Consider the following 60,948-nt stretch of genomic DNA (forward strand, 5'->3'; position numbering starts at 1 on the left):
TCATGAAACAAGAGCATCATCCGGCCCCAGTGATTTGTTACTTTTCGGAGAAAATGGGTGAGGGAGAAGAAAAGGAGACTGAAACTGGCTCCCCCGTTGCACTGGTGACCCATGTGGCAACTCACCCTTGTAAAACACGCATGCAACCTGTGCTTGTGTAACCCACACGGCAACAAGGACCTGCAAAATGAGGAGCCTGAGCATGTACCTAGAAACAGAATGGGAAGGTGACCAAGCATAATATCATAACCATGTCCCTTTTAATATTAATGCTTTGGCTCAGAAGATTTGCCATCAGACCGTTTGTCTATCAAATCTACTGTCTTGCTTCCAACAGTGGCCGATGCTAGATACTTAAGATGCAAAGTAAGATGGAAAAGAAAACCCTCCTCAAGCCAAATGAACCTAGTCTCTCATATGGCAGCATATGGCCTTTGGATTCCTTCCTGACCCCTGCTGTGATCAGTTCGTTCCCTGGAGCATGGTGGTTGCTAACCCTTGTATCATCGTCATCTTTGTTTGTACAGCTTCAGCTATCATCTTTGGTCATTAATTTATGCAGCCCTTTATAAAACCCAGCCCCTGTAGGTCACTCTTTGTTACCCCTCTGACAATGCCTTATTACTGTATGGGCAACCCCATTTAACTATACCACGTCACACCCCGGAAATCGTGAGATTTTTTAAAACGATACATTTCAGGTGTTTTTTCTATGCCTTCTGAGCCATTAGGGGTCATATTTCCCAGCTTCCACAAGGGCCAGAAACTTACTTTTTCTTTTAAATGACAGCTGAGACTCTCTTGCCATAGACTAATAGAACTGTAGGGCTGGAAGGGACCTCAAGAGGTCACCAATCCATCCCCACGTGCTGAGGCAGGATTAAGTGTATCTTCAGTCATCACGTCACTCCAGCAGCTGGGACTTTAAGAAAAAAAACTAGTGTCACAAGACTTGCAATCAAGTCACAAGAGGTGGCAACGCTGCATTTGTATTACAATAGCATGTAGGGCCCCCACATGAAATCTGGGCACCGCTGTGCCAGGGTGCTGTACAGGACAATTCTTGCCACCAAGAGCTCACAGTCAAAATATGATGAGGGAAGGATTATCATCCCCTGTTTACAAGTGGGGAAACTGAGGCACTGCATGATTAAGTGACTTGCCCCCAGTGGGATTCTGTGGCAGAGCAGGGAATTGAAACCAGCTCTCCTAAGTCCCTTAAACGCCGGGCCAGCTCTCTGCGTCAGGAAGGATTTCCCCACCCTCAGCGAGAAAGTGCAGCATTCCCTCCTAGGAGCTCAGCTTCCAGTTTCATCGGTAGAGCCCTTCTCCACATCTCGGGGGGCAGCATTACAGGAAAGGCCAGAGCCAGTCTCACTCTGACCTTCCTGCCTTGAAATCCCTCCACAGCCCTCCCCGCTTAGCGGGCTCCATAATCCTAGTCTCCACTCGCCATCTGCCAGCGTCTGTAGATAGCTGTGCGTGTGTCAGAGAAGTTACAGACACTCAGGGCTCATAGGACAGTGGGAGTGTGTTTTCCAGGCCAGGAGGGAGCAGGGTGAAGATTGCCCCAGCAATGGGGTTAAACAGGGGGTGACAGTCTCCAGGGCTGTTGTCCCGACCCCTTTCTCTAGGGTTAAAGTTCATTTCAGTTTATCTCAGGCAGCAGGTGGAGTTGGCATTGATCCTGGCTCAGAATGTAGGCTGCATCTTCCAGTGAGGCTGTGGGTGGGATCAGGCAGTGGAACAAGCCTCCAGAGGAGTTTAGACCAGTGGTTCTCAAACTGTGGGTCAGGACCCTAAAGTGGGTCACACTCGCAACCCCATTTTAATGGGGTCACCAGGACTGGCTTAGACTTGCTGGGGCCCAGGGCTGAAGCCAAAGCCCAAGCCCCACTGTCCAGGACCAAAACTGAAGCCCGGGGCCAAAGCCAAAGCCCGAGGGCTTCAGCCCTGGGTGGCGGGGCTCAGGTTACAGGCCCCCTGCCTGGGGCAGAAGCCCTGTGGCTTTGACCCCCCCACCCCATGTGGGGCAGCGGGCTTGGGCAGGCTCAGGCTTTGTCCCCCCCTCTGGGGGTTGTGTAGTCATTTTTGTTGTCAGAAGGGGGTTGTGGTGCACTGATGTTTGCGAACCCCTGGATTAAACCAACCCAGAGTCTGAGCAACAAATGCTGCCCAACTCTTTCACAGAGACTGTCTGCCAGAGCATAGCACCCATGCCCCACTGACCCCACACCAAGAATCGCCCAGCCCAACCCAAATCTTACCCTGAGCAGAGCTGTGCATGACCCAAAAAGGGAGCAGAGACAGAGATAACAGGAAGCCCACTAGGGACATTGCTATCACCCATCTGTTTCATGGACGAGGTACCAGATGCCATGGTGACGGGCAGCAGCACAGAACATTAATAATCCCTCGCTCCTGTCTAGCACATTTGATCAAGAGATCTCACAGCATTTTACAAAGGAAGTCAGTATCATTATCCCCATTTGACAGCTGGGGAAACTGAGATGCAGAGAGAAGTGACTTGCCCAAGGCCAGTAGTAGAGCTGGGAACAGAATCCAGGTCTCCTGAGTCATTCTCCAGGACTCTGTCCACTGGGACACACTAGACATAGAGCTCTGTGTGGGGATGGACAGATAGCTCTCTGTAGCTTTGTAGTGTGTATAGCTCTGGATCGGGATAGGTAGATCTGTGTGGAGACGGATAGCTAAATATAGCTCTGTATCGGGATAGATAGATCTGTATGGTGATGGATAGCTAGATATAGCTCTGTATTGGGATGGATCTGTGTGCAGATGGATAGATAAATATAGCTCTGTATCGGGATAGCTAGATATGTGCGGGGATGGATAGCTAGATATAGCTCTGTATTGGGACAGATAGATGTGTGTGGAGATGGGTTGCTAGCTACAGCTCTGTATTGGGAATGAGAGACACAGAGCGCCTCACTTTTAATTCCTAGATCTCAAAGTACAATCTAGTAGTCCCTGCTAGAACCTTCCCTTCACAGACCTGTTCTGCTCCTTGAGCAGGTGTTTCCCCAGGGGCATCCCCCTATCTTTCATTCTTTCCCACTGGGCATGTTTGCAAGAAATTGACACATTTGTTTCTTTCTTCTTTTTTGTTTTTCTTCAGTGACCTTGTTACCAACCCTGGAGGCTGGCATGCTCTAAATGCACCAAGTGGGCACCGTGCCACAATAAGCTTCCCTGCCGCCTCCATCCCTATGCTTCTGTTTGTGTTGGCACCACGCAGTGGGTCCCCAGTTGGCATTGGAAATGGCTGGAGATGGGTGGCATGGAATGGAATGAGGCTGGAGCTGCTAAGAATCCAGGATGGGATTTTCCAAGGGAGCCAGGCACCCAACTCCTGTTGAATTTCAATAGCATTTAAACCTCTAACTTCCTTAGGCTTTTTTCACCTTCCCATCCCAGGTTATTGACATTATCGTAGCTCCTAAAAGGCTGTAACCAGGATCAAGGCCTCATTGTGCTGGATGCTGCACAGACAGCAAGGGAACAGCAGCCCCTGCCCCATGGATCTCACAGTCTAAAAAGTGAGAGGGGAAACCAAGGCACAGAGCGGTGAAGTGGGCATAGAATCCAGGATTCTTGAGACCCAGTCCAGTGCCCAAACCACTGGGCTCTGCTGCCTCCCATAAATCAGTTTAAACCTCACAACCCTCTGTAATATAGATAAGGATTATTATCCCCATGTTCCAGATGGGGAAACTGAGGTGCTGAACTGCAATGTGACTCCCCCAGCATCACTCAGCAGGTCAGTGGCAGAGAGGAGAATAAAGCCAAGACCATGGTTTTGTCTCAAGCACCCAGTGTCCCTTCCCCAGACTCACAGCACATCGTCTGCGGGCGCCAGCTGAATTTGGGGAAGATTTTCAACAAAATCAGGTATTAGTTTGAGTTAAACCTTTCATGGCAACCTCACACTTCCCCCATAAGGACATACCAAGCTGCAGATCAAGCTGTGCCAATGCATCAATCCAGAACACTTGCTGAGGTTGCTTTTATTGTATATAGCGGTAGCATCTTGAGGCCCCAATGGAGATCAGAACCATATTAGGCGAGGGACTGCACATCCACATGGTGAGAAAGTCTCTGCCCCAAACAGCTGGCAATCAAAAGAGACAAAGGGCACCAGGGGAAACTGAGGCACACAGGGGGGCACTTGCCCAAGGTCACCCAGCAGAGCCAGGAATAGAACCCAGGTGTCCTGAGTCCTAGTCCAGCATGCAGCCATGAGAGCACTGAACTTGTGATGCAGGTGTTGCATTCTGCATGTGTGTCTCACCTTGGAGGCAGAAGGGGGTTCCTTGCGAAGATGCATGCTCTGTCGGTCGCATCAAGCGTGTCTGGGATCTGCTAAGAGGTGTCCCATAACTTAGCATTCCCTTGCTGTTTAGGGCTTGACTGGGGGAACGTCGCTCTTACCTAACTGACATCCCTTTTACGGGTTGTGTTTGTTTGTGGCATAAGAAGAAAATGAGGAAGAAACAGCCCAGAAGAGGTACTGATAGGTTATGATGTGGCTTAGTGGTTAGAGCAGCAGTCTGGGGCTCAGGAGACCCAGCTTCTATTCCTGGCTCTGTCACCAGCCTTCTGGGTGACCTGGGGCAAGTCACTTTTCCTCTTTGGGCCTCTGTTTTACCTGCCACCCTTTGTCCCTTTTGATGGTCAGCACAGCAGGGCCCCCATCTCAGCTGGACGTGACTGGAATAGAAACAATAATTTATACCAAGGTAAAGTTGGGTAAACTGAGGCACAGAGGGCGACATGACTTGTCCAGGAAGATGCAGCAAGTTAGTGTCACAGCCAAGAACATAGCCCAGGAGTTCTGACTCCTAATGCCCTACTCTAAGCATGATATCCCCTGGAAGAGCTGCGAACAGAACCCAGGAGTCCTGCTGCCCAGTCCCCTGTTCTAACCATGAAAAACACTATCATAAAGAGGTGGACTGTCATTATAGAGAGATGGGCTACTACCCCACAGGTCCCTCGGGCTAGCCCTCACCCCACATCCACTCCCTCGGGGTGGCTCCCCGAGTCCATCCCCATTTTCCTGGGATAATTATCTCTTTATTAGAGACACAGATCTTCCAGACTTGCTTGCCAAGTTTTGTTCTATGCCTGAGGGACTTGTAATGCCACTAGCCAGGTGGGCTGTAAACATTATAACCACGAGGCCCTGGGTGAATCTAGATATGCACAAAACTCACGATGGGCTGGTTCTCCTGCTCCTCTGGCTCAAGAGGGCTCTGATGATCTCCTAAGGATTGGCATGTACATGGGGCACAGGAGGTGAAGTGAGCACTGTGAGGGAGAGGTACTGGTAGTGGTCTGGGTACTGGGTGAGGGGTACAGGGAGGAGATCTGGGCACTGGGAGAGGGGTAAAGGGAGGGTGTCTGGGTACTGGGTTTATGGGGCACCAGGGTGTTGAATGTCTTGGCCTAGGACCCCAGAGGGGCCTGGGCTTTTGCAGGGCTCCTTACATGTTTCACTTCCATGTGCCCGGCACCGCTCTTGTTGCCATCTGCTTGGAGCCCTAGCCCCTGGGCCATGTTGGCGCAGGATGGGCAAACTGGACCCTTCCTCCCCCCATGATCCTCCCCTCTCCCTGCATGCCTGTTTGGCCAGCCTCAGCCCAGCTCCCAGAGGGCAGGGGCTATGGAGAGGAGGGGGGCCCTGTGACTCCAGGGGGAGGCGCAGGGCAGAGAGCGTGTGCTGCCCGGTGCCCTGTGGATGCAGAGGGTGCCAGTCTCCAGGGGCACCAAGCGAGATGCCATGGCTGGAGCCTGGGGGGGCGGGGGGGCGCCGGTATGTCCCCATCTCCCGGCACCCAAAGGGTTAAACTCACCTAAGAGCAAGGAGTCCCCCCCGCCGCGCCGGGAGGGGCGGATCCCCCGGCCCAGGGATGAGCTCAGGGCCCCACTCACCTTGGCTCCTGCCTGCCCAGGGATGACATCAGCACCGGGGGCTACCTGCGGCAGAGGCGGGCGGCGGCGCAGCCCATTGGCTGGATCCCCTGCGGGGGCGGGGCTGGGGAGAGGTTGCTTCATTGGCAAAAAAGAAAAAAAAAGCTGTGGGGGGGGGGGGGGGGCTGTGGGGGCGGCGCCGGGCCCGGCGCAGAAGCAGAGCGGGGGATCTGCCAGCAGCACATGGAGGGGAGGGAGAGAAAGGGGCAGCGTGCCAGGGAGAGGGAGAGGTGCATGGGGACGGCCGGATAGACAGACACACAGCCAAGGTGGGTGAGGTAATAGCTTCTGTTGGCCCCACTTCTGCTGGGGAGCGAGACCGGCTGGGAGCTACCCAGAGCGTCGGGTACTCAGAGTCCACAGCTCCAGACAGGGGAGACAGGGAGATGTGCCTGGGGAAGGGGGGGGGGTATGGGGATAGATAGATCGATAGATTAGATAGAGGGGGGTGTATGGGGATAGATAGATAGATAGATAGAGGGGGGTGTATGGGGATAGATAGATAGATAGATAGATAGAGGGGGGTGTATGGGGATAGATAGATTAGATAGAGGGGGGTGTATGGGGATAGATAGATAGATAGATAGATAGATAGATAGATAGATAGATTAGATAGAGGGGGGTGTATGGGGATAGATAGATAGATAGATAGAGGGGGGTGTATGGGGATGGATAGATAGATAGATAGATAGATAGATAGATAGAGGGGGGTGTATGGGGATAGATAGATAGATTAGATAGAGGGGGGTGTATGGGGATGGATAGATAGATAGATAGATAGAGGGGGGTGTATGGGGATAGATAGATAGATAGAGGGGGGTGTATGGGGATAGATAGATTAGATAGAGGGGTGCATGGGATAGACAGATAGAGGGGGTGCATGGGACAGATAGATTAGATTAGATAGATGGGGTGCATGAGATAGATTGATAGATAGGGGGTGCATGGGATAGATAGATAGATCGAGGGGGTGCGTGGGGTAGATAGATTAGATAGATAGGCAGGCAAAGGGATGGGTAGATAGGCAGGCAGGCAGGCACGGGGCTGGTAGCTAGTGTAGGGAGGGAGAGAGGAGCAGCGCTTTAGAGTAGCCCCAAGGAGAAATCCCAGCGCTAGGGACACGTTGGGAAGGAAATAAACAAAGCCAAGGCAAGGTGCCACGTGAGGGCGCCGGGACGGCACCGCGGCACCCAGCTGGCGAGGGCGGGATCGGGCGGCGGGGCCCGGGGAGGAGGGAAGGGGCGCCCCGGGGCTGGCTCGCTGCTCCCTCCGCGGCTGATGACAGGTGAGTGGAGCGAGTCGTTTCCATCCACCCTGGGATCCTGGCGGGGGAGGGGAGGGGAGGGAGGCGGCAGGAGGGGCCGGGGGGCGATGCTTGGGGGTGGGGAGCCCCTCCAGTTTGCAGCAGCTCCCCAGGGAGAGGAGCGGGAACCCCGGGATGGCTGATCTGTTTGCTGGGGACCCCCATGGGCAGACCGTGCGTGGGCACGGGGGCTCAGTGGCTGGGAAGTGCCAGGCGAGGGCACAGGGCAGTCACACGTGTTGGTTTGATGTGTGAGGTGCTGAGAGGACACCGATCCCACCTGGCCTGGCAAAGGGCTCTGCTAACCCTAGGTCACCGCTCATAAAGGGGCTGCTTTGGGGGGTGGGCAGGCAGGAGTCTGGGCACTGGGGTGAGGGTATGAAGGAGTCTGGCATTGGGGTGAAGAGTGCAGGGGGGTTGGGATGAGGGGTGCAGGGAAGGGGACTGAGTATCAGGGTGAGGGGTACAGGAGTGTTCTGGCATTGGGGTGAGGGGTACTGAAGGGACCTGGCACTGTGGTGAGGGGTTTGAAGGGGTCTGGGTATTGGGGTGTGTGGTGCTGGAAGGATCTGGCACTGGCTGAGGGGTGCAGGAGTCTGGCAGTGGGTGAGGGCCTTGCAGGGTGTTGAGCACAGGGGTAAGGGGTATGAAGGGGTCTGAATATTATGTTGAGTATCAAAGAGATCTGGCATTGGGGTATTGGGTGCAGAGGTTCAGGGTGGGTTGGGTGAGGGGTAAGAAGGGGTCTGGGTATTGGGGTGAGAAGTACCAGAGGGTCTGGCATTGGGGTAAGTGCATGGGGTGTTGGAGTGGGGGTCCAGGAAGAGTCTAGCACTGGATGAGGGGTTCAGAGGTATTGGGGTGAGGGGTGCAAGGGGTATTGGGGTCAGGGGTAAGAAGGGGTCTGGGTATTGTGCTGAGAGATACCAGAAGGTCTGGCACTGGGGTAACGGTACAAGAAGTATTGGGGGTGAGGGGTACCAGAGGATCTGGCATTGGGGTAAGGAGTGCAGGGGATGTTGGAGTGGGGGTACAGGAGGTGGGTTTTGGGTGAGGGATGCAGGGGATATTGGGGTGAGGGGTGTGGAAGGTCTGCAGTCCCCTCACTGAATCACCTCTCTCACCCGGTATTGCAGTGACCCAAACAGGTGCAGACAGACAAACTGACCATGGGCTCAGATGGGTCCATATCCTTCTCCGCACATGCCCAGCAGAACTCCCATACCCTGCCCCGCTGACCCCGGCCCCCCGCATGTCAGCCAGGCACCCATGCTGTGAGTTTCATGCTGAGCTGGTTCCTGTGTGTGACTGAGCCCAGGACCTACTGACCCACTAAGGGGGGCTGCTCTGCTCCCCGCTGGCACGGCCTGTCCTGCTGGGCGGGGGGCCCTGCTCAGCTGTCACTCCAGACTGGCGAGGGCAGACAGATATGGGGCCAGAGTTACCCCGAGGTTGGGGGTGGGGGAGGTGTGCTTCAGCCAGCACTCATGCACCAGGGTGGAGTGGGAGTATGGATCAGTCCATTGCAATCCGCACTGGGCACCTGCTTACTAGATAGAGATGGACACATTGGACAGGTTTCAGAGTAGCAGCCGTGTTAGTCTGTATCTGCAAAAAGAAAAGGAGGACTTGTGGCACCTTAGAGACTAACAAATTTATTAGAGCATAAGCTTTCGTGAGCAGGGTTAGAGTCACAGAAAGGGGGGAAAGTAAGGGGGCTGTTTGAGGGAGTGCAGGAGACAGAGCAAAATGGTATCACATGGACAGTCCAGCGAAATGATGGTTAAGGGGGAGGAGAGAGAGATAATCTATCTATCCATCCCCATGTTGTCATCTGAGCGTCCCGGAGAGAGAGGAGACCTGCCACTCCGTATAAGGGGGTGATAAGGCGCGAGGGGCTGGGGGTGAGGAGCTGGTCAAGGTCTCTGGCCTCCAGGTTCTCTTCCAGACCCCATTTGTCAGCCCTGTTCACAGTGTGTCGCTGTGCCCTCCATCAAGCCCCGATGTACTGCTCACACTAGGTTGCACGTGCTGCCCCAAATGCCAGACAGCAGCCGCAGGGAGAATGGACCCACATGGAGTCTCACCCAGGTGGCCCAATGCCTGGCCTCATTTGCATACACATGGCTTGCCAGCCAATCACAACCCCAGCTGGCAGCCATTGGCTCACCCGATGTGTAAAGGGACTGGCTGGCACATTGCCCGGGAGCTGGGGCATGGAGGGGGAGACTGGGAGGATCCGGGCCAGAGATGGCTGAAGGCCCTGGTCTCCTTGGGCTGTTGCAGTCAGGAACGGTGCTCTGAGTCCCAGGTGCTGGTCCGAGCCAGCGTCCCCTCCTGTCAGCCCCAAGGGAGCCCAGGGCCAGGCGAGCCGGCTTCTAACCTGACTCTCGCATCTTCCGTAGAGTCACGGCTGGGCCCTCCCCGCGGGTGATGGGTGTCACAGACAGGATGATCCCGAGCTAGGCCTGGGAGCTGCTGGGAGGGGCACGAATGGGGCAGGATCCCGCTGCATCCGCTCTGCTGGCTTGTAGCCCTGGGGAGTCAGGAAGCTGCCGCTGCTCAGCTGTGCAGTCGATTGCCTTGATGTGTCTTTGCTGGAGGAGTTTGCAGCCAGGCTGTTGGGGCGGATTGGGGTATGGGCAGCATGTGCCCTGCGACTCCATCATCTGTGGTGCAAGCCGGTATAAGACCTCTCCCCTGCCCTGGTTTCACCCTGTCATTACTCATCGTCTGATCTGTCTATTTTTAGACACTAAGCACCTGATAGCAGGGAACCATGTCTTTAAGTGGCCTGTGCCCTCTGGGACCTCTTTAAATTATAGCAATCCCCCCCAAACCACAGCTGGTGGGGTGGGACAAGTCCAGGAAGCCCCATGCTCAGCCAGCACCTTCCATCTGAGGATCTCATAGCACTTTGCAAAGAGTAATTAATTTAGCCCCATTAGCTCAGAGCATTATCCCCACATAACAGATGGGGAAACTGAGGCACAGAGAGGTTCCCCCCCCACACTGTAATATAGCAGAGGGAATAGGACTCAGGAATCCTGACCCCTAGCCCTGAGCTGTAGGCACATGCTCCATCCTTCCAGGACTGAGACTAGAACCCAGGCATCCTGAGTCCCAGATTCTGGGTCTAACCTCTGTCTCCCCCTCCCGGAAGCAGGAACTGAACCCAGGATGGCTGATTCCTGGTCCTATGCTTTAAACCCAAGACTGTTCTCCAGCAGGCCTTGGGGGTTAGCAAGCCCCTAACCTACCCCCGGAGCCCAACGTGGAGAATTAAGCTGGTGTGGGCCAAGCAGCTTCAGTTTTGATGTTATTTGCAGAGAGAAGCATGTCGGCAAGCTCAGCAAGGGAGTCAATCCCCTTTGACCCGGGCTTTTGGTGACCCATTGGCTCATGCGCTGCCCGCCGTCCCTGAATGAGCTGGACTTGCCTGAGACAGGGTCAAGGCTCGCAATGTAATGATGGCAGGATGAGACAGGTGTCTAGCGGTATAAAGAAAGAAAGAAACCATCCATCCATCCCTCCCTTTCCCCGGCACTCGGTGGTCCTGAGCAGCTGCTTTCACCTGCACCAGCCCTTGTGGGATGGGGGGCAGTGGTGGACCTACTGTTCTGGTCAATGGCTGGGTTGGAGGGGATGTGTGGGGGGGTGTCAGCTCCAGCCTGGGCGATGCTGGTACCATCCGGTGACTGCTGAAGAGGTGACATGGTGCGGCCAGTGGGGAGGGCTTCCCCTGCTACCCTGGGGAGGGGAGCAGCCAGACGGGTGGCAAGAGACGGGGCCAGCTCCTGGTTCCCGCAGAGCCGCCTGATTTCCCAGGAAGCCTGCTGGGCTGCATGCAAAATGAGCAGCGCTCCGGCACCTGTGTGGGAGAGAGCCTGGCACAGCGCTGCCAACTCCCACTGCAGCCTCGTCTGTCCCCATGGCCTAGGGGGCGTGCACACCCCAACACAGCTACACACACAGAGCTACACCCCGACACACAGCCACACACACCCTGACACACACACATAGATACACCCAGAGCTACCCCCTGACACACAGCTACACACACACAGAGCTACACCCCGACACACAGCCACACAGCCACACACACCCTGACACACAGCCACATACACAGAGCTACACCCCGACACACAGCCACACACACCCTGACACACACACATAGATACACCCAGAGCTACCCCCTGACACACAGCTACACACACACAGAGCTACACCCCGACACACAGCCACGCACACCCTGACACACACACATAGATACACCCAGAGCTACCCCCTGATACACACACATAGATACACCCAGAGCTACACCCCGACACACAGCTACACACACACAGAGCTACACCCCGACACACAGCTACACACACACCCTGACACACAGCTACACACACACAGAGCTACACCCCGACACACAGCCACGCACACCCCGACACACAGCCACATACACAGAGCTACACCCCGACACACAGCCACACACACCCTGACACACACACATAGATACACCCAGAGCTACCCCCTGACACACAGCTACACACACACAGAGCTACACCCCGACACACAGCCACACAGCCACACACACCCTGACACACAGCCACATACACAGAGCTACACCCCGACACACAGCCACACACACCCTGACACACACACATAGATACACCCAGAGCTACCCCCTGACACACAGCTACACACACACAGAGCTACACCCCGACACACAGCCACGCACACCCTGACACACACACATAGATACACCCAGAGCTACCCCCTGATACACACACATAGATACACCCAGAGCTACACCCCGACACACAGCTACACACACACCCTGACACACAGCTACACACACACAGAGCTACACCCCGACACACAGCCACGCACACCCCGACACACAGCCACATACACAGAGCTACACCCCGACACACAGCCACACACACCCTGACACACACACATAGATACACCCAGAGCTACCCCCTGACACACAGCTACACACCCAGAGCTACCCCCTGACACACAGCTACACACCCAGAGCTACCCCCTGACACACAGCTACACACACACAGAGCTACACCCCGACACTCAGCCACACACACCCTGACACACACACATAGATACACCCAGAGCTACCCCCTGACACACAGCTACACACACAGAGCTACACCCTGACACACAGCCACACACACCCCGACACACAGCCACACACACAGCCACACAGAGAGCTACGTACACATAGATACACACAGAGCTACACCCTAACACACAGCTACACATACACAGAGCTACCCCCTGACACACAGCTACACATACACAGAGCTACACCCCGACACACAGCCACGCACACCCTGACACACAGCCACACAGAGAGCTACGTACACATAGATACACACATAACTGTACACTAATACACAGCTACACACACAGAGCTACACCCTGACACACAGCTACACACAGAGAGCTACATACACACGGCTGCACACATGGCTATACACTAATACACAGTTACACACACACACAGCTATACCCTGACATACAGCTACACACACATGGACACATGGAGAGCTACCCACACAGAGACGCACAGCTACACACAGAGACGCACTGACACACACACAAAGACACACAGCTACACACAGAGCCACACACACACGGAGAGCCACACCCTGCCACACAGCGATGCAACGCACGGAGCTGCACACAGAGCTAGGCACATACACAGTTACACACTGACACACAGCTACACACCCAGAGCTCCACAGCTGCACCCACCTCGGCGCACACACAGCTACACAAACACAGCTACACGCACCCAGGCCCTCCCACGAGCGCAGGCTCACCAATGGCCGTGCCAACCCCGGCTCGGGGACGCTGCGCCGGGGGGCGAGCTGCAGGGCACGATCCCGAGACGTGCAGGCTGCACTCAGTGGGGCGAGGGACACCCGCTTCCCGCCCCCCCGCGCCCCCGGTGCCGGCCCGAGAGTGCGCCAAGAGTGCGTCTCACACCTGCGCACTAGTGCCCAGCCTCACTGCCAGCCCTGAGCCAAGCCCCCTGCCGCCCCCGCCACTAGGCCACGCTGCCAGGACTCTTCAAACGTGACCTCCCCTCCCGCAGTGCAATGGGTCTGTCGGTGCCAGAGGGGGCCGGGACCCGCCCGGCTGGAGGCAGGGACCGGCCAAGGGGCAGGTCGGCGGTTTCAGCACCTTGGAGAGAGCTCGGGCTGCCGCTCCGGGGTGAGACCGGCAGGGACCCAGGCAGGAGCGGGGAAGCCAGCAGCTGCCTGCCTATTCTGGCCATGCGATCGCAGACCTGGGCTGTCTCCCCCCCCTCCACCGCCTCCGCCTCTCCCATGGGTGCAGTCAGCGGGAGGCGAGGTGCCTTGTACGTGGCACGTTCAATGCATGGTGGGTGCCTTCTCCCTGGGCACGCCTGGCACGTTCAATGCCTGGTGGGTGCCGTCCCTTGGCGATAGCCGGCAAATCCAGGCCCATGGCAGGTGCCCAGCAGTGGAGCAGGCAGGAGGGCATCGGATACACCTGGTTGACCCCAAGGGGGCTACGATTTCCAGTGGGATCCTATTCACGAGGATTTTCCTTTCCCCCACAGGCCCCATCTCCCCCAGGCCGTGCCGGGGACGCCCAGCGACCGCCAGCCCAAGGGGTGTGGGGGGCTGCTGATGCCCAGAGCCCGCCATGGCCTGCCTCCACGATACCCGGACCCCCTCCCCGTCCTTCGCCAGCTTCAACACCATCCTGACGGAGAGCTCCCTCCGTAAGCTGGACCCCGACACCTCAGACTGCACCCCCGAGAAGGACCTGACGCCCACGCAGTGCGTGCTGCGTGACGTGGTGCCCATCGATGGGGGCGGCCACAGCCCCACGCCCAGCGAGGAGACGCGCGACCAGTTCGCCAACAGCGTCCTGCAGCTGCACGAGAATGAGGCCGGCGGTGGAGGCGGGGGAGCTGGGGCGGGGGCTGGGAACCCCGAGGTGCGGCACGCTCGGTACCACGCCGACCAGGTCCGGCTCCACTGCCAGACGGGCAGCGGCTTCCTGGAAGGGCTCTTCGGCTGCCTCAGGCCCGTCTGGAGCATGATCGGCAAAGCCTACTCCACCGAGCACAAGCACCAGCAGGAAGGTGCGTGGCCCTGGGTGTGCGGGACCGGGCATTAGTGGGACCTGGGCAATGGGCTGTAGGAGCCGGCCTGGCCTGGCGACCGGCTGGGGGCGCTCATGGGCTGCTCCATCTCTAGGGTGGATTCTGATCTGACCTCAATCAGCAGAGCTCCATGGGAGTCCCTGGGCCCGATCCCCAGCGGGTGTAAATCAGCAGAGCTCCATGGGAGTCCTTGGGCTCGATCCCCAGCGGGTGTAAATCAGCATAGCTCCATGGGAGCCACTGGGCCTGATCCCCAGCGGGTGTAAATCAGCAGAGCTCCATGCGAGTCCCTGGGCCCAATCCCCAGCGGGTGTAAATCAGCAGAGCTCCATGCGAGTCCCTGGGCCCAATCCCCAGCGGGTGTAAATCAGCAGAGCTCCATGCGAGTCCCTGGGTCAGATCCCCAGCGGGTGTAAATCAGCAGAGCTCCATGGGAGCCACTGGGCCAGATCCCCAGCAGGTGTAAATCAGCAGAGCTCCATGGGAGTCCCTGGTTCCGATCCCCAGCGGGTGTAAATCAGCAGAGCTCCATGGGAGTCCCTGGGTCAGATCCCCAGCAGGTGTAAATCAGCAGAGCTCCATGGGAGTCCCTGGGCCCGATCCCCAGCGGGTGTAAATCAGCAGAGCTCCATGGGAGTCCCTGGGCCCGATCCCCAGCGGGTGTAAATCAGCAGAGCTCCATGGGAGTCCCTGGGCCCGATCCCCAGCGGGTGTAAATCAGCAGAGCTCCATGGGAGCCACTGGGCCAGATCCCCAGCAGGTGTAAATCAGCAGAGCTCCATGCGAGTCCCTGGGCCCACGGTGTAAATCGGCCATGGCAAGCTGTCTGCACTGTCGTGCCATTAGCGTCACAGCGTGGCTCTCTGTCTCCCTCTAGTGGCTCGATCATGTACGGCGGTTTCTGAGGCTGCTGTGGCCGCCAGCCTAGCCACACTGGCTCGTGTCTGTGAAATCCAGGGGGTCCGTGTTTGATCCCAGCTGCCCCCGGGACATCGCTGCGGGCCATGCTAGGACAGTGTTGATTCAGAGTGTCCCACGGAGCCCCCCAGGGAACGGAGGGAAGAATCGTGCCCTATTGGAATAGTTACAGGCTGGGCCCAGCCCCCTGCCATCCCCACATGCTGGGCTTTGTCTCTGGCTGAAATGCAGCCACCTCTGGGGGGAGACACAGCAGCTGTTTAACCTGCCAACGACCCGCAGCAGACAAGGGCAGGAAGAGAAAACACAGGACATCGTGTCCCCGTGAATCTGCCAGGGTGCAGGGAGAGAGGATGAGATTTAGGGGGCACAGAATGGACTCCTCTGAGTCAGGGCTCTGGGGTGAATTTCCCAGCTCTCAGTGCGAGCACTGGGGTCTGCAAGGGCAGGGCCTGTGGTTGGCATCTCCCCGGGAGGTGGAGGAGGAGGAAGGATTAGATGGGGAAATATCTGCTTCCTTAAAGTCTCTCTTCCAGAGTCTACCCTGCCCTGTCCACTTCCCCCCACAGCTCTGGCTCTCTCTGCCCTACCGGCCCTGCTCCCATCCCTCACTCCAGTTCTGCCCAGCTGGACTCCTCACCAGGCCTCTTGCGTCTGTGGCTGGGGTCGGACGAGGGGGTGGGAAGACAGGGCTGGGGGCTGGGCTGGCCCTGAGCCCAGGCTGGAGTGGAGGCTGCTGGCAGCATTCTCCCGGCATGGCTGAGCAGCAGCCGGGCCCTGCCAGTGGCTTCCCTGCAGCAGTGAGCACGTCGGCAAGCGTGAGTGGGCGTGAGCGAGCGTGACGAGTGTGTGAGCTTGGGAACGGGAGCATGTGCCTGGGAGTGTGTGAGAGCGTGAGCACGCCTGTGTGAGCGTGTGCGTGTGCCCGGGAGTGGCTGGGTGTCTTTCTGAAGGGGGCAGGGTGTGTTAGTGTGCACGGGGGGTTTGATCGTTCTAGTGTGAGTGCATCTGCGTGTCAGGGTGTGAGCGGGTGCCCATGCCTGCATGTGTGTTAGTGAGTTGCACGTGCACCTGGCACACTGTGGGCAGCTCGCCCTGGCCAGGCAGCCCCTGTTTGGCGGCAGAGCCGGCTCTGAGGCTGTCGGCTCTGAAAGGGCCGGGCCGGGCCGTCTGCTCCATGACAGTGAACCCCTGCGCAGGCAGGGAGATCCCGGGGTGGGCGATGCTCTGCCGGGGTTTATGTTTTGGCTGGGGGGGATGTCACAGCTCGTGTCTCCGGGGGGGCTGCGGCCATGGCTGCGTGCAGCTCCCTGGCCCGCTGGGCCTTGCGCTGAGCCCCACGGGCGGAGCTGCCTGGGCCCCACAGCACGAGGGATTCCGCTGGGACGCGTGTTTGCAGCAGGCAGCTCTAGCGGGGTCTGGGGCCTGCGAGTTACCAGAGCCCTGGCTAGTTGCTGCCCCACACCCTCCCAGGCTCTGGCCCCACAGGAGCCGCAGCTCAGCTCGGAGCGGGGAGGGGCTGGGACCTGCTGGCCCTGTCTGCTCTGCTGCGGGGCTTGCAGCCGCCACGGGGAGGGAAGCAGGAGAGGGCGAAAGTGCACTGCTGGGGTTGACAGATGTGCACACTCCCATGTGCACACCCATGTGCACACGTGTACACATGCACCCCCGCACGCACGCACTCACACAAACTCACACGGGTGCCTGCACGCACCCGCGCTAAGCGCAACCCAGGGGCTCGCCAGCGGGCTTTCATCGCCCATCGTTCCTCTTTCTCCCTCTGGCCGCTGGCGGTCTCACCCGCACCGTAACATGTGGACTCGGGGCTGGGGAGTGCTGGGGACACACCCACGGGGGGAGAATCCGGATTCTCCTGCTCCACGAGCCCCTGCCATTGGAGCGGGAGACTCTCCATGAGCTCTTAGCAGGGTAGGGCCTATGGCACACAGCAGGGCAGCGCAGATTCCATCCGGCAGAGGGCAGCAGTGCCCCCCCCCCCCAGACACAGGGTTGCAGGTTCACTGCAGTCACACTGTATGACCCAAGAAGGCTGGGAGCCGCTCTGCCTCAGCTTGGCACGTGCCCGGGTAGTGGGGCGGGGGGGCTCAGGGTCCTGCAATCCCCTCACCCCTGGCTGTTTGGTCCCGATTCCTGGGAACGGATTCTGCACAGAGTCACCAGGGAGCGGTGCCTCTGCAGGGCCTGCAGGGCCGGGGTCTGGGATCTTGGTCAAGGTCAGGGGGTGCTTGTGTGGGCAGGCGTGTTTGGGTACATGTGGCTCTCCCTGCAGTTCTGTCTGCCTCCCCCTTCCCCCCCCCCATCCCAGGAGCCCTCGTTCTGCCATTTCCCTGGGCCAAGCCCTGGCTGCCCTGCAGCGCCCCCAGCCGCCACCCTTCTCTGCGCCCAGGGCAGGTGGCATCAGCTCTGGGACTCACCCCCCCCCAGCCCATCTCTGTGCCCAGGGCAGGTGGCATCAGCTCTGGGACTCACCCCCCCCAGCCCATCTCTGCGCCCAGGGCAGGTGGCATCAGCTCTGGGACTCACCCCCTCCCCAGCCCATCTCTGCGCCCAGGGCAGGTGGCATCAGCTCTGGGACTCACCCCCCCCAGCCCTTCTCTGCGCCCAGGGCAGGTGGCATCAGCTCTGGGACTCACCCCTCCCCCAGCCCATCTCTGCGCCCAGGGTAGGTGGCATCAGCTCTGGGACTCACCCCCCCCAGCCCATCTCTGCGCCCAGGGCAGGTGGCATCAGCTCTGGGACTCACCCCCCCCAGCCCATCTCTGCGCCCAGGGCAGGTGGCATCAGCTCTGGGAGGTGGCATCAGCTCTGGGACTCACCCCCCCCAGCCCTTCTCTGTGCCCAGGGCAGGTGGCATCAGCTCTGGGACTCACCCCCCCCCAGCCCATCTCTGCGCCCAGGGCAGGTGGCATCAGCTCTGGGAGGTGGCATCAGCTCTGGGACTCACCCCCCCCCAGCCCATCTCTGTGCCCAGGGCAGGTGGCATCAGCTCTGGGACTCACCCCTCCCCCAGCCCATCTCTGCGCCCAGGGCAGGTGGCATCAGCTCTGGGACTCACCCTCCCCAGCCCATCTCTGTGCCCAGGGCAGGTGGCATCGGCTCTGGGACTCACCCCTCCCCCATCCCTCCAGACACGTGGGAGGTGCCGTTCGAGGAGATCCTGGACCTGCAGTGGGTGGGCAGTGGGGCGCAGGGTGCTGTCTTCCTGGGGCGCTTCCACGGCGAGGAGGTGGCGGTGAAGAAGGTGCGAGACCTCAAGGAGACGGACATCAAACACCTGCGCAAGCTCAAACACCCCAACATCATCACCTTCAAGTGAGTGCGGGGGAGGGGGCGCCTCGAACAGGGGAGAGAGACACCCCCTCCAGTGCCCCCCCATGGGGCAGCACCCACCTGGGGTACACAAAACCCAGGGCAGCCCTCCCGTGTACCCACAGTATTGCACACGCGTGGGATGCAGAGTCTGTGGCCCTGCCAGGCAGTGCCCACCCCCACCCTCCATTTCCACCCCATTGTGTCTGGGCGTGCAGTGGTGCCCCCTCTCTGGGAGGGGCGCTCACCCTACAGCTGGGCCCAGGACGGGTGAGGGGCGCAGGGTTCCCTCGGAGCGGCAGGGCCGGGATGTCCCCACTATGCCCAACCAGACAGGCATCTCTGCCCAGCTGGCACCATCTGTTCCTGGCCAAGAGGAGGTACCACCTTCTGCCCGGCTGGTTCCTACCCAGCCCTGCTCTCCTTCCCCTCAGGGGCGTCTGCACCCAGGCTCCTTGCTACTGCATCATCATGGAGTTCTGTGCCCAGGGGCAGCTGTACGAGGTGCTGCGAGCCGGGCGCAAGGTCACCCCCTCCCTGCTGGTCGACTGGTCCATGGGCATCGCGGGCGGCATGAATTACCTGCACCTGCACAAGATCATCCACCGCGACCTCAAGTCGCCCAAGTACGTGGCGGCAACGGGAGCTGGCGTAGGGGTGGGGATGGGCGTGGGGCCTGCAGGGGAATGGGGGGCAGGGTGGGGCATGGTGCCAGGAGGGAAGCAGGGATGCGCATGGGGTCTGCAGGGGAAGTGGGGGCAGAGACCGGTCTGGGGCCTGCAGGGTAGGGAGCACCCTCTGGGCAAGGGCAAAATCACCAGCTAGCTCTCTGATGCCCATCACCCCCCCGCCACCACCAGCCTGCGCGGACCCTCCCATCTCTTCCCCTGCTCCCCCTGCTGGTGAGTGCAGGAGATGCAGCCTGATCTACCTCCGGCGTGAGCCGTTCCCAGCCCTGCCAAGGGGGGAAACCCCCGACCCCCACTTTGCTCCCCCACAGGGTCCCAGTGCCTGGGGTGACAGGAGGCCTCAGGGACTGCCCCCTGCTGGTGGAGGGGAGAGCACCCCCCACCCTGCACTGCCCCCTGCTGGTGGAGGGGAGAGCACCCCCCACCCTGCACTGCCCCCTGCTGGTGGAGGGAATAGCACCCCCCCACCCTGCACTGCCCCCTGCTGGTGGAGGGAATAGCACCCCCCACCCTGCACTGCCCCCTGCTGGTGGAGGGGAGAGCACCCCCCACCCTGCACTGCCCCCTGCTGGTGGAGGGGAGAGCACCCCCCACCCTGCACTGGCCCCTGCCGGTGGAGGGAATAGCACCCCCCACCCTGCACTGCCCCCTGCTGGTGGAGGGGAGAGCACCCCCCACCCTGCACTGCCCCCTGCTGGTGGAGGGAATAGCACCCCCCACCCTGCACTGCCCCCTGCTGGTGGAGGGGAGAGCACCCCCCACCCTGCACTGCCCCCTGCTGGTGGAGGGGAGAGCACCCCCACACCCTGCACTGCCCCCTGCCGGTGGAGGGAATAGCACCCCCCACCCTGCACTGCCCCCTGCTGGTGGAGGGGAGAGCACCCCCCACCCTGCACTGCCCCCTGCTGGTGGAGGGAATAGCACCCCCCACCCTGCACTGCCCCCTGCTGGTGGAGGGGAGAGCACCCCCCACCCTGCACTGCCCCCTGCTGGTGGAGGGGAGAGCACCCCCACACCCTGCACTGCCCCCTGCTGGTGGAGGGGAGAGCACCCCCCACCCTGCACTGCCCCCTGCTGGTGGAGGGGAGAGCACCCCCCCCTGCACTGCCCCCTGCTGGTGGAGGGGATGGCACCCCACACTTGTGCTGACCCCCCCTTCCCCACTCCCAGCATGCTGATCACCTACGATGACGTGGTGAAGATCTCGGACTTCGGCACCTCCAAGGAGCTGAGTGACAAGAGCACCAAGATGTCCTTCGCCGGCACTGTGGCCTGGATGGCCCCCGAGGTCATCCGCAACGAGCCTGTCTCTGAGAAGGTCGACATCTGGTGAGCGTGGGGGGCTGGGTGGGGAGGGATGGGGGGAAAGCGGGGGGGGTCTCCGAGCCCACAGCAAGGACGGGGGGGTTGGAGTTGGGAGGGCTCCTGGCCTAGGGCAGGAACAGGTGGCAGCGGTGGGGGGAGAGGAAGGGATGGGGGTAGGACTTGGGTTGGGGGTTTCATCCCCTGCAACTGGGTGGGAGGGGGGGGACAGGAGGATCCTGGGAGGAAGATGGATCAGGGGAGGGAGCTGGACTCTAAAGAGTTACAATGCCTCAGTTTCCCACCCCCCCACCCCGGCTCTGCTTCTGCCCTGCAGCACCTTGAGGTCTGAGCCAGGGGGGGATTTGAGGGGGGATTTGGGGAGGTCCCACAGAAGTGCTAGATCTGGGGCAGCTGGAGGGGTCACTGGGGGGCAGAAGCTGGGATTGTTTAGTCTGCAGAAGAGAAGAATGAGGCGGGATTTGATAGCTGCTTTCAACTACCTGAAAGGGGGTTCCAAAGAGGATGGCTCTAGACTGTTCTCAGTGGTAGCAGATGACAGAACGAGGAGTAATGGTCTCAAGTTGCAGTGGGGGAGGTTTAGGTTGGATATTAGGAAAAACTTTTTCACTAGGAGGGTGGTGAAACACTGGAATGGGTTACCTAGGGAGGTGGTGGAATCTCCTTCCATAGAGGTTTTTAAGGTCAGGCTTGACAAAGCCCTGGCTGGGATGATTTAACTGGGGATTGGTCCTGCTTCGAGCAGGGGGTAGGACTAGATGACCTTCTGGGGTCCCTTCCAACCCTGATATTCTATGATTCTATGATTCTAAGTGTTTGGAGCTGGGGGGAGCTTTTCCACGGTTCGTAGAGTTCTCCCTGTCCTGTCCTGGCCACCAGCTGGCTACCTGCCCAGGCTGGCACCAGCTGCCTCCCCTCCCCATCACCTGGTGCCTTGCGGGGCGTGAGGGCAGAGGAGGGGCTGGGAGGGAGATGCTGATTCTGGTACCCCCCACTGCTGGAGAGCCCCCCACCTCTGCTGACACATCCCCCCCCCAGGTCCTTCGGGGTGGTGCTGTGGGAGCTGCTGACAGGCGAGATCCCCTACAAGGATGTGGACTCCTCGGCCATCATCTGGGGCGTGGGCAGCAACAGCCTGCACCTGCCCGTGCCCTCCGGCTGCCCCGACGGCTTCAAGATCCTACTGCGCCAGTGCTGGTGAGTGCCCCCAGTGACCCCCAGTGCTGGCAAGTGCCCCCCAGTGACCCCCCCCAGTGCTGTTGAGTGCCCCCAGTGACCCCCAGTACTGGTGAGTCCCCCTGACCCCCAGTGACCCCCCTGAGTGCTGGTGAGTCACCATGACCCCCTGTGCTGGTGAGTACCCCCCAGTGCCCCCCCAGTGCTGGTGAGTCCCCCTAACCCCCAGTAATAGTGAGTGCCCTCAGTGACCCCCGCCAGTGCTGGTGAGCTCCCTCTGGCCCCCCAATGACCTCCCAGTGCTGGTGAGTGCCCCCCAACCCCCTAGTGACCCCACCATTGCTAGTGAGTGCCCCAGTGCCCCTCCCAGTACTGTTGAGTGCCCCCAGTGACCCCCCAGTGCTGGTGAGTGCCCTCCAGTGACCCCCCAGTGCTAGTGAGTCCCACCTGACCCCCAGTCCCACCCAGGTGCTGGTGACCCCCCCGAGTGCTGGTGAGTGCCCCCACTGACCCCCAGTGCTGGTGAGTCCCTGTGACCCCCCGTGCTGGCGAGTACTCCCCAGTGACCCCCCGTTCTGGTGAGTCCTCCTGCCCCCCCAGTAATCCCCCTGAGTGCTGGTGAGTGCCCCCCAGCATACTCCACAACAGCCCCCCTGGTGCTGGTGAGCCTGGCCCCAGTCCCCAAGCTGGCAGGAGGCAGGATCCATGGTTCACCCTCCCAGGCTGAGCCCCACAGTGCTGCCCCCTCCCATTACCATGTGGTTCAGGTGCAGAGTCAGCCCAGAGCGGAGCAGTTCAATGCCCCCTGCCCCCTTGCTCCTTCCTTCAGCAGCCCCCCCGGCCAGTGCTACATGCCAGGAGTCTGCTGGTGCCCTATCACCCCACGCGAGCCAGAGGGGCCCAGGCTCCTTGCTGAGGGTCCCTCATCTGCCCCAGGACCCAACCCTGTCTCTGCCCCCCCAGGAACAGCAAACCCCGCAACCGGCCGTCCTTCCGCCAGATCCTGCTGCACCTGGACATCGCCTCGGCCGACGTGCTCTCCACGCCCCAGGAGACCTACTTCAAATCCCAGGTGGGTCCCCCACTGCAGCCCCCCAGGAACCACCCAGCCCCCCACAGCTCCCCCTTCCAGCCCCCTGCACCTGCCCATTCCCCACCACTCCCCTTTCCAGCCCACCATGCACCGTCCAGCCCCCCACTGCTCCCTCTTCCAGCCCCCCCATGCACCGCCCAGCCCCCCACTCTTCCCCCTACCAGCCCCCATGCACCACCCAGCCCCACACCACTCCCCATTCCAGCCCCCATGCACCGCCCAGTCACCCACCGCTCCCTCTTCCAGCCCCCCATGTATCACCCAGTCCCCCACCATACACCCTCCTAGCCCCCCCACTGCCCCTTCCAGCCCCCATGCACCTACACAGATGCTGCAGCACGCTGTGCTGCAGGGAATAGGGGTGTCTCAGTGGGGGGCACTCACCCCTTGCAGTCAGTGCTGCCCCCAGTGGCCGAGCAGGGAGTGCTGTTTGGAGGTTTAGCTGTAGAATCACACTCCCTCCCCCCCCCCCCGGGGCAGACCCATGCCGGGGCTGGGGCAGACCCAGGCCGGGGCTGGGGCAGCAATGAAAGTGCTGAGCCCCCCCGACAGGCCCCCTCAGTGCCCTGCAGGGGGTGCCTGGCCCCATAGAGGGGGTCCCTGTCGTGGGGCCAGAGCTGAGGCCCGTGTCGCCCCCTGCAGGCCGAGTGGCGCGAGGAGGTGAAGCTGCACTTCGAGAAGATCAAGTCGGAGGGGACGTGTCTGCACCGGCTGGAGGAGGAGCTGATCAACCGGCGCCGTGATGAGCTCCGGTCAGGGGGGGCCCGGGGCAGGGGGCAACCCACTGGGATGGTGGGTGGGGACGGGGCAGGGATCTCCATGGCGGGGAGGATGTCCTGTTCAGATCGGGGGGCAGGGCAGGGCTCGGCCTGGAGGGTGGCACCCCTGGGATGGGGGAAGACACGATCCTCGGAGGGGAGGGGGTGACATCCCATTCTGATGGGGGAGGGGGACCTTTGGCCCCACCTCCAGCTGTGTGATTGACAACTCCCCTGCTGCCCAACCCCCAGGCACGCGCTGGACATCCGGGAGCACTACGAGCGCAAGCTGGAGCGAGCCAACAACCTGTACATGGAGCTCAACTCGCTCATGCTGCAGCTGGAGCTAAAGGAGAAGGAGCTGCTCAGGTGAGGGTAGCCCCCAGCCTGGGGGGTCCAGCCCCCCCATCACTGCCCCCTCAGGGATCCATTACTGCTGATCTGGGGTCCCAGCCTGCCCATCACTGCCCCCCTGCTGAGATCCAGCCCCACCCCCACCCCCATCACCACCCCCTGGGAGATCCAGCTCCCCATCACCGCATCCTGCAGGGATCCAGCCCCCTATCACTGCCCCCTGTGTGGATCCAGCTCCCTCCCAACACTGCCCCCTGGGAGGCCCAGCCTTCCGATCACCACCTCCTGCTGGGATCCAGCACCCCCTCCAACACTGCCCCCTGGGAGATCCAGCCCCCCATCACCGCATCCTGTGGGGATCCAGCCCCCTATCACTGCCCGCCTGGGAGATCCAGCTCCGCCCCATCATTGCCCCCTGGGGGGCCCAGCCCCTCATCACTACCTCTTGCAGGGATCCACCCCCTCATCACTGTCCCTCTGGGGAGATACATCGCCCCATCAACCCCCACTCTAACCCCCCCCCAACACACACGCATGGTCCCTGAAGGGCTGGAACTTGGGGATTCCCCCCCATGAGCTCCCACCCGCTGAGTCCTATGAACTCAGTGAGCTCCCACTGATTTACACCAGCTGAGGGTCTGGCCCCTGCCCCTGCAGGTGTCAGAGGAAGGAGTAAATGCTCCCTTCCCACCCCCACTCCCACAACCATCCTCAGGCCAATTTCTTCCTGACCTTGGAGAGGGACAACTTTATGCCTTGGAGCATGAGGGTGAAAGAGCATTAGTCTGATCTGGGCAATGGTGGGGAGGGTGCAGTGCCTGGACCGGGGCTGAGTCTGACGGGGGCTGTGCCCGGACCAGGGCTGAGTATGATGGGTGCAGTGCCCAGGCCGGGGAGGAGTCTGACGGGGGCCATGCCCAGGCCAGCGCTGAGTCTGAAGGGGGCCGTGCCCGGGCCGGGGCTGATTCTGACGGAGGCTGTGCCTGGGCCAGGGCTGATTCTGATGCAGGCAGTGCCCAGGCAGGGCTGAGTCTGATGGGGGCCGTGCCCGGGCCGGGGCTGATTCTGATGCGGGCAGTGCCCAGGCAGGGCTGACTCTCTCTCCCTGGCAGGCGGGAGCAGGCGCTGGAGAAGAAGTACCCGGGGCTGTTCAAGCCACATGCTTCGCGCAGTCTCCTGCACGGCAACACGGTGGAGAAGCTCATCAAGAAGAGGAATGTGCCCCAGAAGCTGTCACCACACAGCAAGCGGTGAGGGGCCCGGCCTGGGGCCGCAGCCACAACCCTCACCTTGGGGTGGAGGGCGGGTCAGGACTCCTGGGTTCTGGCCCTTGCTCACTGTGTTCTGAGGAGGGACAAGCCCCTTCCCCTCTAGAATGACCGGGTGGGGGGGGCTGTGAGGCGGAATCACCTCTGGGCACCTGGGGGGAGACTGAGGATCAAGGAGTTGGGGGACGGAGATGGGGGGACTGAAGCTCAGGGAGGTGGGGGAGGGAGATGGGGGGCTGAGGCCCAGGGAGGTGGGGGAGGGAGATGGGGGCTGAGGCTCAGGGAGGTGGGAGAAGGGAGATGAGGGGGTCTGAGGCCCAGGGAGGTGGGGGGCAGGAGATGGGGGGCTGAGGCCCAGGGAGGTGGGGCGAGAAAGCTGGAGGGGAGGGGAGCCGAAGCATTGGAAGTTGTGGGGGGGGCTGAGGCTCAGGAGGGTGGGGGGATGGGAAGTGAGGCACAGGAACATGGGGGAGGGAAGCTGAGGGTGGGGGAACTGAGTTGGGGAAAGCTGGAGGGGGGCTGAGGGATTGGATGGGGGAGGGGCAATTGGCTTGGGGAGAGTGAGGAGATGCAGGGATTGGGGATGGGGAGGGCACCCGGGATCAAAGAGGGGCACAGGAAGTGGGGAGGGGAGGGGGGCAGGGACCGGCCCCCCCCCGACCCGTGCTCTCCCGCAGGCCGGACATCCTGAAGACGGAGGTGATCCTGCCCAAACTGGACTCGGCCATTGCCCAGGTGTCGATACCCGCGTGCCAGAAGGGCCCCACCTCGCCGGGCCGGAGCCGCCGGGCCAAGCCGCGCTACCGCAAAGCCAGCGCCAAGGGCAGCTGCGGGGAGCTGACCGGGCCCCGGGCCCCGGAGCCAGCGGATGCGGGGCAGCGGCTGGAGGCCTGCGCCGCCCTGCGGGGGCTGCAGCACGACTTGCTGCGCCGGATATCCTCGTCCAGCCCCGACCTCATCAACACCACCCTGGAGGCCGAGGCCAAGAAAGAGGGGGCCCCTGCCGGGCCCGAGTCGCCCCCGGCCGAGCAGCCCCGCAGCGAGACCCCCAGTGAGGACACGGCCTCTGTGCCCTTCTCCAGCAGCCCCGACTCGCCCTCCTCCAAGCAGGGGGCCGTGGGGCCGGCGGACAAGAGCCACCGGCTGTTGGGCCTCGCCCAGAGGCTGCAGCCGGGCGAGGAGCCCGACAAGGAGCCGGGCGTGGCGGGCAAGGCGGGCAAGACCTGTGGGGTGCCGCAGCAGCATCTGACACCCGCAGCGCTGCTCTACCGAGCGGCCGTGACCCGAAGCCAGGTGAGCGCGGCTCAGCGGGGGCTGGGCCTTGGGCGGGGGGCACCTGTGTTGATTTAAATGGGTTGACTGTAGGGGGCAGTAGGGGACTGTTGGTTGTGACGCCGATCGCCTGTAGGGGGCGCATGCAGCGTAGGTGGGACTGGAACACTGCGCCCAGCTCTGGGGTGTGCATTGCACGGGGGATATCAGAGGAGCCACAAAACTGGCCGTAGGCTGGAGAAGATGCTGGCAGCGAGGGGCTCAGCAAAATGTGGCTGGAGACGTGCCTCAACCAGGGCTCCTGGGGCCTTCGCGAGGGGAACCAGGCACTATGGGGCTCCTCAGTTGAGTGGGGACTGGGCAGGATGGAAACCAACAGCTTCCAAGAGGGTATTTGGCACCAGTTTGTCCCAGGCAGGGTGATGAGCCCTGGGGCCAGGCTCCCGGGGGAAGGAGGAGGGACAGTGTTCTCCAGCGTTTGGAGGCTGCAGGCCCAGGTGGACTGCCCGTGGGGAAAGGGGGTCAGAGCCAAGTTACTTGGCTTCTGAAGGGGCTGGTGGGGGGAATTGGTTGGTCTGGGCTACCCGGTTTGGCTTGTGCCCCCACATCCCTCAACATCCCCATCCCTGTGCCCTGCCCCAATCCATCAGCTCCCCTCCCTGTGCCCCACCCCCTCCCTGTGGAGCCCCAATCCCTTAGCCCCTCCTTTCCATAATCCCTGTGCCCCTCCCTAGTCCCTGTTCCTTCCCAGTCCCTGTGCTACCCCAGTCCTGGGCTGTCCCCACAGCTCTGCCAGTGCCCCACAATCCTGACGCACAGCCTCCTGCTAGCCCAGCCCTAGGCTAGCCCCACAGTTGTGCTGGTGCCCCTGAAACCCGATCACAGTCCCCTCTGCTAGCCCAGCCCTGAGATTTGGTTGTGCGAGTCGTTTTCATTACCCTCCAAGGGCTGGGCAGAGTGAGTGGGTTGCTGGATCTCATTTGGCTGTCCTGGCTGCCGACAGGCCCTGGGCTGATCCTGCCCTGTGGGCGAGTGGGTGTCCAGGATCTCCAGGGAAGCCTGTGCCCTCCTGTGCCCGTGGGGTTCACAGCAGCCCTGGGGGTGGGGGGCAGGTCCCGCTAATGTGGCTCTTCTCTGCCTTCTGCTCTCCAGAAGCGAGGGGTCTCGTCCGAGGAGGAGGAGGGAGAAGTGGACAGCGAGGGGGAGCTGCCACTGAGGCAGAGGTGGGTACAGGCCTGGGCTCCTGAGCAGCTCCAGGGCTCAGCCACGTGGCTTTCCTCCCCTCCCATTGGCCTGCCGTGCCCGGTGGGCTTGGGCACAGGGCAGGGGTTGCTGTGGCACGTGGGTGTTTATCACCCTCTAGGGGGCACTGTAATAGTGCCGGAAACTGCTCATTAGCCATGGTCTTAAGCACTAGTCATTAGAGCTGCGGGGCTAGAAGCCAGGATGCCTGGGTTCTTTTCTCAGTTCTGGGTGGAGAGCATGGGGTCTAGTGGCTAGAAGGGAGGGAGGGGTGGCTAGACACCCCGAACGCCTGGGTTCTATCCCTGGGTCTGTCACCGACCTAGTGTACGGCACTGAGCTCCCTGAAGAGTCTCTGAGCCTCAGTCCCCAGCAGGAAAAACGCTCCCCACCGGTGGGTGATGGGGGGCTGCTCTGCTGACAGGTGGCCCCAGGGGCTGAGCAAGCGTCAGTCGCTGTCCACCTTCAGCTCGGAGAACTTCTCGGACGGGGACGGCGAGGAGGGGAACACGAGCGACGCGTCACCCAGCGGCACCAACACGGGGGAGCGCTCCGACGACATGCTCTCGCAGAGCTCCGAGATCCCACTCGACGCCCTGGCCCACTCCGACGGCCTGTCCGAGAAGGAGGCTGCTGTCCAGCAAGTCAAGAGCCAGCTCAGCGCTGAGCAGAACATCGCTGAGGTGAGTGCCCTGCCCTGCTGAGGGCTGCGGGGGCACGAGGGGGGGGGACCCAGTGTCCCCCTGCCGGGCCGCTCTGCAGTGCAGGCGGCTCAAGGAGGGTGGGGTCCCAAGTGCCTCCCCTGATGGGGGGCTCTGACATGCAGGGGGCTGAAGGGGGGGGGGGGGGTCACAAGTGCTTCCCCTCTTGGGGACTGTGGGGGGGGTACAACGGGTTTGGGGGAGGGGAGTCCCGTGTGCTCCCCCTGCTGGGGGATGTGGGAAGTGCCAGGGATTCCAGGGGACGGTGCAGGGGCTCCAAGAACCACTGGGTTGGTGATGCCCATAAGAGCGAGCCCCGGATTCATCAGGACTTGCCCAGCATCTTGCCCCTCAGAGGGGCCCATCTGCCCTGGGAGATCCCATTGGGCGGAGGTGGAGCAGCGGTTTGGTTTGGCATGGGGTGGGGGTGTGCCAGCTCCCTCTCCCCCCCCCGCCCCCCCAATCTGTGCTCTGATCTTGCCTCTTCCCCGGCTCTGGACCAGAACCCCTCCGTGTACGAGGACTCGGACTGTGACAGCACCGAACTGGACCACTCGGGCAGTGGAGACACACACAGACAGCCAGCAGCCCCCAGCTCGTGATGGCCTGGCCCACCCCCCCCACGAGGTTGTACAGACCCCCAGATATTTATATAAATAATCTATAAATCTCTATATAAAGCTATATAATGTATAATCTACCCAGAGGCAGCGCCGGAGCCAGCCGGAGCAGCCCATGCACTGAATTCACCTCGGTCCTGATGGACAGACTGAGGGGGGGTGGCGGGAGGAAATCTCTGGGGTGCTTGGGGGTTAGCCTTGCACAGCTGGAGACCAAGAAATGCCCCATGGCGTCGGACTCCTGGCCAGAAGGGCCCTGCGGCACTCGTGCCAGCTCAGAGCAGAACTGGCCCATGACCGGCAGTGTCTGGGAACAGGACCATGATGCACTGGGAGAGCGGCTGGGATGCAGGGAAGATAATCCCTCCTAAACGATCTGCAAAGCTCAACCCGAGAGAGGAGAGATGTGGTGCTGTCCTGGCGCTTATCCCGTTGGCGGGCTGGGTCCGGCCGGGAGTTCGACAGGAGCTGGAGAGGACGGGCAGGCAGCGTGGTACCCTGCGGGCGGAGGTGTGCGGGTTGCTACATCACAGAGATCGTGTGGAAGCTCCTTCGAGAACAATCAAAGCCCAGCAGAGCAACCAACCACCTCCAAGATCTGCCCAGGGCAGCAACGCACCAGGCTGGGGCAGAACCTCGAGCTGACCCGCCCTCAGGGGCAGAACTGCGACCCTAGCCAGCCCCTGCTCCTGCTCCCAGGCAGACCCTAGATCCAAACCTCCTGCTCCACACCAGCCGCCCCCGTTCCCCAGCTCAGCACCAAGCAAGTCTGCCCCCGCCCCAGGTTGCAGCAGTGCTGCCGGCTTTCCGGCTAAGGGAGGATGGGGTGGCTGCACTGTCTCCTGCTGGTACCCACATGCACTGCACTTTTTGTTGGTGTTAATTTATTTTAAACGAATGTTTACATTTGCACTTGTGTCCTGGTTGGAACAGGGAGGGGGTGGAGCTTGGGGGTGGGACTTAAAGGGTGGGCTCTGTGGGGCTCCTGATGCCTCTGAGCCCCTGTTGTGTTTGGGGGCGGCAACCCCCTTCCCCCATTTATGTAGATGCATCCCTCCTGCTGGGCTGTTTCTCAGGTGAAAGTTCCCCCACCCCAGCACCCCTTTCCTCCTGGAACTGTTTGTCCTTGCTGCTGAGTGTTTGGGCCCCTTGGGCAGCCCCCGCAGTGCAGCTGTAGGGAGCAATGAGGATGGCTGGGAGGGGCGAGCCCAGCATCTGATTGGTGTGGGCTGGCCCTCCCCAAAACCCCAGTGCTCCATGCAAATGCCGGGTTTGTGCGTGATCAGCATCAGCCCTGCTAGGCCTTAGGACATGGCCCCAGGCTGTACGGGTTGGGCACTAAGCAGCTCAATGGGCTACCGGCTGTCATGCTGGTAGAGACCCTTAGGCCATGGGCTGGTTGGCCCCTCTCAGAAACCCAGCTGCAGTCCCTGTGCCTCCCCTTCCAGCAAGAATCTTTCCATGGCCCTGGGGGGAAGGGTGCACTGTCCCTGCCCCAACTTGGGGCAGAGCGCTGGCTATCCAAGCTAGCAGGGGGTGGGAGTGAGGTTTCTTATAGCTCCTGCCCACCAGCCCTGAGCTTCCTGCCTGTTTTAGCCTTGCTTGATGGGGCATGTTTCAGCAGGCACCTCCTAGGGGTTCTGTATGTCCTACATAATAGCATTACAAAGGAAAACCACAGGGGACAGCCCCACATGCCATCAGTCAAAGCTCCCAGTTTCCCTGGGTAGCCTAGGGTCCCAGCAAGGGGGCAGGTGGTGGGGTGTGGCTGTCAACTAACTGACCCCCAATCCCATGTAGCACATTCACCAGCACTGGACTAACCTGCCCCACCCATGCCTGCTCTCTGGCAGGCATGGCTGCCACTCAGATTGTGCCAGGCCATGGGCTGTGCTCCCCTGGTACCTATGGGAGTTTTTCTGGCAGGGTGCTGCAGGGCCAAGTTCCCCAGCCAGTCAGGTTTGTGGCTAAGTTGGTGGCAGCCTGTAGGCAATCAGCCATGGCATCTCCCCACAGGCAGGCCCAGCTGGCTGGCACATGGAGCTTTGCTGCTGCATGTTGCTTTCTGGCCACAGGGAAGCTTCCCCTCCCCCCAAAAAATCCACACCTGGCCCCTCTCAGACACCAAAACATAGGGTAGGCCAGTTGCATCTCTTGTCTGCCCCTTGCAGGGGAAAAGGAGCATGTTTTGTGCTGGTCATGCACCTGCCCCCCAACGCCCCTGCCTCAGCGAGCTCACACGCTAATAGAGACAGCTAGTCCCAGTGGCTAAATCCCTTGTCTGGGCCCCTGAAGGCCTTCTCTAGCTCAGCCACATGCCTGCTGGGTGACCTCAGGCAAATTGTTTCCCTTCCCCTGCCTCAGTTTCCCTATCTGTACAATGAGGCTCACGCTATGACCCTGTTTTGCAAAGACAATAGCTGGGTATTAACTCAACAAGCGGGCAGGATGGGAAACAGCAGCCCAGCCAGGGGCCTTGCCCTGAAAACATCACCCAACAGGTCAAGTGGTAGACTGAGGAGCAGCTTCCTGGGGCTGATAGTGCTTTAGTAGCCTATGCTGCCTCTCAGTTGTTTGTAGCAATTCCTTCGGGGCTAGGCTGACCCCTGTGCACCAGCAACCGAGGCCCCCCAGAAGCCTGAGGGGCCAGGGGAGAAATAGATCATGGCCAAGAGGTAGTGCTGAGTGAAATTTTTTGACCCAAACTCTTTTAGGGGCATGGGGCTGAAAAAGGCAGATTTAGGGACACCCAAGTGGTTTGCCACTTTGTGTTGGTGTCACTGACATTGGTTCCCACTTAAAAAAAAAAATACAGAAAAAAACATGAAACTTGTGTTTCAAAGTGACATTTTGGTCCCAAATCCCACCCTTGTCTAGTCCAGCCCCAGCATGGTGCTTATCCCTTTGGGTTCTCCCCAGGGGCCTGCTCCTGCTCCCTCCCCACACACACTCCAAACATCTGCTTCTGGCTCCTGTCCATGCATTGCACTGCAGGACTGCAGCTGAGCGAAAGGGCTGAGTCCTGGCTGCACCTGGCCTAAAGGTGGTCATCTGTCCAGTGGTTCTGCCCTGCCCACAGAGGGAGCTGGGAAGGAAAAGGCTGGAGCCAGACTTGCTGACCTGCCGTCCCCACTCCTACAGGCACTTACCTATTCACCATATGCAGAGAGGATGGAGTGTTCCATGGTCCAGCCCCAGGCAGCATGGACCATGGGGAGGTGGAGAGAGGAAGCCCCATTCCTGGCAGCAGTGGGAAAGGATTGAACAGCAGGTGCACAGCACTGTCCTGGGCTCTCCAGAACCAGGCAATGGCTAGGCCTGGGCCACAGCCCACAGAAGTCTTTCAGGTAGCCGGGCTGCTAAGAAAGCTCCATCAGGCAAGAGCTAAGCTTTGCCAGGTGACAGCAGCACCTGGCTGTGCTCCTGGAGGATGGGGGGGGAGTGGGGGGTGGCCAGAACTGCACCCAGGCTGTTCCGGTCATTGCCTCTAACAGTTGCAGCCAGTAGGAGTTCCTGTAGGCCAGTGGGGGACAGGCAGCCAGATCTGTAACCCAGTTGCCATGTAGCTTGCTGGCTGTGCATGAAGCTCTCTGTACAGCAGCTTTCTCTACAAGGGCAGTTTTCTAGCACTTGGGGTGGGGGGCACGTAGAGCAGCTCCAGGAGGGATACCACTTGGTGCATTATGAGAAAACTCAGCTCCATCTGAGGTGTTTAAAGCTGCACCCAGCTAGTCCTGGTGCATCAGAACCTTGAGCACTGCATGGGGAAGATCTGGTGAGCCTGAAACCAACTGGACATTTTAGTCTATAGCCTCTTGCCTGCAGCTGTCAGATGCAGCCCTCACCCAGACTTTGCTCCACAAATCCCCATTCAGGGCTGCTTCCCAGAGACCTAGGTTCTTCCCTCCAGCCTGCTGTCCTTAACACAAATCTCTTCCTTGCCCCTGCCCCTATTTCCCAGGGGGCATGGAGGGGAAGATAGCCATGGGGAGATCCCACCCTACCCCACTTTGGTCATTCTTCCTGTGGAAGGCAAGTTCTCACTCCCTCAGGCGAAGCCATACCTCAACCAGTTGGGATACCTGTTCTCTACACCTCTGTGACATGCATCAGTGTAAGATAGCTCCTGGATGTAGCCTGTCCATATGGTTCGACCACTGCTAGATGAGTAATGACACCACTGATTTCAATTAAAGACCATTTTGTATTGAAAGTGCTGGCAGGTGTGTTATTGATGCCGCAGGGCTGGGAAGGATGGCACCCCACTGGCCCATGAGTCTCCTTGGGCCACAGCTGGCAGATGAAGTAGGGGCTAGCAACCTGGGCATCAGAGGCTACCAAGCTATTTTCAGTACGACTGAAGACAAAAGTCAGAGTTTTGGCATTTTAGGCCTGTGCTTTGCTGGAGCAGGCAAGTCTAGCCCTGTTCTTGGGGTGAAGGTGAGTGGTGTTAAGGCCTGAGCCCCTAGCCCCAAAAGGGCAGATTTCCTCCCCGAAACTGACAGCACAAGGCTATTCTAACTGGAGGGGGGTGCAGGCCACACCCCAGCATTTAAAACCAATGTTGTCTGGGGGAGTAAACCTGTCAGGAGGCCTTGCCCTCCAGCCTCACCTCCCTCAAGGGGAAGGGAATGAGCATGCAGTGTATGGTCTAGCCCTGGATGGGATTCTTTAGCTAGTGGTTTAGCTGAGACTTTCCTTTGGGTCTCACCCCAGCTGTCTAGCTATGGATTAAATGAGAGCTGAATGTGGGGTTCACTCCTAGCTCTTGGACTGTTGCTATCAGATCCAACCCTCCTACCCCTTGAGGCAGAGATCTGCCAGGTAAGCTGAAAGGAGCTACAACTCCTTCTGGCTTCTGACATGACAACACAGGACTCTGCCATGGGAATGAATCCTTTAGTCAAATGAGCCCAACAAAAAAAAAAGAGTCAGACAAGGAAGATCAATTAACAAAAATCATCCAGTTTCTATTCACAAGGAAAAGCTCCAGTCCATCTTTTTATTTTTTTTTTTTGAAAAATTTCCTGACATTACAGAACTAAACTGAAATGTATTAATATTCCACTCTTACATTTCATGACAAACAGAAAAACTTCATGAGCCAAAAAAGGGAAAGCTTATAAAACTAGGATGTGACTCAGCATTTTACCAGCTGAACAGAGAAAGGAATTAAAATGCTGTAATTAAAAAAAAAATCAGGAGTGGATGGGTAAAGCGCGTAGAAACTGAAATTTACAAACTAGTTAAAACCTGGAATCTGACCTGCTTAGACACTACACAGGGGCTCATGGGCATGAACAGCAGAAGGGGTAATGAGTGAGGCGTTTGCACTGTCCTAGCTGCTTCCCATTCCACCAGTCTCCGAAGAAAGCCTGGAACAAAGCAGAGGTGGTACATTTAATACAGACTTTGCCTAGGATACTGCATGTGCTACATATGAGATGTAGAGAGAGGGACGACATCTCCCACCCAGCTACATCCAACAGTTCCAACCTACACCAGGTCAACTCTAGAGGGTTAAAGCTGGGCTCTGCTTGGGCATCTTCAAGAGATTAACACGTTGGGACCTGTTTGGGAATCTAGCCCAAGCTGTGGGTGCTGGTGTCAGGCTCCCAAAAGCCAGCTACTTGAGCACTATCCGCCCTCAGAAGCTGAAGGTCCTGTTGTACTAGGCACGTCATGACCAGGCCTGTTGAGGTTCTTTCTCCAGCACCACCTGGAGATGCATGGAGACCTTATGGTAGGGGCAGGTTTGGCACTGTGTAAGGCTGTCACAAGAGTAACTGCATTGAGTAGCCAGTTACAAAGAGTGACAAGAGACTGGGCCACACTCCAGCAGCAGCTCATTCCTCTGAAAGAGCAGAGATGGCACTGGATTCCACACATCACATCAATGCAGCCTGCACAGCACTTTGAGCTGGGCCAGGCCCCTTTTAGGGCAGTTTACAGGTCCTGCTGGTGCCAGAAAACAGTTCAGCAAAACCTTCCTGAAACATGCAACAAGGCTGTGGGGGGAGAGTGTCAGGAACCACAGCTCCAGGAAGCCTAGAATGCCTGCTGCATGAACTCTCAGAAACGAAACTGGGGAAGTGGCACTGCACCAGACTCCCTGGTGGCAGCAGAGGGCTCCTGACAGCCTGCTCTTGGGGAAGGCTATCTTGCAGGATTGAACCCTGGGCACCTGCTAGTGTCACCAGGAGTCGAGAGCTCTGTGCATCACTAGCCCCTGAACCCCAGAAGACTTGAACCTGCACATGGATTAGTTTGCATTAGAGGGATCAAGGAGGGAACATCTGGAGGGGGATTAGCACAACTAGAGGAAGCCCCTCCCCCACAGAGATGCTTGAGGCGTAACATTAGCCAACTGCATCCCTGGGCCACTGGTGAGCACTTCCCAGCTAGGCTGATGAGCAGCAACAGGGACACTGACTCCCTGGAAGCAAGTCCTCAAAGTCTAACCAGGAAACAGCACAGGAGAGTTGTCCCATGTTTGGTCCTGGAAGACTAGAGTGGGGACACTCCCAGCAGCCAGAAGTCCAATCTAGAAGCGATCCTGGATGTCGGTCTCTGCTAGAGACCACCTCTGTGCCAAGAGCAGCTGCCTGCATCTATTCCCACAGTCAAGCCAAACAGCAAGTCTACAATGACACATCCCTATTCCCCCATCCCTAAAGATGGACCACCTCTCCCCCACCCCATGCAAATTCTACCATCACATTTTCCAGCCTGGTAGCTGGAGGAGCTGAGCAGTGGGCACATTTAGACACTAGCTAGAAGGGGTGGTTTGCAGAGGACTTTGCTGTCAGTAGGCATTTGTCAAAGTGACAGGAGCTCAGCATCTCTGAACCATCAGGAGAGTTTTAATTTAGGTGCCAGCCTCAAGGCACCAGGGCTTAATACTTTGGCCTTGGTCTATCAGAGTCATCGCAGCAAGTTTATTCCTGCCAAGTCCAAGCCAAGCTCCGTGGGGAAAAGGGGCAGACTCTCAGTTTGTCACAAGCCAGCAAAACTCTGACAGGTACAAGTTCCTTCCCCACCATGTCCAGGGCAAAGCTTCACCACCACCCTCGGTCAAGACAGGGATTTAGTCACTAGTTTGCCATCTTTTTCAAGTCAATGTAGGCAGAAGATGCGGCCATGGAGTAAACACCACCATGAGGAATGACCACTTGAAGCTACGCTGGAGTGGAACCAGCTAACACCTCACATCCCCAGCCTGTCCTGTGAGGGGCTTGGCTGTGAAGGGCCAGAGAGGGAGGAAGTATTGCAACTTGGTTTTAGCCAGTTGAGTTTAACCCAAGCCAGGCAACTTACCTTGGTCTGACATGTAAGAGTCTCCAGTGCTAACACTAGTTAGTGGAGTGGCCTGGCCAGATCGAAGGAGGCAGATGGCTCCATGCAGAAAAGACTGGATAGCCACTGCTTAGTCCCAGGGACTAGGATTAGTTTCCCTTTCAATAAAGGGGCAGCCAGGATATTCAATGCTTCAGCCCAGGCCTTGCATGCTACAGTGGCAGACATTTGTACTTCAGGGAGTGCACAAGTGATGTGGCACTTTCCACATCAGCTGAAGAGAAATCTAACTATGAAGCAGGCAAAGCTGAGCTGCCCTGTTCAGTCACATCAGCATTGGGTCTTGAGGGAAGTGAAGTTTGCAGGTGTCCCAAATGCTCAAGTGTATTTCATGGACAGGATGCTGGTCTCTAGGGACAGACCTCTACTGTAGGGGGAGAGGACCTGGACCCTGAACAGTGGCAGGGCCTTGCTAGGCTGCTCTGGGGAGGGGGGGTAAGGGGGAGACCCACCTAGTTTTTGGCAGGCAATTCAAAGGATGGTTGGGCACTTACAGGCTAGGGCATTTCCTTGGGGCCCTTTGGACAAGCTTCTCCCTATGCCGCATGACATCTGGAATGGAACAAGGCGATCCCCCCCACCCCCATGAGATTCTGGCTTCCAGCTTTGATGGGATCAGCAGGGTCTCCACAAACATGTGACGAAGCCCTGTAGTCCAACTGCTAGAAACAATCCAACTGAAGGCTACCTTCAAGCCAGCTGGACAGGGGAACTGGTCTCTGCTGACAGGAGAATTCAAGGCACTTCAAGTACATGGAAAGGGCAGCTGGGGATTGCTGGCTCCCTGGGAAAGCTGTGCCAAGAGGCAGCAGCTCGCTGTACCACTGAAGGCTCAGACAGAAGCCAAGACTGAGGGCTCCAAAGCTGGTCCTCTTTCACCCCAGGTGTATGAACTCCCCTCACCCCCCTCCAAGGGGAGCCCTTAAGGGCCAAATTTCAGAGCCCAGCACATCTGGGTGACAAACCCTTGGCAGTTGGATCCCAGCCTCTCACTCATGTGGGATAGAACCTCCCCGAGTTCAGCCCTGATCAGAGCAGGTCTGCTCTTCACCAGCCCTCCCACTGCCCACCCAGCTGCTGAGCCTCTGGGTCTCACCTGCAACTCAAAGGCATTGGCAGTTTTACAGGGGGAGGTGAGGGCAAGGAGAATAAGTAGCTTGCCCAAGGTCAGAGCAAGTCAACAGAAGTCACCTCCCCACCCCTAGTCTGCTACCCTGCCTGTTTCCTGCCCTAACCTGCACTGCAGAAGCTAGACACCCAGCCTAGGACAGGGCAGGGGAAGGGAGGTGGGAGCAGCCAGATAATCTTTAGTACTTTCTAGCACACCAGATAAAACAGACTCTACAGGCCTGAAGTGGGTAAAGAGTGGACAATCTTTACTTAATGTGGTTACACTACATTACAGAACAGGTGTAAATTACAGCTGAGAGTTAAACTACCGCAGAAATGAATAACCGCCAGAGGATCTGTGCTAGTCAAGAATTAAGGGCTCAGCAGGCCAGCTTGGAGATCCAGGGAGCCCATTAACTGCTCCCACCAATGGGATTGAGCCAATCCCACCTATCTCATAGGCAGCTGCACACTGGACTCCAGACTGCACTAATCCTTCCCCCAAACACCCCCTACACTTTGATACTAACAGTTCCATTTTTATTCACATGACAATCTAGCAAGTTCCAAGCAGCACTGGTCAGAGTCACATGGTTGCCTCAGGGTTTAGTTTCAAAAGTGCCAGACAGCCCACTGAAAGCCAGCCTCTGAAGGGTTAAGTGTGGCAGCCCCAGGCTAATGAGGTGGTGACCTGGGCCCAACAGAGGGGAGACGAATTCTGTACCTTTGAAGGGAGCAAGACTCACTGAACTACTGTAACAAAAGGCCACGGGCCACCACCAGCTAGTAGCCCCTCAAGGAGCATAGACAGCCACTAGTCCCTCTTTGCCCTGGGATGCATCACAACACCTGAGTCACAGGCCAATAACCTACAGAGCAGAAGGAATGCTAATGGGTCACTTCCAACTCCCAGGGAAGGCAGGTACTTGAGGGAAGGAGTGTCCCAAGTCAGATTTCTCTATTTCAGAGACACCAAAGGTATGCAACAGCTGTTTCCAGACTGGATCGCCCAGTGCTCACAGGTATGAAATGGCTCTGGGACAATGAATCAGAGGCAATTGGTGCCTTCAAGGTCTCAAGGCACAAGGCCTTTAACCCACAGCTGGTTGTGGTACAGTCTGCATGTCTCCAGCTGTACCATTCCTCTTAGCACTAGTACAGTCTCTTGTTTGGTTCCTGTTCTGTCTGGGATGGGGGAATCCTGTGGCTTGAACCTCCAGGCCTCCCAGAGCCATTCTGTGCTTTATGGGGGTGTGAGCAGAGCTGGTGGAATTTTGTAAGCAGAGTTTAGGGTAGGATTCTGCTAGAACAGTAGTTTTCAATCTGGGGTCTAATTCCCAAAGAAGTCTGCACTCCATTCAAAACTGTAGGGGTCTGAAAAGGAAACTTCAAGACCACTGCTCTTGAACAAATTGTTTCAATGACAAATAGCAATTCAAACTATGCTGGGGTGCTTAACTGCCGACCTCACAAAGAACTAGAGGACCCAGGAGTTTTAGCTCCCTGCCCTTGAATACGAGCATATCTTCCTCATGGTACTGATTAGGAAAAGTGTGGGCTACCAACATCTGCCTCTAAAGGCAGTCTAGGAATCCCCCCATGGCCACGTTAATCCAGCACAGGGGAGGGGATTTACATTTGATCTAATTGCTCAACTCTGAACATGGTTAGAGTCTGACCAGAGGTCAAGGGGCATGCTGACAATTGTCAGGTGCACAGCTGATTTGTCCCTATCACATGGGGAGGTGTAATTTCTGGTCCCCCCTCCATTCCAGGACACATCAGCTATCAGAGCAGATACTCTGTGGCAACTTTATTACAAGTACAGACATCAGAGACAAGTTTGGCTGATCAGCCTCTTTAGCAACTTAACCAAAATGCAGTAATTGAGATTTTATTCATTAAATAGACCCTCCTATCACATTTTCTTCATGTAGCAATGCAAACAAGCTACTAAAAGCAACAGCTACGACTACATAAAATCAAGGAATTAAACAGATCACTAGACTCCAGGACTTGTTAAATTGTCTCTCGACCTACTGAAGGTCACCAGCAAAAAGAAAACTCCATTCTAAGAAATCACAAGCTCACTTTTTTTTTTTGAAGTAAAAAAATTCTTCCAAGGCTCCTCTACGGGATCCCCAGGCTGACACCAATCTGCTGTTCCTTTACGGTCACAAGCAGACACTCAGTAAGGAGAGAATCTCTGTTTTTCCGGTTTCAGTTTGTTAGTAACACATGGCACAGCTGAGGTGGTGGAGGTACCCTTAGCAGCAGACACAACATTTAGAGCCAGGAGAGGGACGGGTTTCATGCCAAGCAGACTGGAGACACAAGGGGCGGTCGGAAGAGGGTTGGGGAGGCTGGAGGGTGCGTCGGAGACCCCTGCTGTCGCAAGCGAGGGGGTGGTGGTGGAGGAGGAAGAAGAAGAAGGGGTGGAGGGTTGAGAGAGGTTGATGCTGAGGTGATCGGGGATCGTGACGGAGGCTGTCTGGGAGGAGGGTTTAGCGCTTTCTAAACTGTAACAGAGGAAAAAGGAACAAAAAAAAGGGTGGGTGGATGGGAACACCACAAAAAAAAGCACAGGAGACAAACAGCTTAAATTGCATGAGCCTAGCCTGGAAACTTGAAGCACACCCACTCAGGGTTCTAGCTAACAGCAACTCAGTCTCCTCTACAGCCTTGGAGCATCCAGCTTAGCTAGCGTCTGGCTAAAAGTTAAGTCTAAAACATAAGTGTGAGTCTAGGTAACTGATACACAAACTGGTCTCCATCTTCTACTGTACTCAAAGAGGCAGGAAAAAAGTCAACTGGTTTAAAACTGAAAGATGCAGAGCAAGCCTTGTACACTAAGCCACTTCCCATGCTAACTAAAAATATTCTGTAGTTCAGCCAGCTATTGGCCTGATGCAGGTATCATTGGCAAAATTCTATGCAGGCAATTAGATTAATGGATCACAGTGGTCCCTTTTGGCTTTAAGAGCTTTCTAGTAGCTCAATTGCTTTAACATCTGGACAGATGTAGCTTCTAGGAGCTGGGATCATGTGGAGTCCTTTTCTAGTAAGACCCCCTCAGAAGTACTTAAAACCTGCAATTAAGTCTAAAATCAAGGGTTTACAGCTTAGGTAAGAAATACAATACACTGTTCAGAAGGCACCATCATTTTAAGAAAATTGGGAACCTCAACAGAATAAACCTAAAGGCATTTTTTGATTGACTGAGCAACAGAAAAGCTAGCAACAACATCAAGTCAGGTTTTTTCCTTTCACAGAAAAAAGTGGAAATCAATCCCACCTCTAAATGGTCTGGCATCAACATTAAGCACTCCATACTGACCACCTTTAAAAACCAATGTTCAGATGTCACTGATCAATTTAAATGTGACCTACAGAAACAGCTACGGGAAGGGAATTGTCTGCACTGGCTAGTATGTTACAGCAAAGCCAGTTTTGCTGTATTGGATTCATGTTTGTTTTTAGATCTGGAGAGTTGTCATCTGAGACAGTTTATACACTGCAAGGTTTTCTGAAGCACTGCAACAGAGCAGGCTTCCCAGCCGAGACTTCCTCCCCTGGCAGACAGACAAAAGCCACCTGTTTTTGCTCATTAGAATTTCAGTTCAAGATGCAATAGATAACCAGAATATGCCTGTAAACAAAAAACACCTAGAGGTCACTCACTGGCTACCCACTAACTAGCTAAAGAGTCAAGTCTTGACAACCAAAGTCTAACTGCCATTAAAAACACAGCCCTAGAACATCTTGCTTTAATATAACCTGTAATCCTGTTTTTCCAATTGACTAATTTAAAAGTCCTACATTACTAAAGAGCGGCTTTTCCAGATGCCCAGACCCCAGGTCAAATACAACCCTGGCCCAACTCCCAAGTGGCATCAATTAAACACACTAATGTTCACTGGGGCATCTGCAATGGTTTCATAGCTCATGGCAACAAGTGCTGCTTCCCTGAGGAACTTCAATTGCTAGGCTGCACAAGAGCTAGGGGCATTCAAGTCAGCCCAGAGACAGCAAAATATTTTCCCTACTGAAGTCAGTGGGCAAGACTCCCATTGACTTCAATGGAGCTGGGATTTCACACTATCAGTAGGGGTTGGTACTGGGATATTTAAGTCCTGGATCTTTGTTTTCAAGCAAAAATCCACGTGAGCCACCAATCAATGTAAAGCAGCAGCTGCTAAATCTCCTCCAAAAGGAAAAAAAGGTTCCCTTCCCTGCCAAATATCTCAAACAAACAGGGTCTGAATGCCTAGTTCCTATAGGAGGGGATCCTATTTCATGTCAGAGTTCTAGCAAGTATAAGCTGGGGCCAGAGATAAGCTGTGCCATGTGTCACTGTGGTTGACTAAAGCACAGAGTACCCAAAAAACAAACAGTCTATGGAAGCCTGGCAGGGCTAATGGCGGAATTTAACATTGCCAGAGCTCATGGTTTCACCCTGTAAGTAAGAGCTGGGCCCTAGACCTACATAGCTAGAGATCCTAGGCTTGAGCCTGGCTCTTAGTTTGCAACATAATAGAGCTGCAGCAGGCTGCACAGGAGGGAGGGAATCTAGGACATGCATGCCCAGCTGCTCTGCCCTAGGTTTTTAATTAGGGAAGTGAGTTCTCCATTAAGCTAATGCTTTTTACTTTACTCTTATGAGATCTGACTAGCTGGAGAGCTGCAGAGGGCCAAGTGCCAGCTCAGCTCTTTGACTGAGCCTGTGGAAACCTGCAGCAGACTTATACTGCAGTGAGTGAGGACACCTGAGAACTGCAGACCTCAGCAGCAGCTTGAAGCTAGGGCTGTTACAGATGGCAGCTCAGGGAGGGAAGCGTTGGCAGGAAAGTTCCTAATGCACAGGCCTCTCCCAGTAGCCACCAGTGCAGTAAGGAGCTGCGCAGCAATCTCAAACTGAAGCAAAGCCAAAGCAGCAGCACTGGTTCCATCATTCTTCCTTTTTAAAGCTGCTAGCCAAGAACTGCTCCTAACAAGTGTTCACAGCTCAGGAGAGCTTCCGATCACAGATTTCCTTGACTGGCACATTACCAAGCTGACCCCATGTTAATGAACCCAGGACACCGGCACAATAAAATATATGATCAGACTAATCCATTTCTATCCTTGCCACAAGACACAGGAGGCATCTTCCTGGATCTCCAGCTACCTGGTCCTCCCCTAAATATATCCCAGCCTGGCTTACTGGCAAGGAATAACTGGGCCTGTTAGGGCTCCAACAGCTTCAGGAAAATATCAGATTAATCCAGTTTGGCTAATCTTGTCCTAAACCTTCCACATTCTAAAAGGAAATTAGATCATGGGAGGCAGGGGAGCTGGGTCCTCCAGCAGTTATGGGGGAGGAAGGAATGGTGCACCAGAAGTGTCAGTGATGTAAGTGCTTGTATCACTTACACCCTCTGCAATACCAGGAGTACTGCTCCCAGGAGCTACAATCCAACCAGCTGAGCAGACGAGATACTGACATCGCCCTAGTTTAGAATGCAGAATACTTTAGTCATGCTGCTCCACCCCCACATGCACTTAGACAACCTGCTGTTCAGAGACTTACCTGACATTAATTAGATACTGGGCCAGGCTAATGCTGGCTGCAGATCCAGTTATGGTAACCTGCCTGTCAGTAGATCCTTCCACTGGATTGGCAATTTTGATCTGCGCCCCAGACATCTGGCGGATCTCATTGATTTTGGCGCCTTGACGCCCGATGATGCAGCCAATCAACTAAGGGAGAAAGTGTTTCTAGTTACAAGTTAGGTCAGCCAAGAATGAGGTTTAACATCCTTATTTCTTCAGTACTAAACCTGAGGACACACCCTCCTTCCCCTGCCTTGGGCACAACTCTCACCATCCTACAGGTGAGAAAACAGGCAGTGAGGTAAGGTCCCCCACTGAACCACAAAACCCCAATTTCCAGGCCCCTGCTTTAGCTGCTAGTCCCATGATGGGAGAGTTTAACATTCATGAGTTTTGCCAACCTCTCCTGTCCTTAGTGTGTTAATTGTGAAGCTGTACAAAGTGCTATTTTTGAGCCTTGCAGCCAAAAAGGCCATTTAATAGCACCCCTACTTTGGGGCTAGAATAAGGAATTACACAGCTCTGGAGAGAAGATTACACCCTGCTCTTGCAGAATATAATGTACTCCATTTGGTAGCAGTTTCAACTAGCTGTTCTCTACATACACAGTTGTTCTGCTGTATGCATCACCTTGCAGAGATCACCCATTCTTGTGTTACCTTAGAGAATGGGTGCTAGACACCTCAAGAGACACAGGTTAGACACCAGAGGACCCCTGAGATGCAGGGGCAGCTGGAGCAGAGATATCATCTGTCTTTAGACATGATACCTCCTTCTGACTAAAATGGGGGCTGTAGAACAACCTGTATCAAGAGAATGTTAGAAGCACTGATATCAGAGGCCTGTTCATTTTGTTTGTGGTTTTGTACAGCAGGCCAGGAAAAGCACAGCTCTGCACACTCCACTTCTAATGGAAGATTCTGCAGGACAGCTCTGGGGAATGGATGCAATTTGCTTTCAGATCCCAGCATGGATCCTAACCTGCTCTGCCAGCTGGAGATCCCCCAGATGCTGCCTGTGGGATACTTACATCATTTGGAATGGTGAGTTCGTGAGAAGTAGTTTGAGCAGATGCATCCAAACCTGCTAAAAGACAGGAAGAGACCAGGACAAGGTTAATACAAGGCAGTGGGGTGTCCTGCTGCAGAACAGACACCTGACCAGCCAAGCCAGCATTTGCTGCTGGAATCATTGCTATCTTGAAGACTGTTTAACAGGAAGGGAAGAGCAAGCTGTAAGAAGTTACCCCAACCCCACAACACAGTCCCCAAGATGTACCACCACAGATCTTCCTTCCGGTCAGGACAGTCACAGAGCAGCACACTAGCCACATGGGCTCCAATCAGTCATGTGGCTCCCATGCCCACTGGAACCAAGCCACCCTCAATTGCTAACTTTGGAAGTGCAATGCAACCCCTCCCCCCAGGACAGCACTGCAGGGTGACACTACTCCAGTTAGCTGGGTGCTTGATGTGGAGTCAGTCTGGTGACAGATGGGGGAAAGCACACCCTTGCAAAATCTCACCCTCAACAGGCCCCTCCCCCCATTTCCAATAAGGCTAAAGGAAGAGTCCAAACCAGTTGACTGCCAGCTGTGGCTATCACTAACACCCTTCAAGCTCTTCTCCCCATTAGGGTCTGCTTTTGTATTCAGTGTTGAAATAAGGGCTTGAAGCCTCCAGACGTAAGGGATCACAGCAACAGCCAGAAAAGCAAAGCCTGCTCCCCCACCCACACATGGCCACTACAGCGTGACCTTGAGGGTGCACCACCAGGAGTTGTTTGAAGCATCAGGATCTGCCACCAGAGACAGGGGGTGAAAACTAGTGACCTGATCCAATCTAGCAACAACTATGGAAATTCTCCTCCCCAGGAGAAGGAGGAAAAGGTTAGGAGGCACCACAAGCCCACAGCTTTCTAGAGGGGTGGGTTAGCCAGACACTGACTGATCATTCCAGGAAGTTCTGCTCTCTGCTGGAGAGATTCCAGCTGGCTGCGTTCTGGGTGGGGAGGGGAAGAACAAAGTGCTATCGAGCCAGTCAGTACCTACATCCCTTCCCAAACTCCTTCAGCCCCCTGTTTATGTTGCTGGCAACGTTTTGTTTTGTTTTTTTCCAAAAAAGGCAAACGAGACTGACCAGTATTAATACACAATAGAATACTACAGATTTTGGTTTTTAATCATTACCCCAATAGCCTTTCACCTCTGGAGAGCTGGATTCAATGCCTGTTAAGATACAAGTGACAATGAGTTTGGTGGTCTCAGCCTAAAGCCTTAATGGACATCTTAGCCATATTACACATGACACAAGTTCAGTACAATCAGCAGCTGGCTGCTCAGGACTGGAAGAGCCGGAGGGGAGAGGATGTTGCAGCAGGTCAGAAGGGAGGCGCACTGGCAGAGCTGCGGAGGATGGGGTGAAGGAAGCAGCAGGAAGGCCCTGCCTGTTTTATGCTTATCTAGCACTCACGCTGCCCCACTCAATCATAGGGTCAGAGAGATTTGGCAGAATGGTTACCTGGTTTGGACACACATTAAGACACACTAGTGAAGATTAAACCATGAGGTTGCATTACAGCGAGGCCAAGCGGTGGCTCATGGGCTGTGCTTGGGCCCATGCTAGCGTACAGAAGAAATAGTGAATTTCCATACCACTGAATCCAGTGTTGCCATGAGACATTGGAAAGTGTGACTGTTGCATTGCCAACTGGTGCAGCTTGGTCAGCTAGAGGGAGAGAAAGAAAAGGTTGGTGTCAGGAATTTTACAGGTTCAACCTGTCTGGGAGTCAGTACACATTAAACACAGAAAACTGACAGGGACTCGCCCAAGAGGCCCACCCCTTGGGGGTGGGGGAGAGAGCTGGGTAAGCAAGGCTTTCCCTGGGCAGAGATGGGTGCAGAAGGGAGGAGGAAAGCACTGCATGTGTGAAAGCCATCCCCCAGTCCCAAGTGCCCTGGTTAACTGAGGGCATCTGCAGTAATTACAACAGGAATGCTCCAGAGACAAGCACAAACAAGTGAGACAGACAGGATTGCAGTGGTGCTTCACACACCATGCAGGGGTCTTGTCAAGCATTTGGAAGGTAGAGGTATGTTATGAAGAGAGACCAGGATAGAGTCAGTGTTTAGCCTCCGTATCCTCCCCATCCCCTGATCACTAATTCCTAGTAGTCCAGCTGTTTCTAGTCACCTCTTCCCTGCCCTAGCCCCTCCCTGCTCTAAAATATGCCATGAGCAGAGATCAGCCTCTCATTAACCCTGCCTCTAGAAAGTCAGGAGCACATCCACCTAGCTCTGCACCTAAGTAATAAGGAAGGGTGACAGGTAGAAGGGAGATGCTCACACAGCAAGACAGGACACCAGGACAGCTAGAGTATAACAGCTTAATTGCTCTGCTAAAAATGGGAGTTTTACACTTCAGGCCCAGCATTAGCCAGTCTTCCACCTGGAGAGTCACTGCCCCTGCCCTGCAGCCACCCCAGCAGAAAGGATTGATATTTGATGCATTTAGCATCATGTGCAGACAGCTGCTAACCCCCTCACCAGCTTGCTATACCAGGTGTCCCATGCCCTGCCCTGAGAACCACAATGACAGTATACCATGCTGTTTGTTTTGTTTCGCTTTCTCTTTACAGGCTTTTCTCTGTGCCAAATTGGAGAAGGGGAGAGCTGGAGCTTGTGTGAAGCACCAAGCTCAGGGTGTCTGTGTGTATATGTGTCACACGCCAGGAGGAAAGGGGGACAGATCTTAGATTAGTTTGAAATGGACTGAAGGACGTGCAAATAATTTGAGGGAGTTTTTTGGTTTAAAGATCAGATTTGATTTCAGACCAAGCTGACTGCTAGCATTGAGAAAGCATGGAAAAATTTTGGAAGGGAGAAGGGGTGGATTTCAAGACAAGAAGTGTAAACAAAACTTACATCTGGCTGTGGAATGGCATACTGTCCTTGAATGGTATAGGCCTACAAAAGGAGGAAAACAGTCCTATTAAAAACCATCGGACAGCCACCCAGTGACAGACAGATTTCAACTAGCCAGGAAGCCAGAGAGCCAAAGTGGAGAATTGTTTGGGGGGGGGGGGAGGGAGGGGGATGACAAAGGGGACATAATGCTGCAACAGGCAGTTTCTAAAGGGATGTTACTTGAATTGGCCATGTGTGGAATAAAGGTGGGGGGAAGATGATCTGGTGTGTTGCCCCCCCTCCCCAAGAAGAGTCAGACACAAGAATAAGGGTTGGTTTCTTGGTGAAGATGTAGAGTGTATAGTGGAGAGTCAGACAGTGCTTCTAACCCTCCTGCCCTGCACATACACCCCCACCCACTCCCAAAAAAGGGAAAGAGCTCTATTCCCTTCAACAGCCATGATTTTGAAGGGCTTTTTGGGAAAAAACCTCCATTTACCCCGCTTTAAAAATCTCACTACTCCACACACCTAAAAACCGCACTGGACACACTACAGCTGAAGGTAATGCTGGGAGCTGGCTAACAATGCTAGCTGATGCAAAAGGCATTCAGGAGAATGAGGCAAGAGGCTGACCTGCTGGTTCCATGTATTTTTAGATTAAGGGGTAAGAAAACCAGAGTTCAGATTCCTACTGAAGCTACCCACAAAGGGTCAGTCACTGTGTGGGGACTGGTTGGCTAAAGGGAGGACTTCTCACTTCCACATCACTGCAAGAAATGCAGCCCAGGCTGGAATTGACCAAGTTGTTACCATGCGACAGCTGCTGGGTGGCCTGTGTGGAGAGGCTGGTGGCCTTAATCCAGTTCCCAGTGGACAGGAGTCCACAGCACAAAAAAGCCACTGCAATTTTTGCCACCCTTGTTGGCAGTCTCAGAGAGGCCAAGGATTGAATGGGCCATGGAGACTGAACTCCCCTCTCACCTCTTGAGGTGGTCCCTCCAGGTCAGAGTTGAGGCACATTGATGGGGCGGTGTGGGGGTAGCTTGCACTGCCGCTGCTGTACCTGTCCTGTGGATAAATTAGAGGACTTCAGTCTCCAGGGCTGTCAATCCGAAACCTTCCGCTAATACGAAATTCACACAGAAATTACTCTGGTTTAGAGGGCTGACCCTGTGCTAGACAAACTTATGGTTCACTCTGAGCTGCAAGTTAAGCATCACTGCCACTGAGAAGCACAAACACCACCACGAGCTTGCCAGGGAGCCAGTCCAAATGTTAGTCTGGCGCTGGGTGCGCCTGGTGGAGCCAGGGGAAGAATGCAGCCGCAAACGAGCCTGCTCCTCACTGCTCTAGTGGCAGGGCACTCACATGCCGCAAGGCTAACTGCCAGTACAGTCCTCTGTTTGCAAGAGCCAAAGAACTGGGCCACAATATCTTCCAATCACCTCCCGTGGGCCATTCCACTGGCAGATAGCTGCCTAGCCAGCTGCCAAAGCCTTTGGAGAGCAGGGAACTGAGTGGGGGATGGAGAGGAAAGGGAAGGGACCGAGGCGAGGAACAAGAACATGACAGAACTGCTCCCAAACTCAGCCTGTTGGGAGAACAGTAGGCTATCCCAACACACATGGCATATTCTCATGTAGCTCTGGTTCTAGGGAAGAGCTCCTGTCTCACCATGCACCTGCTACCTCAGTTACTTTGCTGTATTTTCCTACAGGCACCACTATTTCCTAGCTATATATGCCTCTGCTCCACACAAGAAAGCCCTGGGCATTATGGAAGGTTTTTCTCTTTTAAACTATGTAACTGCTACAGGCTCTGGTATTGTATCTGCCTTATGCAACCCTTTCCAGTGTGGAGGCACTGGCTGTGTTGAAGTGCAATCCTCTGAGTATTACAGTCCCAGCAACCTCAGGTGTACTCTCAGGAAGTGGGATTCTGGGGCTTCCCAAGGCCACACCCACCCTGACTGCCCACACAACTGTCTGCCTGAACTGGTGGCCAAGCTTCTCACATGTCATTATCTGTAGGACAAGTCTGAAACATCAAAATGACTGAAGTCACAGAATCTGCCTGAATAGGATTCTTTCAATCACTGTTTTGAAATTTATGACATTAGTGTTGAGAGGCTTCAACCCCATCCTGTCTTGTTAAAAGGCCTGTGCTACTGATAACAGCCACAAAAATGCCTTGCTTCATAGCTACAGCGAGCACTCAACTATATGGTCACATGCCATGGCATAGTATGCCCAATACATGGCATGTTTTTAACTACCAACCACATAAGCCCTGGAGGCATGGTGCTGAAGGTGGTCATGTGCCCTCCTGAGTCAACTTGTTACAGAAATGGCTAAGACCCCAGTGGTCTTGCTTGTTTCACAATCTGACACCTGCATAATCTGGTGGAGTTGGGAAGATCCTTCCTCCTCCCTGGTTGTTATGGAGTCTGACTTATCCCTCATTCCCCAACGGTTCTCTGTTGGAAACATTAACCCCTGCTGCTTCATTCTGCTGTATATCAAGGCTTGCCACCCAGCTAACACCAAATTTCAAACAGCGCCCCAACCGAAGATGTAAATCTTGTATTTAGATGTTCAAGCTGTGGTGATTTGTCTGAATGCCACATACAGGATTTGGACTGGCTACTCAGGCACCAAGCTTAAAAACTGTTTCCCATGAACCTTGTCACCCCTTCTCCAATAACCCTTTCTGCTCCTCAGAGTGTCCAACTCCTACTGGAAGTCAGAGGCTGCTGAATGTTCAGAGCAGCCTCCAGAAGAATCCAACCAAAGCAGCAGAGGTAGCTCTATAGTGGCCAGGTAGGCAGCGTGGCTGACAAGCATGCACAGAGTGGGCTGATGTGTGCTGGCAATGTTGCAACTTGGTAGGTCACCTTCTCTCCCGCACCCTATGCCCAGCAAGTAGAGGAATGGCCTTACCTGACCGCCTGCAAAGATGACCGGAGAGCTGGATGGCTTGGGTCGGTATGGGATCGTAACACCCTTCGGGGGAGACTGGGTTACAGGAGAGTTGGAGAGGAAAGAGATTAGACTCTAGAGAGACTCACTGGTACTCACAGCTAAGGACTTTCCCAAATGCTTAAACATGAAGCCTCTACTTTATACTCCTACACTTAAAGGAAGCAAATGCCCAGATCAGGAGTTTCCTAGAGACCAGCCTTCTAGGAGTTGGAATGGTCTATAAGTCCTGTCAGTGGCTCAGGTGGTTCAGATTCTGGGTTAGAGCAACTAGTTACAGCAAACAGCAATTCACTTCTCCCTCCTCCCAGCCCTGGTGTCTATGTCACAACACCTGGCCAGCTGCAATAGGTCAGAGCCAGCCAGGGTATTAGGCACTAGCCTGGTGAGTAGAAAGTTCTGGCTGATGTGGTGAAGCCATGATTATTGCTGTGTGGTGTCACTTGTCTAACTGGCACAGTCCAGGAGTCTTTGGTTTTGCTGAAGAACTAGCTTCTTGACAAGTTCATCTTAACTTTGGTATTGGCATGTCTGTCCTAACTGAACGCTTCTGCATTTCACCTTGAAAGCCACAGAGTGACCCTAAACCAATAGGCAATTCCTCTCCTGCCCCTGCAAGGCCCCAGACGCCATTTCAAGTGGGACCAGTTTCTCTGCAGTCAGGTAGGAGAGTCCAAGTCAACTTCTGTTTAATAATGTTGCTGGCCACAGAGTCCGAATACAAGGCTAATGGCATCTAGATTGTCCTTTGCCCCTCATTAAGCTTCTAGGAACAAACATGGAGATGCCACTTTGCCAACATTGTCTGCCTCCCCAAGCAAAGGAAGTTAGCAGCTCAACCCTGGGGCTTACCTCCAGCATGACCACACAGATCTGTTTGACGCACTCGATGATGGACTGTGGTATCCCAGCAATGGTGATAGCTCTCTCAGTCGAGTTGGGCAGCATGTCTCCTGCCACCTGGACCTGTGCCCCTGTGCTCTTAAAGTTTAAGATTAAAAATAGAAAGTCAAGCACACCACTCTGATCTCATGGTATCCAGTAGCAGCAATGAACTCCATGCTTTCAGTTCTACCCTCCCTCTGTACAGCCTAAAGTGGTTTAGTCCTGACTGGAATTATTCAGTCATCAGAAACCCAGGGCCAAGAAAAACTAAAGCTAAACTTTGCCTTGATGTGCAAGTTGACGTGTGTCTATGAGCAGCGAAGCTGAACTAATTCATTCTTTGGTGTCCGTGACCTGGTGGTTCACGGCATTAGGTGACACATGAATGCTGGACAACCTTAATCCTCACATTCCCTTGCCCCCGTTTTGCAGGTGGGGAAGTGGAAGCACAGAGGTTAAATTAATTAGAGTCATTCATCAAGCAAGTGGCAGAAACCCAGGAGTCCTGCATCCCATTCCCCTGCACCAACTAGGCCAACTCCCCCTCCCACTGCTTTAGAAAGGAGGATTCAAGTAATCAGGCTTGGACTGGGGTGCAAACATAACTGGGGGAGGAGGGGATCTTCAACAGCACCTGACTCCACTATGTCTGGCTCCAGCCACCGCATTGGTCTCAGTTTCACAAGCACTAAAAATATAAGGTGCTTTTCAAGGAAGGATGATGCCAAGTCTCTACTATGTAGTATTCAACCCTGCACTTATGGCATGGGGAGGGTGGAGCGAAAAGATGCCTCTACAGAGAAAGCTCCTGCTGTTGAACTGCAGCTACTACTGGTGTTGAAAACTCCTCTTCAAAGCAAGACCTACCCACAAGAAACTAGTCAGAGTCAGAAGGTGCAAACCTCTCTTATCTCCTTGATCTTGCAACCTCCTTTTCCAATGAGGGAGCCACACTGGCTGGCAGGTACCACAAGCCTCAGGGTGACAGGGGGCCTGCTGGCAGCTGTGCTGTTGGTCATCGAGCTGCTGATGTCCTGAAAGGATAAGGAGATACTCAGAGGGATGCCTTGGGACTGCAGCATTTAGCAAGTTAGCTAGTCTACCCAGTCTCGGTCCATCATCTGATTACACAGTGTAGCGCCCTGCACTCTCAGAGGAGCAGGATTCCTGTATTAAAACTGGGATCACGCACGCCTGAGGTGCACAAGGGGAGGCATTTCACAGCAACGGTCCAGTTCAAGAAACTAATACCCTATTGAAACCCCTGGGAGATGTGTAGGGAAGACAGTGTAATTAGGCTAAACTCCAGTTAGGGTTAGACACCTGCCCTTGCAAGGAGCACCATGGGCTCTTCAGTGACCCATGTGAGGCACCATCCTGTTGGGCACTGCCAATCATCCCAGGTTTTCCCTTAGAGGTCTCCCATCCGATACTGATCGGAACAGACCTGGAGACTAAGGAACTCTAATTGTTTAGCCTAATGAAATGCAGGCTGAGGTAGAAAGGATTGCTCTATTAATATATCAGAGGGATAAACATCAGAGAGGGAGAGGAATTATTTAATTCCAGAGCCAATGTTGGCACAAGAACAAATTGGTATAAACTGACCATCAGTAAGTTCAGGCTTGAAATTAAACAAAGGTTTCTAGCCATCAGAGGAGTGAAGTTCTGGAAAAGGAGTAGTTGGGGCAAAAAACTTAACTTGCTTTTAAGACTGACCCTGCTGTGTTCATGGAGAGGACAGTGTGATAAAATTGCCTATACTGACACATGGCCCATCTGGGACTGCTATCAGCATGTCTCATCTCCAGCAGCTGGAGATGAGACACTAGGGAAGGAGGCCTCTGAGCTACTACAGACCATTCTTTACCAGGTGTCCAGCTAGTCGGGCTGGCACACATGCTCAGGGTGTAACCGATTGCCATAGTTGGGGAAAAATTCCTCAAGTCAGATTGGCAGAGATCTGGGGGTTTTCCTCTGCAGCATGGGTCACTTGCTGGTTTCGAGTAGAGTAAATGGTGGACCCTAACTTGAAGTCTTGAAATCAAAATTTGAGGACTTCAGTAACTCAGCAAGAAGTTATGGCCTACTACAGGAATGTGTGGGTGACCTAGGTCAGACTAGATGATCATGCTGGTCCCTTCTGGCCTTGAAGTCCATGACACCCTGCTTAGTCTGACAGTACAGCCAACAAGTAGTGGCTAAAAAAAAAAAAAAACTATCACATCACATACTCCCCCTAACTGGGAACTGCGTTCTCCTGCTCTGCATAAGGGCATCAGACAACAGGAGTAACACAGAAAAAGAATAAACTCATGTGTCTTCATACCAGCTGCCAGGAAGTTTGAGTCACCCTAAAGCACTCTTGTATTAGCTGGAGATCAGCTGCTCCCACAGAACCCAATGTTCCTTAGAGGAACTTTAAGAGGACTCCAAACATGTATCTGGAGACACCTAGCTATTCAGATGGTTACAATCAAGAGGTTTACAGCTTAAAAGCTACCAGGGTGGATAGAAGAGCTTTGCTGCTATCGTATTATGAATCCTGCAGATAATGATTCTAGTTCAGTATCAAGCTACATGAGTATGATATGGGATCAGATCACTGGCTAGTCCCAAAACAGCCTCTGAAGAATAGTTAACCCAGCAGCTATTATATAAAATAACTGGTGCTTGTAGATAGGAGGCAAAGGAGAAGCAGCAGTAAGGAGGCCACAGCTTTACCTAGAGCTGCCCTATCTCAGGGGTCTGAAATTAAAGCTAGGAAGCTCAGTTCTTTGTTTGCATTACCAGAAACTTTGCAGTGGAGTTCTAGCCCTGCAATCCAGTTATCTGCTCCCTTCTCTATTAATTTGACCCAGGCAGCTGCACACAAATGGCTTCTAGGATTGTCAAATTATGCTTAATAGCAGCCACATCAGAGCTGCATGTTCCCATCCTGGGGACAGTGGGACATTTCCACTGCTCAAGGGCAGCAGTTCAGGCTTTGCAAAGCGAGCCTTATCCCAGGCACAGGGTCAACGTTCTCAGGTTACTGACGCGCAGCTACTTGCTAAAGGCTCATGGTTTGGCCTGGGCACTGGATCTCAAAATTGAAAGTCACACACCAAGTGCAGAGCTCAGGCAAGGACAGTGCTCCACAAAGAGATAAGAGCCTAGCTGGCTTTGGAGAAACCACTAAACATTGACATTTGGCTTTTTTAAGAAGCAGCCTCCAAGCTGGCAGCCTCCCATCCTACTGAAGAGCATTTGTTCCACTGGCTAGGCTAAAAAGTCACATGAGCCATCAAAGCCTTTTGCTTCAGAGCATAGCTGTCACTAGGTGTCAGGAAGAGACCTTGCTGCCCTGTGGAACAGTACTTCACTCAGTCTACCAGAAGGGAGGAACGTTATACCCTCTGAAATAACTGACTGACCAGGCAACCCACCAGACTTGATGGTCATCACAATACCAAATTATGAATGTACTCAGCATTCCCAGGATAAAGCTGTTCTGACAATGCTGGATACTTTGATTTAAGAGTGCTGGCTTAACAACCATGAATCCCTGCCCCATGAATGTTATCTAGCCAGATTCGGATATAGTTCTTGGGCTCAGGTCTGAACGGTACAGAAGGGGAGTGTCAGTGCAATCACCAGAGGTTCAGGCCAGCATGGCAACTCATACATAGGATTGAAGATGCACTGCTGAAGTCTATAACCCATGCCTAAACCCGTGCCCAATTCATGTTACTCTGTGGCCACTGTTTCAGGCATGCTGGCACAAAAGGGCTCACCATTTCTCCCCAGTATAACAGACCCATACTAGGTGCAGTGGAAACTCCACCTCATCTCCACAGCAAGCTTCTGCAACTGCATCCGCTCACACACACAGGTGATTTTGAAGCAGATGGGGCCTGTTTTTACACCCTTGTAATTCTGCACCCATAAAAGTGGCCCAACACATCAAGGCTGCCAGTTAGGGCATCCTGTGCCAGGGGCTGAACAGGTAATCCACAGATGATCCATGCCCCCCTTTCTCACCATGTGCTGCATCACAGCAGGGATAGATCATCCCCTGTGTCGACAGTCCCTTCACCCAAGGGTTAGCTACCCTACATTTGATTCAAGCAGAGTTTTCTTAAGTGTTCCAGATTCAAAGTATGTTGAGTGACTGCAGCAATTCTGGCTGGCCACAACAGTGCATCTCTACCTAAAAAGGGTTTAGTCAACGTCTTGCCTCTAGCTAGCATAAAAGCCATTAGGTACACCCTGACTATTCCCAGGACCCACTCCAGGGCTAGAGACACTCACCTCTTCCAGTTTGTCAATGATCATAGCAAATGCTTTGAAGATGGCATTGGTCGGTCCAGCAAGAGTGATGATCCGTTCTGGGCAGTTCCCTTCCGAGATGTTAATGCGGGCACCACTCTGGAGGAACAAAGTGAACGTAAAGAGCAGAGATGCTACACTAATGGGACTGACACCATGCAGCACTCCCACTTGGACTGGCAGGGCAGTAGATAATGTTACAACAGTCAATAATTCCATTACCTGTGTGCAGTGCCTAGCACAATGAGACCCTTAAGAGCTACTACTACACAAATAATTTCTATTTCGTACCATGAAATCCACCCTTCACTTCACTCATCTCTGCTCTTTTGGGCAGCCATCTTAGTTTCTATCTGCTAGATCAGTGCAGAGATTGGTCAGAACTACATTTCCCAGAAGCCTTTCATCCCACGAGTTTATCTGCTGCCACTACAACTGTTGAATCCCTGCATAAGACTTCGTACAAGGGCCACAGGATCCACCCAAGTTTCTCTCAACTGATTTTAAAGACCAGTTTGTGGCCTCCTGGTCCCCAGAACCTACCTCTTCGCGCATCTTCTTTACAGATTCTCCTTTCTGCAGGGGGATGAGAAGAGAAGAGGAAGAGAGACTGTTACGTGTTACTTATTTTATTTTACTACTGAACTGAATGGGTAAGAACTAAATTTAGTAATTTACCTTCCCAATGATGCTCCCAACCTCCTGCAATGGGGACAAAAGCACTAGTTAGTTCTTAAAGATTGAAGAACATGGTTTCAGAGACATGGGTGCAAGCTAATGGCATAAGTTTTCCCTTCCTGATCAAGATCAGTGTGAAGCTTAGCAATTTCTTTCAATAGGAGATTGTTTTAGTAAGTCTGATAAGTCTCACTGTTCTCCTAGCCAACTCACTTGTGTTTCTATAGTGACTTGTGTGTCTATAGTGATTAAAATGATCCCTGGTCAGAAACAGAAGCTAGACAAATTCAAACTGGACATAAAAAATTATGCTGTAATAGCCATTAGAACAGTTTGCCAAGGGTCATGGGGGATTCCCATCTCCAGCAATTTTTAAGTGGAGATTGTTTTATCTAACATCTGATCTGTTCTACGAATTATGTTGGGAAAGCTCTATGGGCTGTGTTATACAAGAGGTCAGACTAAATGAACACAATGGTCCCTTATATGGTTTTGGAATCTATGAATGTCAGTATAAAGTGAAAATAATTTTACAATAAACATTCTATAGGGTGCTTGACATTCATCCCCTCCCGAATACACAAAGTGTTAATATCTGGTACCTTGTGAGTTTTTAATAGAACGGATACCCCCCCACCCCGACACACACACACACAGAAGTTCTGCTAGTTTCTTTACTGATATATTGAGATTTCAAAGAACTCTGTTCCAATGGTCACTAGATATCCTTTTACCAGGAACAGACCACATGCCAAGAAGTTCCCAGCATCAAGAAGCTAATGGCTCTAATGATGAGCCATTTCAAAGAAACATTAGGCTGGTTTTATTTAGCATTATTTAAATTACTAGACTCCCATTGGGTTACAAAGACACTCCTATAAAGAACTGATCTTCTGATCAGACAAAAAGGGTTTCCAAGACATTTGCTTACGACCCAGTTTCACCAGAGGTATAAAGAGATGATATGCCAAGTACCTTTCCATGCATAAGTAGTCGAATGGTAAGTGTGACATTTAAACCACCTTCAATAACACCGGTGTCCATCTTGAGCTGTGTTCTGACGAGTCAGGCTTTGTCAGTGGTCAAATCTTTGGTCGCTGGAGGATAGAAACTATAACAGAAGAGAGGATGTCTGATGACATGCTCTGAGAACACCCAGTTCATCCTTGGTTTTTATTATTTACAGCAGAAAAAGCATTTTAAGGACACACCCTTTTCTACATGGCTCACAATCTATCCCAAGTACGGTGAACCCACTCTGCACTATTATTCCTCTAGAGGGTTAGCTCAATCTGACAAGAGTGGGTTGTCTCGTAACTGAGCGGCATTGACAAGCTGTCAGAACAGATTTGAGTGTATGTACAGTTGTTCATCATTTGGCACTCAACTTGCATGCACTTATTTGTATGGTAGAGACTAGTGTGTAATAAGCTTAGATGTTTCCAAGTGCGTTAATTCTTACATGAGACATTTGCTTGAGCAGTTCTGCTGAATCAAGGGTATTGAGCAACTAACCTAAACTCCCCACCCCCTGGATGCCAGAACCCAAGGTTGTAAAGAGATCAGTTGTCACTTTCCATTCTCCAGCTCCCTCCCACAGCGCCTGCTAATAGCTTCAGTGGATGAGGTCTGTGTTCATTCTCCTCCCTGCCTCCCCGCCCTTCAGCCTGCAGAAGTCTTCAGATACAGTTTGCCCCAGTTTAAGGGCTTCTCTACACTTGAAAAAGAATTTGGATGAGGGTAGGGTATGAATTTAAAATGCAATAGCTACTCTAGAATAAATCCATGTGTGGACATTTTAGTTCCAGAACAAGAACATTTTATTCCTGTTTAGTTTAATGGATTAAGCTAAGCAAGAGCAAAAATGAACTCTTATTCTTACAAATAGCTATTCCAGAATAACTTCATGAGCAAAAGCCTTAAGGTTAACTAAATCAACTTTAAAAAACCCAAACATTGATAAACTAGTTTACATACTAGTGAGCTATAACCCAGTTGAAAGCCAATTTAAGTGTGCCCACATAGGGCTTTGCACCAGTTAATTTAGTTGTTGGCTTAACTTTAGAACTAATTTTAGTTAACTGCTGCAAGCTGTGTGCAGATGAGCCTTTAGTGTGGCAAAGCAGTGAGGTGCTAAAGTTTAACAACTTCCAACATGGGAAGAGCTAACCTGAGCTCATTTGGCAGAGTTGTGACCTACAGTCCCAAATCAGAACTTGCCAACTGGGCTTTACGGCAGCACCGCCTTATTTCCAGGCTAAGGCCATATGAAGAAAACAGACAACTAGGAAAAAGGAGGTTGTGTTCGCTCTCTATTATGACCCCAAGGGAAGTGTTTCTTGGCCCATATTTTCAAGATGCCATCTATATATAAATCCCCTTTAAATCCTTCTAAAGTAGGGAAACATTCCTACATCCTAGTTTGGGGAAAAATTCCAAAGAACAGGATGGTCTTCCAGTCTGTGGAAGAGACAAGACCAGAACCCAGGAGTTCTTATTCTCAATCCCTTGCTGAGTCCAGATGATTACACTTCTTCCCAGTTTACTGGAGGTAGTACAAGACTCATCTGACATTGTCACCACCATTAGGAATTTAAACCATTCTTTTACCAACTAAGTTAGTACATTTCTACCCAGTTCACACAAATTAACATTAACATGCTTTTCACCAAGTGGTTTTTTCAATTTATTAACCTTTTCTCCCCACTAGAGTGATTTCTAAACAAAAAGGTAATTTTTTTTGTTCATGAAATTTAGATTATCCAGCACTAAACAGCTGATCAAAACAATGTTTAAGACACTTCCGAGTTCTTGTGTAATGATTGTAGGTTTGTAGCTACTAGAAGCTGCTAATGAGACAGCAATCAGTCAATAGTGATGTCTCCAATCATTACCGGTGCACAGAGAAGCAATGATCCAGTGTGTAAATTCTAATTTTAATTATGGGGGGGGTCACATTTCCTCACATCCAGAAGCCTGAGACTTCTCCCAGAACATTTCCTTTCCATTAGCCCCACCACCCCACACAAACAATCATAAAAACATTTCTCCTCCCCACCACGCCCCGAGAAGTTATCTAAAACTGTATTTTAATCCTGCTTCTAGAGGGAGGGCATTGCAAATTGGCTTATCTTTCCCTCCACACTACATCTGAGATACGCTAGGTGTTCTTTTAATTAGTAAACACTCAAAATAAATCCTTAGTCTGAACAGCCAGCTGAGCTCGTCCGATTTCAGGAGCTTTTAAAATCCTTATTGCTTCATCGGAGCCTCCATATTTTAGGATTGGACACAGGCGGGGGGAGGGCAGGGGTGCAAGTAAAGGGGCAAAAAGCTACTTTCTACCTCTAGAGATTACGCCTCAATCTTTCTACTCTGCCCTAGTAATGATCCCCCCTTCCCCGCACCGCAATACTTGTCCCAAATAGCGATCGAGGGGTATCAATTCCCTCCCTCATACCCACCCCCCAGCTTCATCACTTGCCTCCCCCCCACCCAGAGATGGGGGGGGTTTACTCCACTCCCTCCCCCTATAATACGCCATACCCACATCAGCTCATAGCGCAGCAGGGGGTTCCGATCCGGAGCCGCCGCCTCGAGGAAGCGAGGCCCCGTGGCCTGCCGCGCGCACACAAGGCGAGGGGGGGGGGGGAGGGAGGCCTCCCACCCTGTCCGCCAACCAGGCAGACTCGATTCCCCCAAAGCCCTTCCCCCTCCGGGCGCCTCCACCCCCAGCCCCGCGGCCCAGCTCTCAGGCGTCCGCCATGTGACGCAGAGTCCCCGCCGCCTCCCTTCCTCCCCGTGGCCGCGGCCTCCTCCCCTGTCCCCCGCCCCGCGGCCTGCTTCCCTGGCCGCCTCCTTCGTGCGCAACAGCAGCGCCGCCCCTCCCCCCGCCGCACGCACGCACACACACACTCGGAGTAGGCCGCACTAGGCCGCGGGCGCCTCCGCGGGCTGACGTGACAGCGGAGCCGGGCTGGGCGAGGGGCTGGGCGGGGAGCGGGGCTAGGCGAGGCCGGGGATCCGGGCGGAGAAGCGGGCCGCTCCCTTACCTGGCGGCGGGGTGGCCGAGCGCCCGGCCGATCGGCCGCTCCGTAGACGGAGGGACGGGGAAGGGGGGAGCGGGAGGAGGGAGGGCGGGTGACGGGGTCTCCGGGGCGGGCGGAGGGAGGAGGGGCCCCCTCGGAGGGGGAGGGAGGAGACGGGGGAAGGGAGAGAGCCGGGACGGGCGGGCGGGATGGCGGCGGCGGGAGGAGGGCGGAGGGGCTGCGGCTGCTGCTCCTGCTGCGGCGGCCTCGGCGGGTCTGGGAGGGGGAGGCGAAGAGCGGGGCGATTTCAACCCCGCCCTGACCCGGAAATGGACTCCGCCACGCCACAGAGACGCGTAGGTCAGAGCGTCCACCGCCAGCTGACCATAGAGCGGGCATAGGGAATGAATGGGGCCCCGGGAGATAGAGCGTCCCTCGTGCCACAGGGAAGCCGATGGGCTCCAGCGCCACCTGCAGGCTGCGCGCTCACAGACCTCCCAGGCGCTGCTGCGTGGGGATTTGGGGACAATGGACGAAAGTGGGAAGGGGGTGGGGACAGAGCGAGCTAATGGGGGGGCAGAAGGGAATGGGCGGAGGAGGGAAGGGCAGAGGCCCGGGGGCAGAAGAAAGGGCAGAGGGCCGGGGGCAGAAGACAGAGGGGAGGGGCAGTGGAAGGAGGATGAATGAAGAAGCTGTGGTGGTGCTGGTATCTTTGCCAGGCCTGTGCCAGAGCAGCCCCCTCCAGTTTAGTGACACCAGGGGCCCCGTTCAGAAGCAAATCCTACTTGATACACTGGGCTAGGCCCAGATCCTCAAAGGTATTTAGGCTCCTAAATTCTTAGAGGCTACAGCTGCTAGCCACAATCACTCCGTGCAGCTGGAGTGTTATTTTGCACCACGGCTG

At 55.1% G+C, this 60,948-nt stretch overlaps 2 protein-coding genes across 16 annotated transcripts; one reads left to right on the forward strand and one right to left on the reverse strand.

The window, feature by feature from the left end:
- The first annotated feature begins 13,990 nt into the window (after positions 1-13,990).
- On the forward strand, positions 13,991-29,182 carry MAP3K12 (mitogen-activated protein kinase kinase kinase 12). The gene is made up of 13 exons (XM_077838546.1): positions 13,991-14,435; positions 18,524-18,707; positions 19,139-19,330; positions 20,564-20,722; positions 21,755-21,913; positions 22,856-22,964; positions 23,628-23,737; positions 23,996-24,112; positions 25,210-25,347; positions 26,043-26,658; positions 27,790-27,860; positions 28,304-28,562; positions 29,084-29,182. Exons 1-13 carry the CDS (start codon positions 13,991-13,993, stop codon positions 29,180-29,182), a joined length of 2,658 nt encoding a protein of 885 aa, XP_077694672.1.
- Positions 29,183-34,145: 4,963 nt separating this feature from the next.
- Positions 34,146-60,258, reverse strand: PCBP2 (poly(rC) binding protein 2). Of its 15 annotated transcripts, none has more exons than XM_077838276.1 (15): positions 60,069-60,250; positions 56,992-57,127; positions 56,017-56,040; positions 55,882-55,914; positions 55,321-55,437; positions 51,930-52,061; positions 50,995-51,123; positions 50,104-50,178; positions 48,146-48,232; positions 47,181-47,222; positions 45,912-45,984; positions 45,447-45,485; positions 44,289-44,341; positions 43,236-43,405; positions 34,146-34,575 (listed from the first exon to the last, which is right to left on the reverse strand). In XM_077838276.1, exons 2-15 carry the CDS (start codon positions 57,058-57,060, stop codon positions 34,539-34,541), a joined length of 1,080 nt encoding a protein of 359 aa, XP_077694402.1. In that variant the 5' UTR covers positions 57,061-57,127; positions 60,069-60,250; the 3' UTR covers positions 34,146-34,538. The 15 variants fall into 15 exon arrangements, with proteins under 15 accessions (XP_077694402.1, XP_077694401.1, XP_077694409.1 ...); XM_077838275.1 differs by having other exon boundaries at positions 44,289-44,344; XM_077838283.1 differs by lacking the exon at positions 48,146-48,232 and having other exon boundaries at positions 44,289-44,344; positions 60,069-60,258.
- Between the last annotated feature and the right edge of the window lie 690 nt (positions 60,259-60,948).

The sequence above is a fragment of the Eretmochelys imbricata genome, chromosome 20, assembly GCF_965152235.1.
Source record: "Eretmochelys imbricata isolate rEreImb1 chromosome 20, rEreImb1.hap1, whole genome shotgun sequence".
Taxonomy (NCBI): domain Eukaryota; kingdom Metazoa; phylum Chordata; order Testudines; family Cheloniidae; genus Eretmochelys; species Eretmochelys imbricata.

What these genes read in the sequence shown, in the direction of transcription:
- MAP3K12 (XM_077838546.1), top strand. Translation starts at nt 13,991, where the DNA reads ATGGCCTGCCTCCACGATACCCGGACCCCCTCCCCGTCCTTCGCCAGC. An exon ending in CGGCGCCGTGATGAGCTCCG is followed by an intron (nt 23,738 to 23,995) that starts GTCAGGGGGGGC and finishes CCCAACCCCCAG; the next exon opens with GCACGCGCTGGACATCCGGG. An exon ending in GAGCTGCCACTGAGGCAGAG is followed by an intron (nt 27,861 to 28,303) that starts GTGGGTACAGGC and finishes CTCTGCTGACAG; the next exon opens with GTGGCCCCAGGGGCTGAGCA.
- PCBP2 (XM_077838275.1), bottom strand. Translation starts at nt 57,060, where the DNA reads ATGGACACCGGTGTTATTGAAGGTGGTTTAAATGTCACACTTACCATT. An exon ending in TAAAGAAGATGCGCGAAGAG is followed by an intron (nt 55,438 to 55,881) that starts GTAGGTTCTGGG and finishes TTGTTCCTCCAG; the next exon opens with AGTGGTGCCCGCATTAACAT. An exon ending in TCATCTTTGCAGGCGGTCAG is followed by an intron (nt 48,233 to 50,103) that starts GTAAGGCCATTC and finishes ATTTATCCACAG; the next exon opens with GACAGGTACAGCAGCGGCAG.